Source organism: Lathyrus oleraceus, chromosome 4, assembly GCF_024323335.1.
Source record: "Lathyrus oleraceus cultivar Zhongwan6 chromosome 4, CAAS_Psat_ZW6_1.0, whole genome shotgun sequence".
Classification (NCBI taxonomy): domain Eukaryota; kingdom Viridiplantae; phylum Streptophyta; class Magnoliopsida; order Fabales; family Fabaceae; genus Lathyrus; species Lathyrus oleraceus.
Window position 1 is genome coordinate 328,433,711 of NC_066582.1, and position 60,948 is coordinate 328,494,658.

Genomic DNA, 60,948 nt, shown 5'->3' on the forward strand with positions numbered 1-60,948 from the left:
AATTAGGCTCAAAGACACTTTTTTTAATTAAACCCCCTTATTATTCTATAAAGCGCCCAGATTTGGGCTTCTCTCACCATTAGCCCATTTTCTTTTTATTTTTTGCTTGTTCATTTATTTATTTTATTTCATATCTCTATATATACATATAAAATATATATTAGAGTAATGTTGCTATAAAAAATAATATTTTTATTTTATTTACTCAACTTTTATTTTAAATTCTTTATTTGTTAATTAAAAATTAATCATTGTTTCAAGTTGTAGAATTTGTTTAAGATATCATCTTGAATGTGTTTGATTAAACTCACTTGTGCAAATCCTAAGTTCGTTTGAACCATGATTTGAGTTATATTTTCATATTGACCTTCATCCCATAATCACTCTAAGTGTTATATTAAATCACTTAAAAATTTCATACTTATCGATTCAATGTCGAGCCCATTTTCAACACCTTTCGTAAGTCAATCGCTTTTTTAAAGCATCGCCATCAATCTCACATGGCTTACTCTTGGGCCTTCTTACAATGAGACCTATTCGATTTTAATTAATCGATTAGATGAACTATTCACTAAATAAATTCAATTCATTCACAAAATACAAATTTAAAACCTCGATCCAACATCGAGTATTCTTTATTAAAATCAAATTAAAATACTTTATCACGATTAAATACTATTTCATTTAGAAATGAAAAAAGGAGATGGTTTTGAGTTTTCGACTCCTCTCCTCAATTATTTGAATACGAATTCTTTTAATAATCGTCATTTCTAATTCACTTAAGCACAAACGAATCAAATCCTTTTATAACGAGGAACCAAAAGAGAGATAACTTTGAGTCTTCAATTTTTTCTCCACGACTATTTGAATACAAGTTCCCTTACTTGGTTAGTCAAATAATTGTCGTTCCCCTACAAACTTCCAAACCCCGATTAAATCAAAACACTTTCATAATAATGAAATGAAAAAGGAGATGACTTTGAGTCTTCAACTTCTCTCCTCAATTGGTTGAATACGAGTTCTCTTACTCGGTCAGTCGAACAATTGTCATTTTTCCACAAACATACAACTTAATCAAATCATTTTCTTAACAAACTATACGAATAAGGAGATTGTTTTGAGCTTTCAAATCCTCTTCTCAAATGCTTGGATATAAGTTGTTCTACTCAGTCATTCAAGTACTTGTCGTTCATTCTAAAATACGTTAACCATATACAAACTTATTTTTATAAATATTCAGATGAAATAGAAAGCGGTCTAGAGTCTTCTATTCCTTTTCTCGATTACTAGGATACGAGTTGTCTTACTCGATTATCCGAGTATTCGTCATCCATTCAAAACACCTTAACTATTATCAAATCCTTTCTATAATTAAGGATGAAAAGGGAGATGGTCTAGATCCTTCGATTCCTCTCCTCGACTATTAGGATACGAGTTGTCTTACTCAAATATCCGAGTAATCGCCATCCAACAAAATGTCTCAACACATCAAATATATCTTTCTCGCCCTCGTACGATCGAAACCAATCAAAGCATCCAACATATTAATCCATCTTGTCACCCCTGTGTAACCAAAACTCTTTTCATAAAGAAGACTATTTAATCCTTTCTAATACGCACAACAAACCAGTGCTTAAGCCTCCGCCGAGAGTAAACAAGCCAGCGTTTAGCCTTTAGAATGCGAACTAAACAGTTATTCGGTAAAAGACACCAATCAACCGTAGTTCCCCGAACTAAGAATGCTCTGATTTCCTTATTACCATAAGGATGCGTAGGCAGAAGATTGTTGTATCTTCGCGAACACACTAATAAAAAAAACCTCCCATTTCCCTTTCTAAGATTCTCATCCATTTCTATTTTCAATATTTTATAACCCAAAGATAACAAACAAACATAAATTAATACTCGAAATGCAAATTAGAACTAAAAGTTTCTCGTTGAGTACAACGAACGTAAGGGGTGCTAATACCTTACCCTTACGTAATCCACTCCCGAACCCGAATATGGTTGCGACGACCATTATTCTATTTTTGAAAGGTTTTATCGATATTTCCCTATTCCTTTATTGGGATAAATAAAGTTCGGTGGCAACTCTGTTCGAACATAAATTATTTCCGCGACCATCGCGAGGAATTGTATTTTTCGAGATGCCACAGGTAGCTCGTCGTCCAACTTCGCCAATATAGTAACCATTGGAGAACGCATTGAGAATGGGCTGAAAACAGGGAAGATTGCTAGTGTTGATAATCAAATAGTGGTTAAGAAATTTCAGGGTCTTTCTAAGATGAAAGAGTTTGGGGAAAGTGTTGTGATATCAAATGTATACCCTCAAGTTCAAGCTCATATGGCTCTCGTGCCATATTACCCTTATCTGTACATTGCCGCTGCCCAATATCAGCAACCTACGTACCAACGTCAGCATCAACAACCTCCACATACTCAAGTTTATCATAATTAGTGACCTCCGTAAGATAATTGAAACCAGAGTCAGGGTCAGGGAAGACGTTATGATAAGAAGTGTCCTCGGCGTGACCAAATCCCTGTATCGTATGCTTAGTTGATACCATATCTTGTCCAGCAAGGGGAAATTGTGCCAAATGAGATTCCGCCTCTGACTTCTCCATACCATCACAGGCATAATCCTAGTGTGTCTTGCACATTCCATGACGGATACATAAGACGTTCTATATAGGATTGTCTGATCTTCAAGGCTAGGTTACAAGAACCGATTGATCAGAAGATCTTATCCTTCTCTGAGGTAGGGCCCAATGTCAAGACTAACCAGTTGCCAGATCATTATGTACAGATAATAGATGCAGTTATTGGTGGAGATTTATCAGATTCAGTTACCTCCATGGATGAGTATCAAGGCTAATCATGTCAACAATACTATATTTGTTCAATCATGTCTCATTTGTAATCTTTTCTTGTTTGTTAATTATTGTTCATTTGTAAAACTTGTCTGGTTTTCAAATGATAAAAATAATGAAATAAACGTGCATGTTTTTATTTTAAATTCTTTCATGTTCACTCATATTTTATTTAGCAGCATCAAACTATTTTTCAAGTAAAATCAAAAGAGAATGATGCAAATTAAATGCGCAATATCGCTATTTGTATGCTTTTGAATAAAATTATGTCGATGATGTAAGGCGTTATTCAAATCCCTAAACACTGAAGACATAAGGAAGTTAATCCCCAGTCAACTCCTTTAGGCATTGAAGTAGGAGTTTATTTCTTTAACACATAAAACCCTCAATTTCAACCAGGGGCAGGATAGTCTTCAGTTAGTGTCATACGGTGAACTGACTTGGGGTGTTTTGCTTTTAATCGCAATGTCGCGGATAGTAAGAGTCGCCACCGACTTTTCTTTTATCCAATAAGGAAAGGTGGAAAAGAACAGGAAAGACCTTAGTTAGATTTTGGGTTCGGGAGGTACATTATACAAAGGGAAGGTGTTAGCACCCTTTGTATCCATGGTTATCCATGGACTCTTAATTGCTTGATCACTTATATTATTTTTCTTGTCTGAAAAAGTGTTCGTGAATTGTTTAGAAAATGTTTTGAAAAAGAGAATTTAACTTTGTAATGATTCTCGTATGAATGTATACAAAGTGGTTATCTCGTTTAGTTTTGAAAATGGTTTAGAAAAATATAACTCAGTAATGATTCTAGTATGAATGTATACCAAGTGGTGATTTTCTAGTATTTGTGAAGTGTGAAAAGTATTTTTGAATTGTGAGTAAGCAATTAAGAGTTATACCTACCCAAGGTCTTTATGGGCATTTCCAATCCTTATGAGGGTAAAATTGTCCTTACCATTGAGAAGTAAGTAGTTTTATCCTTTGGATGTAAAAGGGTCATCGTAGGGTCATCGATTGGTCATTGAAGGCAACATTTGTAAGGATACCTTAGCATTCGAAGGGACGATCATCATTTAACCGTAGGCTACACCGAAGGGTCATCGAGGGACAAAATCATATATTCGAAGGCAACATCCGAGGGACTATGATTTATTTTATGATGATTTAATCGAAGGGTCTTTGCTAAGTATATCCCCACATTCGCGGGACATGACCGTAATACCGTAATATCTTAGGGTAACAAAGAGAAGTCCGAGATCGCATATTTAAAGGCAAAGTTTTACAATTAATTAGATAGCCGTAATCGATTAAGTAATTAGGTCCACATTAAAATCGACGAAATCATTACATTAAAATCAGCTAAGGAATTTAGAATGAATCTCCACATTAAAATTAAGTAATTCAGAATCCATCTCCATAAGGGTATCCCACACACAAAGTGGAATACCTAGCCGGCCGTTTCCTCGGGAATATGTAAGCCTTTATACAATTCAGCACACGGGTTAGGACATCGAGGTAAAGTACAATTGAAAATTGCACCACAACATAAAAACAACAGCCATAAAGTCAGGCCAAATGATGCAGAATTATAATAAATCTTGATTAGATAAACATAAGGCAGAACAGAAAAGAAACAAAACAGCCACTGTCCCGTTCGCTCCTGCTTCGCCTAGCGAAGGCTTAGCGAGTGCTCGCTACAGGCTCGCTTAGCGATGTGCTAGCGAGCTGCTACGGGTTTTGAGTTTGATAGCAGCATGATCTCCGGAACCCTGAACTTTATGGCATTTAATTACAGGAATAACATGGACAAACATTCAGGATATTCAGGCATACTTAAATTCACATGTGAAATCAAATTACATATCCGAAAATTTAATCATGATGCCTTATGTATGTAGAGATTACCGATTAAAAGCATAAAGCAGTAGTGATGCGCAAACCTGTTTGCAACTGAGCTGCGATGTTGAAGGGACTGACCACTCTTGGTATCGGATGGAGTTGGGCGGCAGTAACTTCGGCGCGGATGAGCGACCTTCAGGGTTTCTTTACTCGGAATACTCTAAGTTGATCTCCATGGTTTCTATGCCAGGGTTTCCGTCCGTCTTCGTCTGTTTTTTGTCCTCCCCTTTTTCGTGACTGAAGTGTCGGTATTTATAGTGATTGTGGTGACCTAATGGGCTCAGAATGAAGCCCAAAAATTCTGATATATCGCAAGCTTCGTTAGGCGAGCGTTGTAGCGAAGGGTTCGCTAGGCGAAGGATTTGCTCGCCTAGCGAGCAGGCCATTTGTGACCAAATGGGATCAGAATGAAGCCCAATAATTCTGGTATTCGCAAGATTCGCTAGGCGAAGGAGTGGCTCGCCTAGCGAGCGAGCTAGTTTGGGCCTTTTTCTGGATTGGGCCTGTTGTGAGCTGGGCTTTTGTTCCTTTAAGGTCAGTGCCTTGCAGAATAAGTTGGAGTGCTTCGAGAAATGTTTTGCGAGATTAATGGACAAATTTTGGGGTATGACAGCTGCCCCTGTTCAATATTCTTGAACCGAGAGAGTTAGGATGGCAGGTGTAACACCCTTCTAATACCCCAAATGATTTAATTAAAAATAATAACATATTAATCAGAGTAATTATGCCCCGAAGGGTGTCACACAATCATTTCACAACAATTTTCAAAATATCCTGTCATGCTCATTTAGTAAATCAAAATAAGACTCTTTTGCATAATTCGCAGCGGATACAAAACATCGACATTCAAATCATGTACTACATTACATGTAAAGTTGATCAACAACTAAATTAAACATAGTCAAACATCCCCTCCCGATGTTACATCTACCAGAGCATGACCCACTAAGGACGACACTAGACTCCATAGCACTAGCTTCTACTCAACTCACTGCTCGTTACCTGAAAAATAGTTGTAAGGGTGAGTTCCTCAATCAATATAATGAGTATTATAAAATACCATGTTATGTTAAGTGATTCAACACACTTCATCACCCTAATCAAAACACACATTCAGGAACAGCATATTAATTCAACCTCATACTCAATAACAACACAACAATACCAACACAAACACACATGTAATATTGGAATGCATCCATTCATATTACACGCCATACATATATTATGCAATGAGACTCCATGCATGCGGTACCGACTAATTTGTGAACATATAGTTCAACCTCACCGTCCAAATCCAGGCACGGCTACCAAGCTCACCAGTCCCACTCATTGAGACATAGTGACTCACTCACTAATTCCTCACCATGGGAATTAGCTACCACCCCAAATGGGCCATGAAATGCACGCTAATCACCTAGCATGCAAACATCAACAATAATCAAAAATGATTTACTCACTAATTCCTCACCATGGGAATTAGCTACCACCCCAAATGGGCCACAATATGCATGCTAATCACCTAGCAATGCAACAACAACAACAACACAAGAATAGACGTATGCTCACACTCTAAGCCATAAAACAGTCTATTCGCAAATGCATACATTCACATCATCATGTACACCATCGCATATCATCAACAAAAACATATCATATCATGCCACATAATTAATCATAGTATTAGCACACTCTACTAATACCTGTACTATTCCAAACAACGGGAATTGATCCCTACGACATCACACCTCAGCTAAGTACATCACTCATCCTACACAACCAAAAACTGCACAACAACAGTTCAGGGAAACCACAAGTCTGCCCATACGCGTATCGCCTATGCCCATACGCGTATGGCGCATTTCCTCGCCCATCCCATACGCGTATCGCCCACGCCCATACGCGTATGCTACGCGTACCACATCTTCATACGCGTACCAACAGAGACACTTTCACGTTCAAACCATCATCTTTTTCACTCATACGCGTATGGCATACACCATACGCGTACCACCCCAGGGATTACGCGTATCACACGCGTATGGCGCGTACCAGCGCCAAAACCCCCATCTTCAAGCCACCCCATACGCGTATTGCCTAGTGCCATACGCGTATGACCAGAATACAGTTTTCCAGATCTGCTATGGGTTTTCTCTGCTACGAGATCCTTCCGATCCAACCTCTCACAGTCCAATTTTTCATACACGTTCGTTCGTTTTATCAATTTCAACTCAGATACATTCAACTTATCAAATCGTTACCCTCACTACATCTAATTCCTACAATTTCATCAATTATCATCCAATTTCGTTCATCAATATATTCACAAGTTCATCACATATATCATTCAATCAGAGGCAATTTCAATGGTTTCTCACTACCCATCACATACTATCCCATAATACCCGTTAATCGATGATAACCCCCCTTACCTGAGTTCATCCGGCAGTCTCTGAGCTCCAAGCTCTTCTTTCCTTCAACCTTCGTTCTCTGGCTTTTTGCCCTTTTCCCTTTTCTGCCTCTTTTCCCTTTTCACGTGAAAATAACCTTTTTACCAAAAATGGGATTTTTCTAAATTCCAACTTATATATTTTCCAAATTATATTATTATTCCAATAATAATAATAATTCAATAATTCCAAAATAATAATAATAATAATTCAATTATCTAATTAAATTAATAAACATATTATTAACTCAATTTAAATAATTATTATATTATTATCGGGGTGTTACAGCAGGTACGCCATTCGTGGTCTGGAGGTGGAAGATTATTGAACACTAGAATGCCCCAAAAATTTGCACTTGTTAATAACAAATAGTCTTGATGGAGATGGGCTTAAAGATGCCATCCAGGAAGTTTGATGATGAGAGCTTCAGAGTGCGTCGTACATTAGACGATATCTGAAGGCATGGGTGTCATACCGGGTCATACGCTAGACCGTATAGTGAGTCCTCCATTATGCTGTCGACTTCGCTGGGGAGTCAGGGTGTGTTACACGCTGCTGGGGATAAGGGATCAGAATGGATCATACGCTAGACCGTATCTGAATACCAGAGTGAGTTGTTCATTAGGCGGATGACTTCGCTGGGGAGGAAAGATCAGAATGGATCGTACGCTAGATCTTATCCAAGTTGCGGAATGAGCCGTTCGTTAGGCTGTATCTGACGAAGGTAGAATCAGAATGGATCGTACGCTAGATCGTATCTGAGTTGAAGATCCAAATGGGTTGTATGTCAGACCGTATTGGAGTTGCAGAATGAGTCGTATGTTAGGCTGTATCTGAAGAAGAAAGTAGCCGTACGCTAGACTACACCCCGGAATGTACCGTACGCTGGGCAGCATCTGAGGATTTGAAGGTCCAACTGGGTCGTACATTAGACCGTATTGGAATAGTTGAAGATCAGAATGGATCGTACGCTAGATCGTATCTGAGTTGAAGGAGTCATATGTTGAGCCGAACCAGAATGAACCGTACGCTAGGCTATATCTGATAGTATTTGTATATGTTGTATTTGCAATAAATGTCTGGGATGAGCTTAGAGATGCCATCATTAGGAGGATGTCAGAATGAATGTTGACATGGAGTATATCTGAAAGATGTATCTGAACCTTGAATGTAATCAATAGGAGTATCCGTCTGACTGGATCTTTATTTTGACTGTATCAGGAGGATAATTAACCTGAAAAATAAAGTTAGCTTCATGCCATGTCATGATGCATGAGATGTTTTATGCTTCTGAAAATAAATGCGAACAATGTATGCATGCGTATGCTGTGAAATGATGTAATGAATGAATTATGTGTCTGAACAGTTTTTCCTAGCGACTTCCTGGGGAAGGTAAATCCCCATGTATTGATGACCCTTTCTTAGCTGGGGATACTTGATTTCTGTCTGACGGTGGGAACACTCAACAGAGCCCGGCTGGGGATGGAAGAGATGACCAGTCTGGTGATGCCATCCTCTTCTGGGGAATAGCTGGTTTATGCTGGGGAATAGAATCAGCAACCGGACTTGTTGGAAAGCATGGTTAGACCTTCTCCTCGATCCTAAAGTCTTGTAGTAATTGCTATTGCTATTTTAGGCATGTATTTTTGGTAAACATTGATCATATTCAAATGCATATATCAATTCGAATTAAATCAATGGACGTTTATGCAAACAAAACAGAAAATGTAAAACAAAAGCATTTTTCGAAGTAAAATTGTATTGATTTTGAAAGAGGGCCTATAAACAAGCAATTTGTATACAAGGAGACAGAAATCCTAGTAAGAGGAAATTGTCAAGAAAACAAAGAAAGAGCTATGAAGGAAAAGTCCTATCGATTCTAATTCCGCTACTGTCATTACGTCTTCAAGCATCTCATCTCCTGTTGTCGGATAGAAGTGATTGGCTTGTACAGTCCCTTTGACTTGGGTGAAGCTGACCGAGAACGGGACATAGTCATACGCTTTAATCCCTAATTTTTGCCTGGACCGCCTTTTCAGGTTTTCAGTCCATCAGGATACCCTTTTTTGCCCAAGCCGCCTTTTCAGGCTTTCGACTTGCCGGGTGTACATTTTTATATGTTTATCCCTAATTTTTGCCCGAACCCTTTTGGTTCGCCGGGATGCCCTTACTTTTGCCTAGGTACGTCGACCTAGCGGGTCTCTTTTATGCGTAGTATTTTTTGACTATGTCTGCGTTCACGGGATGCGGAAAATCTTCGCCATCCATTGTAGCAAGTATCATGGCTCCACCAGAGAATACTTTCTTAACTACAAATGGCCCTTCGTATGTGGGAGTCCATTTGCCTCTGGAACCACCTTGTGGTAGAATGATACGCTTGATCACCAAGTCGCCAATTCGATACACCTGTCTCTTGACCCTTTTGTTAAATGCCTGGGTCATGCGCTTCTGATATATCTGCCCATGACAAACAGCCGCAAGTCTCTTCTCATCAATCAAATTTATCTGATCGAGTCGAGTTTGAATCCATTCATCCTCGTCTAAACCTATCTCTTTCATGATTCTTAGAGAGGGAATCTGAACCTCTACCGGTAGGACGACTTCCATTCCGTAGACTAAAGAGAAAGGAGTTGCCCCTGTCGAAGTGCGTACTGAAGTGCGATAACCATGAAGAGCAAATGGTAACATCTCGTGCCAGTCTTTGTACGTTACTGTCATCTTTTGTATGATCTTCTTGATATTCTTATTAGCAGCTTCTACGGCGCCGTTCATCTTTGGCCGGTACGGAGAAGAGTTATGGTGTTTTATGTTGAACTGCGTGCAGAGTTCAGTAATCATCTTGTTGTTCAAATTAGTACCATTGTCAGTGATAATTCTTTCAGGGATGCCATACCGACAAATGAGATTATTCTTGATGAATCGTGCTACCACATTCTTGGTGACAGAAGCGAATGAGGCTGCCTCTACCCACTTTGTAAAGTAATCAATAGCAACAAGAATGAAGCGATGTCCGTTAGAAGCAGTAGGCTTAATCTCTCCAATCATATCAATGCCCCACATTGCAAAGGGCCAAGGGGCTGTCAACACGTTTAATGGGGCCGGAGGCACATGTACTTTGTCCGCATAGATCTGGCACTTGTGACAAGTTCTGGAGTGATGGTGGCAATCAGCTTCCATGGTAGACCAATAAAACCCTGATCTCAGAATCTTCTTGGCCATTGTATGTCCACTAGAGTGAGTCCCAAAAATACCGTCGTGCATGTCTTCCATAATCTTTTCTGCTTCCTTTTTGTCCACACAGCGAAGCAAAGTTGAATCATGATTACGTTTGTATAATACTCCATTACTCAAAAAGAATTTAGCGGAGAACTTCCTCAGGAATTTTCTGTCGTTAATGGACGCCCCTTCAGGGTATTCCCGAGCTTCTAAATATCTTTTACTTCGTGGAACCAAGGTTTCTCTTCTACTTCATCGGCGTTAAGTTCACAACAATATGCTGGTTCATCTAATCGTTCAATGGTGATCCTGGGAGCTTCATTATCCCATCTGACTCTGAACATAGACGACATGGTAGCCAATGCGTCTGCCAACTGATTCTCTTCTCGTGGAATATGTTCGAATGTAATCTCTTCAAAGTATGGGATTAATGTCAACACCCGCTCTCGATAAGGGATGAGATTCGGATGTTTAGTGTCCCATTCTCCTTTGATCTGACTGATTACTAGTGCTGAGTCCCCGTACACACTCAAAAACTTGATTCTCAGGTCTATAGCAGCTCTGAGTCCCAAAATACATGCTTCATACTCAGCCATATTATTGGTACAATCAAAACATAGTCTAGCAGTGAAAGGCGTATGACAACCCTTGGGGGAAACGATTACAACACCAACACCATTGCCCAACGCATTAGAAGATCCATCGAAAACCATAGTCCATCGGGATCCCAGTTCTGGTCCTTCATCTGGTCCAGGTTCTTCGTAATCAGTAACAAGCATGACATCCTCATCTGGGAACTCAAAATTCATAGATTGGTAATCATCCACTGCTTGATGAGCTAAATGATCGGCTAGCACGCTTCCTTTGATTGCTTTCTGGGTAGTATACTGGATATCATACTCTGTTAAAATCATCTGCCATCTTGCTATTCTTCCGGAGAGGGCAGGTTTCTCAAATATGTATTTGATAGGATCCATCTTGGAAATCAACAAAGTGGTATGATTCAACATATACTGTCTTAGTCGGCGAGCAGCCCAGGCCAAAGCACAGCAAGTTCTCTCGAGCAGTGAGTATCTTGTTTCACAGTCGGTAAACTTTTTGCTAAGGTAATATATGGCATGCTCTTTTCGACCAGACTCGTCATGTTGCCCCAACACACACCCCATTGAATTTTCTAACACGGTCAAATACATGATTAGAGGTCTTCCTTCAACTGGCGGTATCAGGATCGGAGGTTCCTGGAGATACTTCTTGATTTTATCAAAGGCTTCTTGGCATTCATCATTCCATATCATCTCTTGATTTTTCCTCAGTAGTTTGAAGATGGGTTTGCAGGTAGTGGTCAAATGGGAGATAAATCGGGCAATGTAATTCAAACGTCCCAAGAAACCTCTGACTTCTTTATCTGTACGAGGAACCGACATTTCTTGAATAGCTCTCACCTTAGCCGGGTCAACCTCAATTCCTCTGCCGCTGACAATAAAGCCCAAGAGTTTACCGGATCTTACCCCAAAGGTGCATTTGTTCGGGTTCAATCTCAGCTTGTATTTCTTCAACCTCTCAAACAATTTGTACAGATGATCGAGATGTTCTTCTTCAGTATGAGATCTGGCTATCATGTCGTCCACATATACCTCTATTTCATGATGGATCATATCATGGAACAAAACCACCATAGCACGCTGGTACGTTGCCCCGGCGTTCTATAAACCGAATGGCATTACTTTATAACAGAAAGTGCCCCATTGCGTCACAAACGTAGTTTTCTCCATGTCTTCAGGTGCCATCTTAATCTGATTATAACCTGAGAATCCATCCATGAAGGAGAATACTTTGTGTTGAGCGGTATTATCTACCAGAACATCAATGTGCGGAAGTGGAAAGTCATCTTTGGGACTCGCTTTATTCAAATCTCTGTAATCTACGCACATTCGCACCTTACCATCCTTCTTCGGCACTGGTACCACATTAGCAACCCATTGAGGATAAGAAGTAACGGCTAGGAAACCGGTGTTAAATTGTTTCATAACTTAGGCTTTGATTTTCTCAGACATTTCAGGACGCATGCGGCGAACCTTTTGCTTAACAGGACGACAATCTTCCTTCGTTGGCAAACGATGCACTACTATATCAGTATCCAATCCTGGCATGTCTTCTTAAGACCAAGCAAAAATCTCTACATAGTCATGTAACATCTGAATCAATCTTTCTTTAATACTGTTTTCCAAGCTTGCTCCTATTTTGACTTCTCTCCTGTCCACTTCAGTACCCAGGTTTACAATTTCGATTGACTCTTCATGCGGCTGTATAGTCCTTTCTTCTTGCAGTAACAGTCTGGCAAGTTCTCCAGGGACTTCACAATCTTCCTCACTTCCATCCTCGACTTGGTAGATCGGATTTTCAAAGTCATAATGAACAGTAGTAGAACTATTATCAACAGGATCCAGAGTGGGTATGGATCTGCAATGTATTACGTGAGTGTGTGTAAGAGAGCATAGCTTATTTAAAAGATGACAGGAAAGATAAAGAGCGCAATATTTGAATGCAAAAAGGTCCATTGATTTATTGAATATGAATATGCTTATGAAATGACAAACCCTTAACAAATTAGCTATTGTGCCCCGGGCATAGACACAATGCTTTAAGAAGTTCAATTGTAAACATTAAAAAAAAATTGCAACACTAAAATAGACAATAACAATTACTCCTGACTAAAGGAAATCGGGATAGTGTCTTCAGCCTTCCAATTATTGAGTCTGTCACCAATGGTTGGGTAAATCCAGCTATCCAGGTCGCAATCGCTGTCAGCATCTTCTACAGCATTAATCTGGTCTTTGACTGTCCTTTCAGAGTTAAATCCCAGGCCAGATTTATCAGACTTGTACGGTACATCGATCAGTTGACCCCAGCCAGTACGACCACCATCTTCAACCACGGCTTGAGCATCTTTCAGAGAAATCATAGCAGGAGGAGCACGAACAACCTTGGGCCCACGGGGAGTTGGCTTAAGGACAGGACTGGTCGGAGGAACCACTTCAAATGACTGAGAGGGAGTCTCAAAGAATTCACCATCCATCTCGACGTATCTGAAGGTATGCACACTACTGATCATATACTCTTCTTCTCCACACACAGTGACGATCTTACCCTCTATTGGATATCTCAGCGTTTGATGGAGAGACGAAGCTACAGCACTTGCCCCGTGAATCCAAGGGCGTCCCAGCAAGCAGGAATAGGCAGGACGAATGTTCATTACATGAAAGGTAGTGTCGAAGACTTGAGGTCCTATCTTGATAGGGAGAACCACTTCACCATGGACAACACTCTTCGCACCATCGTAAGCACGCACCACAATGTCACTAGGCTTCAGTTCAATGCTCTTGCAGTCAAGCTTATCGAGCACGGCTTTCGGTAGCACATTCAAAGAAGAGCCATTATCGATCAACACATGAGATAAGGTGATCCCCTCACACTCAATGGAGATATGCAGAGCTCTATTGTGATTCTTTCCTGCTGGTGTCAGATCAGCATCGGAAAAGCCTAGGCCATTGTCAACAGCCAGATGAGCAACATAGTTTTCGAACTGATCGACGGAGGTCTCTTGAGGTACATGAGCAGTCTTCAAGAATTTTATCAAGGCATTGGCATGAGATTCAGAAGATAACAACAAGGATAACATCGAGATCTTAGACGGAGTATGCCCCAACTGTTCCACCACATCAAAATCACTCTTGTGGATGATTTTCAGCACTTCTTCCATTTCTTGTTTGGCAACATCTTCAGTAGTAACTTCGACCGGTGTCTCTGACTGAGAAGGGTTGACTGGTTCCTTTCCCCGACTTTCAGGGACTGGAGGTGAGATCGCTGGAGAAAAGATCCTTCCGCTTCGAGTAATTCTACTAGTCCCAACAATGTCAACGTCATCAGAATTAGCAAAATTATCATCTTGCTTTACACCATGGATGTAAACATCACCTCCATAATTCCACGGAATGGCTTTGCTTGAGGAATATGGTACTGGGCCAGGTGCAGTAATGATCAGGGGAGCTACCTTGGGTTCAGCAGTAATCTTCACAGGTACCCTAGGAGCGATAATCCTCACTGGAACTTTGGACCTAGCAATCACAGATATTTCTTCAATAGGGTCTTCCACCTTAGGAACCTTTTCGAAGAGAATTGTATGATCGTCCATCAGCCGTTGAATACCATTTCTCAACTTCAAACAATCACTGGGTCGGGATATACAGAGATCACAATTTTCAGCACAACCTGGAAATAAACCAGCCTGCAACAACTCCTTCTTGATGGCCAGGAGAGGAGATGCTAAGTCAGCTACCTTAGAAATGTGAGAGTTGTCATCTATAGCATTAACAGCCTTGTCATGATTAGGCATAGGTGCAGTGATGACATTGGGAGTCTCCGGAGGCTCAAATTCAATTTCTCCAGCGTCGATCATATCCTGGATTTTATTCTTCAACGACCAACAATCGTTTGTATCATGCCCGGGGCTATCGGAGTGATACGCACACCTGGCATTGGGATTATAACGAGGAGAAGTAGTGTTGGGATTCGTAGGAGGATCTTTGAGGGTGATCAAATTTGCCTTTAGCATACCCTGCAGTGCCTGTGCTAAAGTCATATTGATCTTGGTAAACTGCCTTCTTGGCCTGTCTTGTCTGTGCTGGAAGTTTTGAGATGGCGGTGCTACAATCGTAACTGCTCCAATGGTATGGTCACGATTTTTCTTGTTACGACCCTTTTGACCGTACACAGCATTTGATTCGTTCCTCCCCTGGTAGGATCTTTTGGTGCTTGCAGAGGTAGTCGCCTGTATCTTTCCACTTCGAATGTCGCTCTCCACCCGTTCACCTGTCAATATAAGTTCAGTGAAACCCGGTGAAGAACTTCCCAGTAGATGGCTGTAGAACGGGCCAGTCAGTGTACCCATGAACATGTCTACTAATTCCCGATCAGTCATAGGAGGTTTGACTCTGCCAGCCAAATCCCTCCATTTTTTAGCATACTCTTTGAAGCTTTCTTTAGATCCCATAGTCATATTCTGCAACTGTAGCCAAGTAGGCGCTAGTTCAGAATTATACTGATACTGCTTGTAGAAAGCTATTGCTAAATCAGTCCAGGTGCGGATGTCAGAGCTCTCGAGCTGATAATACCATTCCAACTGTGTGCCAGACAGACTCTCTTGGAAGAAATGGATCCATAGCTTCCTATCAGTGGTATGCGGCTGAATCTTTCTCACATAAGCTCTCAGATGCATCTGAGGACAGGACGCACCATCGTACTTAGTGAAAGTGGGGATCTTGAATTTGCGAGGAATGGTCACATCGGAGACCAGACCCAAACTTTCGAAATCCAGACCGGGCGCCTTCTGACCCTCCATGGCTAGCATACGTTCTTCCAGCAACTTATACTTATCCTCTTTTGGAGAGTACTGTTCATCTTCATAATCTTCATCGTCGTCCTCCTGGTTGAGGGGATCAGCATTCTCATCTTCCGAATCATTTTCTGTCTCCTCCTCTTGATCCTTCGGAAGTCTAATCTTGATTCCCGCAGCCTGTCCTTTACGCCTTCTTCCCGGGTTGATGTAACTCACAGGTTTCTGGTCTTTCTTCTTCTCGATCAAGAGAGCCTTCAATTCCTCCTGCCCCTTAGATAAGCTCAGCATCATCTCCTGGAATTGGGCATTCTGAGCCTGGAGATCTTTGACAGTTTGTTCGAGGGCCATTTCTCTGTTTGCAAGGAAGATCGTGAGAATATTGATCTTTTGGGATACCTGTTATGCAATGTTATGTCATGCTATGCAATGTATGAAATGTTTTCAAGGACTACTGGAATTTAGCTTTGCGTAAACCACCAAAAAGAGGGAAACCTTTATTAATAATTTTTTTTTAATCAATGTTCATTACAAAAGGAAATAATAAAAATACAATGAAAGCTCAAGTCTCCCAGGGGCGACTTCTTTTCGGGCGAAGATATGTATTGAGTCTTCGTTCCTCATTAAGCTGGCTGGTGAGCTCTAATACTTTCTTCCTTTCTGCAACGAACTGAGTCTCAAAAGTATCCCTTTCCTCTCTTAACTGGATCCAGGATCTCTTTAATTCTTCCACATCGGTGGGCATATCTGGATAAGGAATGATCTGAGGAGTACCTCCTTCAACCTCTGGTTCAACAATCAGTGGTCCGATGGCAAGGTATGGCATGACAAGTTCACGAGCTCTGGCGCGTACCCATCTGAGATAAGGTTCCATAGGAATAGAGTTTTTCTGTCCTAAAGTGCTTCTTTTCACCATGCCCCAAGCTCGTACAAACTTTTGACGGAGACCTTGAGGGTCATTGTCATAGTCAAACACCGTACCTTGAATAATCATTTCATGCGGACCATCTCTTTGAGCACAACCAAACTGACGTAGGGCTAAAGCGGGATTATAAGTAATACCTCCTCTTATCCCCATGAGTGGTACATTAGGGAATTCTCCATAACGGTCGATGAGGATAACATTTTCTTTGGGATTAGAACACCAACGGATGTCTGAATGGGAGAGTGTCATTATCCTTTGAGACCATTTCAGATTTTGATCATTCTTCAAGACTGATTGAGGAAGGTGCGAAATAAACCACCTAGACAATAAAGGTATGCAGCACATGAGAGTCCCTTGTCTTTTCATAGTACGGGTGTGAAGGGAATGCAAAATATCTCCGAACAAAGTAGGCACAGGGTTATGAGTGAGGAATATCTTAATAGCATTCACGTCTATGAATTGGTCTGGATTAGGGAATAACACCAAACCATAGATTAGTAATGCTAGGACATCTTCGAAAGCATGGACATTCATAACTTTTAGGAATTCTCGGGCCTTATTTATCAGAAATTTGGCAAGTAAACCCTTAACTCCACTTCTTGTTACCCAATTAGTTTCAATGTCAGACTTTGTCATGTGTAAAGCTGCGGCAACTTCTTCAGCCTTCGGAATCTTTTCTAAACCACTGAAAGGTGTCTGATCAAGAATAGGTATCCCAAGCAACTTGGAGAATTCTTCTAATGTGGGTACCAACTGATAATCTGGGAAGGTGAAGCAATGATGTTTAGGATCGAAGAACTGGAATAGCACTCTCATCATATCTTCTCTGAAACCAGTGGTAACCAAATTGAGGAGAGAACCATGTTTCTTGATGAACTGAGCATGATCGGGAAATTCTGACACTAAATCCTTGAGTTGAGGAGAGATCGTTACAAGATTGATCCGGATAGTCTTCCGGGAAGCCATAACCTGTTTAACAGAGCAAAGCTAAATCCCTAAGTCCTTGAAGTGGTTAGCACAATGCCATGATGTTATGATGTTATGATGTTATGATGTTATGATGTTATGTAAATAGCAAACACAAGCAAGTCACGCAACAATCATTCCTAGGTTTTAAGGCTTGCATGAGTTCCATAGGTAAGTACCCTCCCCACTGAAGTTTGGTTGGTTCAACCTGTCCTAGAATAGTAACCGGGTTCTAGAAGGATCTCAAATCATTGACCTTTCCTTAAGTCCACTTCAGTGCAACACCAAGTGGTTGACCAAAGCTTCCCCAAAGTCCAATCTCAAAGAGTGTAGTATCGAGTCTCAACCAACCCCAGTCGGAACCGAAGTCAGTTATCTCACTACTTTCTAATGGCTAGGATGAGTCAATTAGGGTTCTAAAGGTCTGGTTAATGCTTTGATGACACCACGCGGACGCCAAATTTTTCCTCAAGTAAACATGAGGAACATCAGGACATCCAAAGTGTCACACTAACCGTAGCCATCATTTTAACCATTCCAGTATACGCCGGATAGTCGCGATGATCTATTGCTACTTACCTAAGGTACACTAGATCCGGGTGTAGGATCTTTCACTCAAGCGTAAAATACCCAAGCAATCCCTTAAAAGTAAATCAGACAGTTTGAATAAGTGATCTTGTTTTTAAGGTAACCTCTCTTTAAGAATCCCCAGCAGAGTCGCCAGTTCTGTCATACGGTGAACTGACTTGGGGTGTTTTGCTTTTAATCGCAATGTCGCGGATAGCAAGAGTCGCCACCGACTTTTCTTTTATCCAATAAGGAAAGGTGGAAAAGAACAGGAAAGACCTTAGTTAGATTTTGGGTTCGGGAGGTACATTATACAAAGGGAAGGTGTTAGCACCCTTTGTATCCATGGTTATCCATGGGCTCTTAATTGCTTGATCACTTATATTATTTTTCTTGTCTGAAAAAGTGTTCGTGAATTGTTTAGAAAATGTTTTGAAAAAGAGAATTTAACTTTGTAATGATTCTCGTATGAATGTATACAAAGTGGTTATCTCGTTTAGTTTTGAAAATGGTTTAGAAAAATATAACTCAGTAATGATTCTAGTATGAATGTATACCAAGTGGTGATTTTCTAGTATTTGTGAAGTGTGAAAAGTATTTTTGAATTGTGAGTAAGCAATTAAGATTTATACCTACCCAAGGTCTTTATGGGCATTTCCAATCCTTATGAGGGTAAAACTGTCCTTACCATTGAGAAGTAAGTAGTTTTATCCTTTGGATGTAAAAGGGTCATCGTAGGGTCATCGATTGGTCATTGAAGGCAACATTTGTAAGGATACCTTAGCATTCGAAGGGACGATCATCATTTAACCGTAGGCTATGTAACACCCCGATAATAATATAATAATTATTTAAATTAAGTTAATAATATGTTTATTAATTTAATTAGATAATTGAATTATTATTATTATTATTTTGGAATAATAATTATTGGGATAATTATTTATTTGGAATAAAATAAGTTGGAATAATAAAAAGTCCCATTTTTGGTAAAAAGGGTTGCACGTGAAAAGGAGAACACAGAGAAGCGGTTGAAAGTGGAAAAAGGGCAAAAAGGCAGAGCAAGAGAAGAGGAAAAGCTTGGAGATCAGAGATTGCTGGATTAACTCAGGTAAGGGGGGTTATCATCGGTTAAAGGGCATTATGTGATAATATGTACTGGGTAGTGATAACCATTGTTTTACCTCTGACTAGATTGATGCATGATGAATTGTGAACTCTTTGGATGAACGAAATTGGAGTATAATTGAGAAAGAATCCGTAGGAATTAGATGTAAAAGTGTCAAATTTTGTGTAATCGAATAAGATACGAATTGTGTTGAAAATATGAATGATTTCTGTGTATAAATTGGACTGTGGAAGGTTGGTTTGAGTAGATCTCGTAGCAGAGAAAGCCATTGCAGATCTGAGAGTTCTGGTTTCTGGTCATACGCGTATGGCACTAGGCAATACGCGTATGAGATGGTTGGTACGCGTATGGCACTAGGCAATACGCGTATGGATGAGGAAGATGAAATTTTGAACGTGAAATGGTCTCTGGTGGTACGCGTATGGGGAAGTGATACGCGTAGCATACGCGTATGGGAATGGCCAATACGCGTATGGATTTGGTCAGGCGTGGGCAATACGCGTATGGGCATAGGCAATACGCGTATGGGCAGAATTGTGAATTTTCTGTGCTGTTGTTGTGCAGTTTTTGGTTGTTTAGGCTGAGTGTTGCAATTCAGCTGATGTATTACATATTAGGGATCATTTCCCGTGGCTTTGAGTAGTATAGGTATTAGTAGAGTGTACTAATACTGTGGTTGTTGTTTGGCATGATCTGATATGCTTATGTGATAAAATATTGATGATGTAGGATGATATGCATGTTGTTGTGAATGTATATATTATGCATGTAATTGTGAATGGACTGTTGTATGGCTTCGAGTGTGAGCACAGGTCCATTGCGGATTGTTGTTGATGCTGCATTTGCTAGATGATTAGCATGCATGGCATAGCCTGTGGGGCTGTAGCTAATTCCCATGGTGAGGAATTAGTGAGTGAATTGTTATGGAATTGTTGTTGATGTTTGCATACTAGATAATTAGTGTGCATAGTCTAGCCTTTGGGGCTGTAGCTAATTCCCATGGTGAGGAATTAGTGAGTGAGTCATTAGATCTCAAATGAGTGGGACTAGTGAGCTTAGTAGCCGTATCTGGAGTTGATCGGTGAGCTTGAACTGTATGTTCAAGAATAGTCGGTACCGCATATGTTGAGTCTCATTGCATAATGAATGTATGGCATATAATATGAATGGATGTATTCCAGTATTATATGGTTATTATGTGTTGTGTTGTTGATGATTGAGTATGGTTTGAGATTATACATATGATATATGTTATTGTTGGGTATGATGTTGAGTTGGTACTGCCGTTGCTGAGTGTGTAGTCTGGTTAGGGTGAACAAATGCGTATTTACTTAACATTACATAATGTTGTATAATGCTTATTATATTGATTCAGAAACTCACCCTTACATCTATTTTTCAGGTAACGAGCAGTGAGTTGAGTAGAAGCTAGTGCTATGGAGTCTAGTGTCGTCCTTAGTGGGTCATGCTCTGGTAGATGTAACATCGGGAGGGGATGTTTGACTATGCTTTAATTTAGTTGTTGATCAACTTTACATGTAATGTAATACATGATTTGAATGTCGATATTTTGTGTCCGCTGCGAATTATGCAAAAGAGTCTTATTTTGATTAAATAAATGAGCATGACAGGATAATTTGATGATTATTGTGAAATGATTGTGTGACACCCTTCGGGGCATAATTACTCTGATTTGATATGTTATATATTTTAATTAAATATTTTGGGGTATTTAGAAGGGTGTTACATTAGTGGTATCAGAGCATAGTCGGTCGAGTCGAGTCGTAGTTATTCTGTTTCCCCTGTACGGTATAGGTGTTGTGTAACCCTATCAGTACTCATTGTTTCAGTTTGTTTGGGTTTTCAGAATAGAGATGGCTGGAAGAGGTAGAGATGATGCTGCAATTGCTGAGGCTCTGGGTATGCTAGCTGGAGTACTTGGAGGAAATCCGAATGTTGTGGGAATGGGAGCTGCTCGTCAACTGAGTGAATTCCAGAAGAACAATCCTCCAATGTTTAAGGGAGCATACGATCCAGATGGCGCTCAGAAGTGGTTGAAGGAGATCGAGAGAATCTTCCGAGTAACTGAGTGTGCCGATAACCAGAAGGTCAGGTTCGGTACGCATATGCTGTCAGAGGAAGCTGATGATTGGTGGGTTGCTACCCGCACTGAGTTGGAAACTGCTGGGAATGCTGAGATTACTTGGGCAGTGTTCAGAGAGAGATTTCTGAGGAAGTACTTTCCAGAGGATGTCAGAGGGAAGAAAGAAATAGAATTCTTGGAATTGAAGCAGGGTAACCGGTCTGTTACTGAGTATGCTGCTAAGTTCACAGAGCTGTCAAAGTATTATACTCCCTATAGTGAGGCTACTGGGGAATTTTCCAAATGTGTGAAGTTTGAGAACGGGTTGCGTCCCGAGATCAAGCAGGCGATTGGATATCAACGGATCAGAGTGTTTTCTGATTTGGTTGACTGTTGCAGGATTTTCGAACAGGATTCCAAGGCTAGAGCAGAGAGCTATCAGCAAAGGGTTGATAGGAAAGGTAAGAATCAGATTGATCGTGGGAAACCGTATGCAGCTGGCAAAGGTTTCCAGAGGCAGAGTGGGATGAAAAGGCCTAGTGGGGGAGACTCTAGTGCTCCTGTTAAGTGTTACAGATGTGGTCGGGCTGGACATCGTGTTCATGAATGTACCAGTGCTGCTATGAAGTGTTTCAAGTGTGGAAAAGGTGGTCATTTGGCTGCAGAGTGTCGGTTGAAGACTGTGACTTGTTTCAACTGTGGAGAGTTGGGTCATATCAGTCTACAGTGTCCTAAGCCGAAGAAAGAGAATCAGTCAGGAGGCAAGGTCTTTGCTTTATCGGGTTCTGAGACTTCTGCAGATGATCGTTTGATCCGAGGTACGTGTTATATTAATGGCTTTCCTCTTGTAGCTATTATTGACACAGGTGCTACTCATTCCTTTATATCTTTGGATTGTGCTGTGAAACTTAAGTTAGAGATATCTAAGATGCTTGGAAGTATGGTGATTGATACTCCTGCGAAGGGTTCAGTGACTACTACTTCAGTTTGTTTGAGTTGTCCTTTGAGTATTTTTGGTAGAGACTTTGGGATAGACCTTGTGTGTCTTCCACTAGTGCAGATTGATGTTATCCTGGGTATGAATTGGTTGGTGTTTAACCGAGTTTCTATCAACTGTTTTGATAAGGCTGTGATATTCCCTGAGATTGAAGAAGGAAAGGATTTGTTTCTATCAGCGAGGCAGGTGAATGAGGAAGTAGCAGATGGGGCAGAGTTGTTTATGCTGTTAACGACTTTGGAAGCTAAAGATAAACTGGTGATTTGTGATCTGGCTGTGGTGTGTGATTTTCCTGATGTGTTCCCTGAAGAAGTGAATGAATTGCCGCCAGAGCGTGAAGTTGAGTTCTCGATTGATTTGGTACCTGGTACTAGACCGATATCGATGGCTCCGTACCGTATGTCTGCTGTTGAGTTAGCTGAATTGAAGAGTCAGCTGGAAGATCTGTTGGATAAGAAATTTATTCGTCCGAGTGTGTCACCGTGGGGTGCACCAGTGTTGTTGGTTAAGAAGAAAGAAGGTACTATGAGGTTGTGTGTGGACTACAGACAACTGAATAAAGTGACGATCAAGAATCGGTATCCTTTGTCGAGGATTGATGATTTGATGGATCAGTTGGTTGGTGCGAGTGTGTTCAGCAAGATAGATTTGAGATCTGGGTATCATCAGATACGTGTGAAAACTGAAGATATTCATAAGACTGCTTTCAGAACAAGGTATGGACATTATGAGTATTCTGTAATGCCTTTTGGTGTGACTAATGCGCCTGGAGTATTTATGGAGTATATGAATAGGATTTTCCATCCGTACCTAGACAAGTTTGTGGTAGTGTTTATTGATGACATTTTGGTGTATTCGAAATCTGAAGAAGAGCATGCTGAGCATTTGAGAGTGGTTTTGGGAATTCTACGAGAAAAGAAGTTATTTGCTAAACTGTCTAAATGCGAATTTTGGTTAGAAGAGGTTAGTTTTCTTGGTCATGTGATTTCAAGAGGTGGTGTTGCTGTTGATCCTTCTAAGATAGAAGCGGTATCTAAGTGGGAAGCTCCGAAGTCTGTTGCTGAGATTCGAAGTTTTCTTGGTTTGGCTGGTTATTATAGGAAATTCATCGAGGGATTTTCTAAGTTGGCGTTACCGTTGACGACGTTGACTAGAAAGGGGCAAGCGTTTGTTTGGGATTCGAAATGTGAAGAAGGTTTCCAAGAGTTAAAGAGAAGGTTGACTACTGCTCCTATCCTGATATTACCGAGTTCGTCGGAACTATTCGAGGTTTATTGTGATGCTTCATTGTTGGGTTTAGGTGGTGTGTTGATGCAGAATAAGCAGGTTATAGCTTATGCTTCGAGACAGCTGAGGGTTCATGAGAGGAACTATCCGACGCATGATTTAGAGTTGGCAGCTGTGGTATTTGTTCTGAAGTTATGGAGGCATTACTTGTATGGGTCAAGATTTGAGGTTTTCAGTGACCATAAAAGTTTGAAGTATTTGTTTGATCAGAAAGAGCTGAATATGAGACAGAGGAGATGGTTAGAATTTCTGAAGGATTATGATTTTGGTTTGAATTACCATCCGGGTAAAGCAAATGTAGTGGCTGACGCATTGAGTAGGAAATCATTGCATATGTCTATGTTAATGGTTAAAGAATTGGATTTAATTGAGCAGTTTAGAGATTTGAGTTTGGTGTGTGAAAGTACTCACAATAGTGTTAAATTGGGAATGTTGAAGTTAACGAGTAATATTTTGGATGAGATCAGAGAGGGTCAGAAATCCGATATGCTTTTGGTTGACAAGTTGACTCTAGTGAATCAAGGTCAAGGTGGTGAATTCAGAGTTGACGAGAATGGTGTTTTGAAATTTGGTAATCGGGTGTGTATTCCGGATGTTACTGAACTTAAGAAGAGTATTCTTGAGGAAGGACATCGTAGTGGCTTGAGTATTCATCCTGGAGCTACGAAGATGTATCATGATTTGAAGAAGTTATTTTGGTGGCCGGGAATGAAAAGAGAAATTGCGAGTTTTGTTTATTCCTGTTTGACTTGTCAGAAGTCAAAGATTGAGCATCAGAAGCCGTCTGGGCTAATGCAACCGTTGGCTATTCCAGAGTGGAAGTGGGATAGTATCAGTATGGATTTTGTTTCTGGGTTGCCGAGGACAAGTAAGAATTTTGAAGCTATTTGGGTGATTGTTGATAGATTGACGAAGTCGGCTCATTTCATTCCGATCAGAATGGATTATCTGTTAGAGAGATTAGCTGAGTTGTATATTGAGAAGATTGTAAGTTTGCATGGTATTCCGTCGAGTATTGTTTCGGACAGAGATCCTAGATTTACATCGAAATTTTGGGAAGGTTTGCAGAAGGCTTTGGGAACTAAGCTGAGATTGAGTTCTGCATATCATCCGCAGACTGATGGTCAGACTGAGAGGACGATTCAGTCATTAGAGGATCTTTTGAGAGCTTGTGTTTTGGAAAAGGGAGGTGCTTGGGATTGTTATTTACCTTTGATTGAATTTACCTACAACAATAGTTTTCATTCGAGTATTGGTATGGCACCGTTTGAGGCTTTGTATGGTAGGAGATGTCGGACACCGTTATGTTGGTATGAGTCCGGTGAGAGTGCTGTGGTTGGACCGGAGATTGTTCAACAGACTACAGAAAAGATTAAGATGATTCAGGAGAAGATGAGAATTGCTCAGAGTCGTCAGAAGAGTTATCATGATAAGAGGAGGAAGTCACTTGAGTTCCAAGGGGGAGATCATGTGTTTCTTCGTGTTACTCCGATAACTGGTGTTGGTCGAGCTTTGAAGTCGAAGAAGTTGACACCTCGTTTTATTGGTCCTTATCAGATTTTGGAGAGGATAGGAGAGGTAGCCTATCGTATCGCTTTACCGCCGTCGCTTGCGAATTTGCATGAGGTTTTTCATGTGTCTCAGTTGAGGAGGTACATTCATGATCCGTCGCATGTAGTCCAAATAGATGATGTACAGGTGAGAGATAACCTGACTGTGGAAACATCACCTATGAGGATCGAGGATCGAGAGTTGAAGCAGTTGCGGGGTAAAGAGATTGCCTTGGTGAAGGTAGCTTGGGGAGGACCAGCAGGTGGCAATGTGACTTGGGAACTTGAGAGTCAGATGAAGGAGTCTTATCCGGAGTTGTTCGCTTGAGGTATGTTTTCGAGGACGAAAACTCTTTTAGTGGGGGAGAGTTGTAACACCCCGATAATAATATAATAATTATTTAAATTAAGTTAATAATATGTTTATTAATTTAATTAGATAATTGAATTATTATTATTATTATTTTGGAATAATAATTATTGGGATAATTATTTATTTGGAATAAAATAAGTTGGAATAATAAAAAGTCCCATTTTTGGTAAAAAGGGTTGCACGTGAAAAGGAGAACACAGAGAAGCGGTTGAAAGTGGAAAAAGGGCAAAAAGGCAGAGCAAGAGAAGAGGAAAAGCTTGGAGATCAGAGATTGCTGGATTAACTCAGGTAAGGGGGGTTATCATCGGTTAAAGGGCATTATGTGATAATATGTACTGGGTAGTGATAACCATTGTTTTACCTCTGACTAGATTGATGCATGATGAATTGTGAACTCTTTGGATGAACGAAATTGGAGTATAATTGAGAAAGAATCCGTAGGAATTAGATGTAAAAGTGTCAAATTTTGTGTAATCGAATAAGATACGAATTGTGTTGAAAATATGAATGATTTCTGTGTAGAAATTGGACTGTGGAAGGTTGGTTTGAGTAGATCTCGTAGCAGAGAAAGCCATTGCAGATCTGAGAGTTCTGGTTTCTGGTCATACGCGTATGGCACTAGGCAATACGCGTATGAGATGGCTGGTACGCGTATGGCACTAGGCAATACGCGTATGGATGAGGAAGATGAAATTTTGAACGTGAAATGGTCTCTGGTGGTACGCATATGGGGAAGTGATACGCGTAGCATACGCGTATGGGAATGGCCAATACGCGTATGGATTTGGTCAGGCGTGGGCAATACGCGTATGGGCATAGGCAATACGCGTATGGGCAGAATTGTGAATTTTCTGTGCTGTTGTTGTGCAGTTTTTGGTTGTTTAGGTTGAGTGTTGCAATTCAGCTGATGTATTACATATTAGGGATCATTTCCCGTGGCTTTGAGTAGTATAGGTATTAGTAGAGTGTACTAATACTGTGGTTGTTGTTTGGCATGATCTGATATGCTTATGTGATAAAATATTGATGATGTAGGATGATATGCATGTTGTTGTGAATGTATATATTATGCATGTAATTGTGAATGGACTGTTGTATGGCTTCGAGTGTGAGCACAGGTCCATTGCGGATTGTTGTTGATGCTGCATTTGCTAGATGATTAGCATGCATGGCATAGCCTGTGGGGCTGTAGCTAATTCCCATGGTGAGGAATTAGTGAGTGAATTGTTATGGAATTGTTGTTGATGTTTGCATACTAGATAATTAGTGTGCATAGTCTAGCCTTTGGGGCTGTAGCTAATTCCCATGGTGAGGAATTAGTGAGTGAGTCATTAGATCTCAAATGAGTGGGACTAGTGAGCTTAGTAGCCGTATCTGGAGTTGATCGGTGAGCTTGAACTGTATGTTCAAGAATAGTCGGTACCACATATGTTGAGTCTCATTGCATAATGAATGTATGGCATATAATATGAATGGATGTATTCCAGTATTATATGGTTATTATGTGTTGTGTTGTTGATGATTGAGTATGGTTTGAGATTATACATATGATATATGTTATTGTTGGGTATGATGTTGAGTTGGTACTGCCGTTGCTGAGTGTGTAGTCTGGTTAGGGTGAACAAATGCGTATTTACTTAACATTACATAATGTTGTATAATGCTTATTATATTGATTGAGAAACTCACCCTTACATCTATTTTTCAGGTAACGAGCAGTGAGTTGAGTAGAAGCTAGTGCTATGGAGTCTAGTGTCGTCCTTAGTGGGTCATGCTCTGGTAGATGTAACATCGGGAGGGGATGTTTGACTATGCTTTAATTTAGTTGTTGATCAACTTTACATGTAATGTAATACATGATTTGAATGTCGATATTTTGTGTCCGCTGCGAATTATGCAAAAGAGTCTTATTTTGATTAAATAAATGAGCATGACAGGATAATTTGATGATTATTGTGAAATGATTGTGTGACACCCTTCGGGGCATAATTACTCTGATTTGATATGTTATATATTTTAATTAAATATTTTGGGGTATTTAGAAGGGTGTTACAGGCTACACCGAAGGGTCATCGAGGGACAAAATCATATATTCGAAGGCAACATCCGAGGGACTATGATTTATTTTATGATGATTTAATCGAAGGGTCTTTGCTAAGTATATCCCCACATTCGCGGGACATGACCGTAATACCGTAATATCGTAGGGTAACAAAGAGAAGTCCGAGATCGCATATTTAAAGGCAAAGTTTTACAATTAATTAGATAGCCGTAATCGATTAAGTAATTAGGTCCACATTAAAATCGACGAAATCAATACATTAAAATCAGCTAAGGAATTTAGAATGAATCTCCACATTAAAATTAAGTAATTCAGAATCCATCTCCATAAGGGTATCCCACACACAAAGTGGAATACCTAGCCGGCCGTTTCCTCGGGAATATGTAAGCCATTACACAATTCAGCACACGGGTTAGGACATCGAGGTAAAGTACAATTGAAAATTGCACCACAACATAAAAACAATAGTCATAAAGTCAGGCCAAATGATGCAGAATTATAATAAATCTTGATTAGATAAACATAAGGCAGAACAGAAAAGAAACAAAACAGCCACTGTCCCGTTCGCTCCTGCTTCGCCTAGCGAAGGCTTAGCGAGTGCTCGCTACAGGCTCGCTTAGCGATGTGCTAGCGAGCTGCTACGGGTTTTGAGTTTGATAGCAGCATGATCTCCGGAACCCTGAACTTTATGGCATTTAATTACAGGAATAACATGGACAAACATTCAGGATATTCAGGCATACTTAAATTCACATGTGAAATCAAATTACATATCCGAAAATTTAATCATGATGCCTTATGTATGTAGAGATTACCGATTAAAAGCATAAAGCAGTAGTGATGCGCAAACCTGTTTGCAACTGAGCTGCGATGTTGAAGGGACTGACCACTCTTGGTATCGGATGGAGTTGGGCGGCAGTAACTTCGGCGCGGATGAGCAACCTTCAGGGTTTCTTTACTCGGAATACTCTAAGTTGATCTCCAGGGTTTCTATGCCAGGGTTTCCGTCCGTCTTCGTCTGTTTTTTGTCCTCCCCTTTTTCGTGACTGAAGTGTCGGTATTTATAGTGATTGTGGTGACCTAATGGGCTCAGAATGAAGCCCAAAAATTCTGATATATCGCAAGCTTCGCTAGGCGAGCGTTGTAGCGAAGGGTTCGCTAGGCGAAGGATTTGCTCGCCTAGCGAGCAGGCCATTTGTGACCTAATGGGCTTAGAATGAAGCCCAATAATTCTGGTATTCGCAAGATTCGCTAGGCGAAGGAGTGGCTCGCCTAGCGAGCGAGCTAGTTTGGGCCTTTTTCTGGATTGGGCCTGTTGTGAGCTGGGCTTTTGTTCCTTTAAGGTCAGTGCCTTGCAGAATAAGTTGGAGTGCTTCGAGAAATATTTTGCGAGATTAATGGGCAAATTTTGGGGTATGACAGCTAGTTTGAACTTTCATTCAAAATTCAGAAGGAGGATATCCCATCAAGTAATCAATCATATCATATCCCTCTCAAGAAGGGGGAATTACAAATTTATAATGGTTATCCCTTACCTACAAAAGGAGTGAGACAGTCACAAACCTTGCAACAAATCAAGCAAGCAAATGTCACAGGATTTGCTCCAATACAAAAAGAAAAATGAAACAAAATGAAGAGATCAAAAGCAAATCAAGATCATGTTAAGTCAAAAGCTTGAAAACAAGTGACTTAGACAAAAGTTAAGGCATCTCAGACTACAAATCCCAAAGGATCATCCCAAGCAAGAATAAGTGAAAGCAAAAGACAAAATAATGAGAGGATCAAAAACAAAATTCCTCAGCAAGAGAAAATTTGTGACCATCATTGCTAATATTCAAAATCCTTTTCTGAAAGTTGAACGTTTGTTTCAAGCTAACTGAATGTAGGACTGGAGAACAACACGGAGAATGTAACGCCTCGACTTAGAATTTTTTCTATTTTTAATTATTTTTGTATTTGGTATGTGATTTGATTGATGTTATCAACTATTTATGATGATTGGGGGTATTTTGGTCATTTTATAATTACAAGGGTTGATTGGTTTTGAGAACGAGGAGTGTAGAAATATTTATTTAATTAATTTAGTATTTTACATAATTATTTAGATATGTATTTAATTGATTTAAATATTTATGTAAATAATTATTTAAGGTGCGACATTATTTTATTATTCAATTTAAATAATTATTTAGTTGGGATAATTAATTGGAATATTTAATTTTGGGAATTTGTTTAGTTCGTATGAAATCAAAAAACAGAGTGAAAATTCAGAAATTAATATGGTTTATTATTATTATTATTATTATTATTATTATTATTATTATTATTATTATTATTATTATTATTATTATCGTTATTATTACTATAATTATTATGGTCATTATGATTATTATTATTATTATTATTATTATTATATTATAGAAAGGGAGAGAAAAAGAGGGGGAGGTATCGAACAATGAAATTAAAAAGAAAAGATACAGACAAAAAGGAAATTGGGAAGAAAAAAAAACATTATTGTGAAGAGACGTGAAGAATTGTGATACACCGCGAATTTGGGAATAAGATCTATTTCGAGGTACGGAGGATAATTTCTTTACCAATAGGTGCTTATGGAGAGTCAGGATAGTGAGGGGTCCTTACCCTCCCATCTCTTCATTTTTACTATACATGGTTTATGGTCTTGTTTGTAATCAAAGGGGTTTTGACCAAAATCCCTTAAGTCACTGATCATACGAATAGCTTTATATGTGAATTATGCCCTTTGGGGTTTAGTATATAATTTTGATGTGGCGATTAATATATATATATATATATATATATATATATATATATATATATATATATATATATATATATATATATATATATATATATATATATATATATATATATATATATATATATATTGGATTTGTTAGGGTCGTTAAATGATAGGAATGAATTGAATTAATAGAAGGAACTCATTTTCCTTAGTTTCATGTATATTATTTGCTTTAGAAAAACAATATTGGGATATGCATGTTGACAAACACAGTAAAATATAGGAATGAATTGAATTAATAGAAGGAACTCATTTTCCTTAATTTCATGTATACTATTTGCTTTAGAAAAACAATATTGGGATATGCCGGTTGACAAACACAGTAAAATATTGAGAATAAAATTGTAATATGTTACCACTATAACCCCCTTCAATGAGATTTTAGAATTTACCACATTATGATTACTGAATATTCAAAGCTAAAGATCGTTTAACATCCCATAAGATTGGAATGATATTAAATTATATATCAAAGGGATATAGATTGTAACGAATAATTCTCAGTATAATTATAACTTTTGCGTCGGTACAGTGACATGAGAAGAAACATATATATTATCATGTATTATTTATATATAATAATAAGTATTATTATTATTATTATTATTTAGTTAAATAATTTGATTAGTTTATATTTATCTTTAAAGTGAGTTAAAGTTGAAACATAATAAATAGAATAAAGTAAGATGATAATAATAATAATAATAATAATAATAATAATAATAATAATAATAATAATAATAATATAATATTATTAAATATAATATTTTAGAGTTTAGTTAAAAATATGTAATTATTTAGAGTTTCGTAGAGTTATCACTCCTAATCTAGTAATATAGCATTTTTGAGCACTTTATAGTATTTTTGGGTATTCCAGAATTATTTTTGAGATATAAGGATTATTACAGAGTTGTTTAGAGTTCCCTTGATAACTCTATTGAACTAATATAGAAGTGATAATTATTTTGAGAAATTATATAATTATTGAATTTAATTATATAAATAATTTTTGAGTTGGTTCAAGAGTGGAACCTATATTCTGAAGTGTTATGGCGTTGATGCTTATGCATAATAATTATTTTGATGTGTGTATGATGTTTTAAGTTATGTTGATGAGATGTCATATTCGTGCATCATACTAGTATGGAGATTAGGTAGGACTTCAGTCCAGTGACGTAGGACCTCAGCCCAATGACGTGAGACTTTTGTCTCGAAGTGACGTAGGACTTCGGTCCAGTGGTGTTATGACTTCGATCCAGTGTTGTCAGGATTGTTGTCTAGTGATATGGAATAATATCAGTAACACACTTCTCATACTCAAAAAAAAAACTTAGCACCACATACATTTTGATGAGGCGTTGGTGCATTAGTATTGTATTAAAATTTCTATTACTGATGTTGTTATGTGACAATAATTTTGAGTTTTATTTTTAACTATCCTACTGTTTATTTTCATTGTTAACATTTGTAAGGATTATTCTCACCCCTTTCTGGTTTGTTTTGTATTCAATACTTATTGTACAGATAATCAGCAATAGTGATTTCTTGTGAGTGGGAGATGGTTATGCATCTTATATTTTCATATTATATTTATTTTCCGTTGTATTAAAGAGATATTGCTCTGATTACGTAACATCATGGGACAGGAATTTGATTTATGATGTTTATTGAACTTTATATGCGTTTTCCTTATCTTTGGATAATATGGTGATGTAATAATTTTAATTTCCACTGCGAGTATGACTTTTTATATATGAGCAATATCTAATGTGTTGAAGTAACATCCTATAGTGTATTTTATTCTTTATAATTGCAATTTGGGGAATAGGGTGTTATGGAGAACGAGTGGGTTAGAATAGGTTTTAAGTCTTATATCCTTTCTTTTTGAAACAGTGAACCATGCCACATTACAACCCTCAAAAGACTTAATTAAAGCAGGGTTTATTTCGAAAGCATACTATGGTGAGATCGTGTCAAAGCTGAATTCTAAAGATTTGCTTGTCATTTGTATTGATAATTTCTAATAGGTGATTCATTCACTATATGTCATAATCTTAGTGAACATACTTGAGTTTCAAAACTTGCATGAGCATGATATCACGATTATCATTTTCAAAATGAGCATTTTTACTTGCGAACAAACACTTGACATCAAGAAAGCTTACATAATTAGAACATTGAACATTTGTTATGATATCCCAAAGCTTAGATCTCTTTATGATACAGTCAATTTGGGGCAACCACGTTGAGATTCATAAAATCTCTTTGAATCACCCAGACAGGGGCAAAGTTACTTCAAGGCTCATATTGGGGCAGACCACCTCAAGAGCACGAGAAGTCAATCACTCCCAGAAATGGCTAATCAAGAGGATACAATTTCAAAACGTCTGGGCAAGCCAGTTTGAGATCTTCGGATGATGAGATTACTCCATAACTTGTGATTGGGGCAATACACAGATACTCAGCGGAATGGGGCAGAGGCAGGTTACGCAGGTATAAGCTCTCTCCATGTTTCAGATCAAGTCCAGAGGTGCGACAATAGTTGTTGAGATTGAAATAGGTGTCGGAGAATCACGTATGTATGACCATTATCCTAGCCCAAAATCCATGTCTCCCTTTATATGAGCATTTGGCTTAACCATTGCATAAATCATTATCATGTCGCTTCACTCATGCATATCATTCATCTAGTATAGCATGAAGTTATGTGTGCAAATCAGAAGAATCAAAGCCCAGTATTTTATTGGCACCTTCAAACCCCAAACTTGCTTGGTACTTTTTAAAACCAGTTGGTTTAACACTTTCCTCAAAACCCAACCTGCTTGGCATCTTTTAAATCTCAGTTTGCTTGGTATCTTTTTTTTCAACCTTCATGGTTGATAATCTTTTGTTTCCAATCTTCGTGGTTGGTGAACCTTTTTCAAACCTCATGGTTGATGACCTTTGTTTCCAACCTTCATAGTTGATGCCCTTTTTCCAAACTTCATGGTTGATAATCCTTTTGTTTCCAACCTTGATGGTTGATGAACCTTTTTCCAACCTTCATGGTTGATAGTCTTTTATTTCCGACCTTCATGGTTGACGAATCTTTTTCAAACCTTCATGGTTGATAGTCATTTGTTTCCAATGTTCATGGTTGGTGAATATTTTTTCAACCTCCATGGTTGATAGTCTTTTTGTTTCCGACCTTCATGGTTGACGAACCTTTTTCCGACCTTCATAGTTGGTGAATATTTTTCCAACCTTCATGGTTGATAATCCTTGTTTCCAACCTTCATGGTTGATGGACCCTTTTTCAATCTTTATGATTGATGAACTTTTTCCCAACCTTCAAGGTTGATGACCTTTCTTTTTGAAACCTCTGTGGTTGACTTTGTTTCCAACTTTTGAGTTGATGATTTATTTTGACTTTCTTGTCAAGAGAGATTCAGTTGAAACCTCTTGTCTACAAGGGCATTCTGGAAATTTCATGTTAACTTATGGGCTCTCTGTTCCCATACTAGACCCATAGCCTATCTTCGATGTTTCTGCTTAGCACGCATGGCTTCATGCATCATAAAAATAATAAAACATACATATAACATGCATATCATGAATCTCCTTTAGGATTGGTAATTTCTCCATGGAATATTTCAATCAAAGCCACAGCAGATGAATCTATAAAAGTCTAAACTGCCATTCCATATTCCATATACACTTACCTATATCACCTTATAACCGTTCTCAACAGGATTTTTTTTGGATACTTGGGTATTTAATCCTCTTCTACCTTGAATACCCAAAAAGCTTTCGCAATTCGCGCATTCCAGTTTAAGTTGATTAAATATGGGCAGTTGTTATACCAACCAAAATTCAATTCTAATTTCACTATGAACAATGTACACACAAAATAGAAGTAAAACTAAACTGAATTTGAATTTCAAGATTAATTTCACTAACTGAATTTGGTGTGAATCATTAACATAAATAACTCATTTCATTTATAACTAACTGATTTCATTTATAACTGACTCTGAATTTCGTAAGAATTTTGAGGTAATTTCATTGGAATTTCGTAACTGATTCATAACTCTATAAATTAACAGTTCTGCATTCATTCAGGGAGAGGATCAAAAAATCAAAAAATTACAAACAGGGCAAGAATCATCCAAACTCATCTTCATTCATTCACAAATCACAAATACAAACAAATCAAATTTTCCTCATTTAATTTTCAATCAAACAGAAGCATGACAGAAGCATCACAAAGAAATCTCATAATCCTCACTTAATCTCTCTTGCAACAACAAGCTCAGGAGAAAGAATAAGAATTGAGGAAGAAGAAGAGAAGCAAGGGAGTGGAAGAAGCAAATCGAAATCAATTGTGCATGTTTTCATCGCCCTGTCGAAATCAGTGAGTTTTCGATTCAATCCTCATTTTGTTTAGTTGTTGTTGAAGCCTCGAATCATTGAGATGCTCCAATCATAGTGCACAACTCGAATCATATGCATTATCGTCCTTGAACACGATGCTGAAAACTTCAACTCTGAATGCAATCTGAAGCGCAAGCTGGAGTTCGGAAACCGCTATGATGCAAGCCACGTCCGTGATGCTGATTGCTCTAAAACGCAAATGCGAGCGGAGGAATGTGAAATGCTATGATGTTGCAAAGCACAATGTTGGATCGCGTTGTTGCTATAAGCTTTTTCAGAAAAGCACGTTTTCCAGCTCGGATAGTGTTTGTTACTAAGTTGCATTTATATATAAAGGAAGTTCGTTACTTTTCAAACGATAATTCTTGTTTTACCTATAATACTCATAATTATTTATTACATTTATTTTACTTTTTTTTCTCTATATAATAATTACTTAGGGGTAATTTTGATAAAATTGCAATTAATATTACCTTGAACTTTGCAAGTGACAATTAAAAAAAAAATTATAAAAAATGGACACTTAACAAGGAATGGAGGGAGTAATTTATAATGGAAAAACTTGTTTCCTTTCCTCCTCTTTTGCTGAACTGATTTTCCTTTTTCTTTTTGGTTTAGATTAGGTTTGGGCTCGGGCCCAAACAGTTTGTTCCAACACCCCATATGTTTCGGCCGACACCCCCTATTTTTTGCTACCATCAGTTTGAATCCCAAACTAAGTTTGGGCCTGGTCTATGGACCTGCACCTCATTTTCTGTTCATTTCAGTTTGTTTGTTTTTCATATTTTGATTGTTATTTAGTATATTAATTAGGATTTTAGATTTGTGATTATTTAAACTAGATTTTCGTGTAGATTAGAAATTTAGGTAGATCTAGATAATTAGAATTAATTAGGGATTAATTGTTTTTTAGAGTCTAATTAGGGTAATGAGGATAGAAATTGAGATTTAATTAGAATAGATTTTGAATTTTTATTAGAATTAATTAGAAATTTTAGAATTTAACTAGGGTTTTAGAATCTTGATTAAGTTATATTTTGATTAGGATAATTAGATTTTAGACTAATTATATTTGCAGATAATTAAATATAATTAGGTTTCATTAGTTTCTTGATTAAATATTGATTTTTAGAAATTATATTCCTTAATTGATCATTTTTACATCTTGACCATTTTGTCCCTAGGTGGAAACTCTGATTTTTAATGCATGATCCCTTAGCTTAGGATTTACTTAGAGGCAATTGTTTCTTTAACTAATTATTTATTAAATGGTTGTACATAACCCAATTAATTTGTTTAAAACCCACTGATTAGTGTTGATCAAAGGTCACTTTGGTCAACCAAATCCTTTGTATTGTGCTTTAATCCCCAACCTTATTCAAGTGATCAAAAGACCCTTGATCACTTGATAGGACAAGTCCATTGTGCTCAAGTTGTATTGGATATGCTGGATCTCAAGAGCTCAAGAACTCAAGGTTCAAATCCAAGATCTAGACTTAAAGTCAATGCCAATCAAGCATAGCCGACAAAGTGGACTACTTCTCAAGCACAACAAAGGTATCAACATTTGTCAATCATAATTCAGATTGTGTGGCACGAGCCTTAAGAAATAGATAATGAATGAGAGTGAAGAATTCCATTAACTCATCATGAATATCTTTGGGTACGGGACGAATGACCCAGTTGTTCATCGTATTCACCTCTATTCATAGACTTTAGCATAATTCAAATCAAATGATTGTCAAGTCTTCTTGTACAATAAGTAGCCTTGCATCATCAGGATCAACACTCAGGATTTCTATCAACCACTTGTTAATTCTGACTCAAGTTGTATGCCATGAGCCTTAAGTAACAAAGAATGATGAGAGTGGAACATTCTTATCCTTGTCTAGAATATCTTTGGGTATAAGACGAATGTCCCAGTTACTCAAGGTATTCGCCTTTGTTCATAAACTTTAGTGCAATTTGGATCATACAATTGATAAATCTTCTTCAAGCAAGCATCAATCATTCAACACTGCAACAGTGAAGCATCATTGCACATCAATCCTTCTTTAACAGTGAAACACCATTACTCTACTATGTGGATTTAGTACCAGACTCTCCTCCTTGATGTTCATACATATTTTGGGATCATTTCCTTAGGGTCACATACACATTTCTTAATCAATTGCCTCATGCATTGCCTATATAGTTACCGACTTTGACATATTCTTTCTTTTCCCATAAAGTACAGACTTTGGCAACTTCTTTTGCCCATGGAGTTACAGACTCTGGAAACCCCTGATTGTGCCCATAAGTTTCAGACTTTGACATCCTTTATTCTTTTCCTATAAGGTACGGACCATGGCATCTTGCCCATGAAGTGCAGACTCTAGCATACTTTGTTGCTTGCCTATAAGGTACAGACCTTGACATTCTTGCCTACAGAGTTACAGACTAAGGCAAGCCTCCTTTTTCCCATTGAGTTGCAAACTCTGGCAACCTTGATTTTTGTCTATACAGTTATAAACTTTGACATTTCATTATGCCTTACAGTTACAGACTTTGACATTCATTCATTTTCCCCATGAAGTACAGACTCTGGCTGCCTCTTTTAACGCCTACACAATTCAAATTGTGGCATCATTTCTCTTTTCCCTGATTGAATTACAGACTTTGGCATTCATATAATTTCTTATGTCTTATATAGTTAGAGACTATGGCGCATTATTGTTTCTGCCTTTAGAGTTACACACTCCGACAATATGTTTTGTGCCCTTATATGGTTACAAACTTTGGCATATATTTAAGCTCTTGTGCCCTATACAGTTACAGATTATGGCTATATCTCATTCTGCCTTATGGGGTTGCAAGCCTTGGCATATATCTTTTCCTACCCCATTTGAGTTCCGAACTCTGGTAGCATCTTTGGTTCATACCACGCCTTCACAAATTCCTTGTGGTTGATTACCATCATTGGTTGATGTCAGATCCTTGATTTTCAAGCAATTTGCTTTGCCTCTTGGCAATCCAATCAATATCTTTCTTTGTTTTCGTAGTTCCATGAACTACGTGAAGGAGAAGAGCGATCCAAAACGCAGTGGAATTTAAAATTTCTCCTTTAATGATCCTTACGAATGGGCATGATCAGTGATAGAATCGTTACCTCTTGTGGCGATTGTAACCTTTGATGCAGATCTACGGAGCGATCACGAACGTCGAACGATGACAACGCCTCTACTTAGTCCACACGAACGGATTCCTTCAATCTCAGGGCTAGCTGCTACGAATGAAGGGTTTAAGTGTGTGTGTGTGTGTGTGTGTGTGTGTGTGTGTGTGTGTGTGAGAGAGAGAGAGAGAGAGAGAGAGAGAGAGAGAGAGAAACGAAATTGCAACTGCTCAAATGCTTCTACATAAGGGTTCTATTTATAAAACCACTTGTATGGGCTGCAAGCTAAAAAGCCCACTCAAGTGTATGTGGCCCATATCTTATAATATGCCAAAATCACTTAAGCGTGTGGTACCTTACCATATTTCATATTCTGTTTAAGTACACCGTACCTTACGATGTTCTACAATTCACTTAAGGACACCGTACATTACGGTATTCCTTAGTTACTCTATCTCTCATCAATCCGTCCTTTTGTGTGTGACCCTGTAGGTTTTCGCGACATTGGTAATTATATTAAATCACGTATTTAACATAATAAGCAGTGAGCGGTATCTAGCAACACATCACTGCTACCCAAGACACGAAAATGTCATGTGATCCGACAAATCCTTCTGTGATAATACTTATGTGTACAATTACCCTTTTGCCCTTATGTCTATATTGAACACAAGGCATAGACCGTGTCATCCTTGTCCAGTTCAATATTGGGCCCATAGACATTTATCCTGTTATGCAGGATGGGCAAATTCCATCTAGGTCACTCATGTCCCTTAGCATGCTTCGTGGAGTACCCATCAACTGTCTTTATGGTCATCCAATTACAGACAACGTTTGATCAGCAATAAGGCACTCGACTCTACATCTAGGATCCATAGTGGTTTTAGGTCGAAGGGTGGTATACACCATTATCACCATGAGAATAACTTATGACACTTTGCATAACATTCTATATAGTATTCTCATAGCGGGTCAATCCAGTATAAATATTACTCTTAATATTCATACCTATGTTTAAGACTTGATAACTCCTTATCCATGATCCGTGAGATATGATCATCAGTATATATACATAATAGTCTTAATGCTTTAATATTATCACACTTCACAATAAAGCTCGACTACGGATACTTTAAGAATAGCGTCCTTATGTTTAATGTGATCTCATGACTAAGTCACACTTGATACATTAAACGGGCTATCTATTCTAGGGACTTTATTAAACAAACATAATAAAGAAAAAGCCTTTTATTATTAATAAATAATTCGATACAAGTACCAAAAGTATTGGCCTCTAGGGCTTACACCAACACTACGAAGCTCTAACTTTCTCATTGCACGATGAGAATACGTAGGCACGAGGGTTCGAATCCTCCGCGAGCATATTTATTATTATTTTTTCTTCTGCCTTAGGGCATCATCCAGATCTTTCATGTTTTCTACATTCATTCACTTCATGTGATATACCCGTTATCTTTGAGTCAAATACACTATTTCTTTGAGCTCGATCCAATGTCTACTATGAACTAAGAGATGTTTGCTTTGGAACCAAACACTTAATTCTCTTTGTTTTCAGCCGTACCATATAGTGACGAATGCTTTAGGCTACTCACACATTGGTTAATGTCAATTTTACTCTTGGGTTCAGATTTCATCCCTTTTTAGAGTCAAACAACATTATTATTTGGTTCAAACCATACTTTTATCACTCTTCTTTTCACCTCTCACCATTAGTTCTATGAACTACGGAGCTTTGAATTCCTTATTGCACCATAAGGATACGTAGGCATGAGGGCCTTAATCCTCTTCGAGCACTTTATCTATTCTTTTTTTTTCTTCTTTCACAAGTAACCTTTAGATATAACACTCATTCAAGCAAGAACAATCAAAACAGTTCTCGTTGAGTATAACTGATGTGAGGGGTGCTAATACCCCCCCCCCCCTCTGGATAGTCGATTTCCTTACCTAATTATCTTTTTTCCTTGGGTTTATCGATGTTTTTCCTTTCATTTGAGAATAAATAAAGTTCGATGATGACTCTGTTGTATGTTTGAACGTGCGACGCATTCATATATATATTTCTGCTAGCTTCAGACGACACTGTCTACGTTACTACGTAATAAATAAAAAGGCCACATACATGTGCAAAAGTGAAGGATAAAAAAATCTTAAAGAAAATAAAGTATTAGGACAAAATAATTCAAAAGAAAATAAGTAAAAGAATAAAAAAGCTGAATTTTGAAATCTACTTTTAATATATAAAAGTTAATTACCACCATAATTACTTAATTACCCTAATTACAATCCATAATACAGCTAATTTCATGTTCCTATAAGTAATTTCGTATTAAACTCTATTTAATACTCTAACTAACTCTACCATTTTACAATTTAATATATTTGCCTCGACAACATAAAAATTGATTCAACTATATATTATATAAAATATAATTAAAAAATTGATTCAAATATATCAAAATACATTAATATTGTTATTTATTAATATTTATTATCACAATTATTATCATTATTAATCCCATTTACCCACTTGATCCCTTTTACCCACTTAATATCAAATTGATTCAAATATTAATAATAATAATAATAATATATGTTATCGATTTTGAATGCAAATGAGTGTAAGAAAAGCAAAACAATTTGAATTTAAAAATTTAAAATAAAAGAAATTATTTTTGTGAGAGGTTTAAAATAAATAAGCTATAAGTATAATTAAGTTTTTTAAATTTATAATAATAAATTATTTATAGAATTAAGTATATAATTAAGTTTCTATTTTGAGAAAAATATTCATTTGATTCAAAGATAAAATTACTCATGATTTAATTTAATTTTAAGTTTAAATAATTTTTTGATCATTTTGTCTCTGTAACTTTCCTTAATAAAGTCATTAAATATTGAATGTCTTTTAATTTTGTTCTTAAAGTAAAAGTTCGTAGATTTTCTACGGATTTCTCTTCGAATTTTTGTGTGAATTTTAATTTTAAGAATTAAAATAAAATTTTGTTAACATTCATAAATTTTTTTATAAAAAAAATATAAATAAAAATAAAATCCATGTCAACTTATAAAATTTAAAAGAGTATTTAAGTCTTGATTTTATATAATTAATTAAAACTTATTAAAAAATATAAATAAATAAAAAATCCATATCAACTTATAAAATACAAATTATAACTTTTATTAATACTAATTTTATAAAAATGAAATAATAAATTTAAAAAGTAAAATTTTAAAATAAGAATACTTAATTATATTTGAAACAAATGAAATATTAAAAGTAAATAGATAGACTAACCTAATAATTAATCTTAAAACAAACTAATAATAAATTAATATATTATATTGTATTATATTAATAAAAAATAAATAAGTATATTATATTTATTTGGTATACAGAATATACGTATTTACTATAATTATTCTGGTATACAGAATGTACGTATTTACTATAATTATTCTGTTGAAAAGATAAAATATGTTAGTGCAAAGATAACAGCGGTATAAGATTCAATATGCCAGCGTGTTATTGCAAAATTACATCTATGTAAAATTCAATTAATAATAGATTGACATTGGAATGACCCTATATTATTGTTCATAATAAGTAACTGATTTTAATTTATAGAGTTTGGATCTCAATTAAATCAAATCAAATCAAATAATAAATATACTATTTAAATTTTAAAAATATTCTTATCATATATGGCGGGTAAATATCAATAATAATAATAACAATAATAATAATTAATTGGTAGGTAAATTAAAAATAATATTAAATTACTCAATTAATATTAATCAACTATATTAAATAGTTATTTTTAATTTAAAGTTATAATTTAATAACATATAATTATACAATCAAAACGATGTTATATATGTGTAACATCAAAGGTTGGATCCTTTTCAGCATTTTGCCACACACCTCTATCAAATTTATATACTCTTTTTTTTCCAAGTTATTAGGTTTGTAATTTTATAGTCATCTAAATTTGCAGTTACATTAATTTTTGAATTTTTTTCAGTGAAAATGAGTAGAAAGGTTGATTCTGTGAAAGACATCAATGACTCAAAAGAAACTTGGCGTCTTGCTGTTCGAATAATGGATGTTTGGAGTGTTGTGAATAATAAGGGTATTGAACATTTGGAGATGATTGTTATGGATTCCTTGGTAAATTGCTTTTCTTTTTTTAAGTATATATTTTTGTATGATAGTTAGTAATTACAACAAAATGCTTTTTTGTATAACATATAAAAAGAAGATTATTTTCATTTTGTTAGGGTGATCGGATTCAGGTCCTTATTCGTCATGACCATTTACTGAAATGGAAAGAGGTCATTAAGGAGAATATGACCTGCATTATAAACAATGGCAGTGTCTATAACAATGATTTTCAGTGGAAGGTATGTGATCATTTAAAAAAAATTGTGTTTCTTGGTGGTACCACAATGAAGGCAATCGAACTTCAAAATATTCCACCTAAAGGATATTTCTTTAAAGATTTTGGTGAGATACTTCAAGGCAAATGCAAAACCGATAGACTGGAAGGTAATTTAAATTCTATTATAACTTATATAACTTATATATTTGCAAACACATTCAATAATGAACCTTACTTTAATGTAGATATTATTGGTGCTGTTAGTGAGATAAACCATATCCAATCCAACACTCCGGGGAAGAAAGTTGTTGTTTCTGTTGTGCTGAAAGATTTGAAGTAATGCGCATTGTTTTCATAACTTATGTGTTTGATAAATTTATATATTTTGCATCACTGAATCCCATCATATAATATTGTTTATTTATATTGCAAAATAGGGGTAATTGCATAAATTGCAATTTATGGGAAATCTATGGATCAAAATTTTTTGCTTACTACAATGATCCTAAAAACAATGGAGCTATTGTAATTCTGCTCACTCATACAATGGTAAAAGATGGTCAAGGTATTACACTATCAGACTTTATAAATACATAGCTGATTTGTATTTTTCATTATACGTTCAATAATTTTTATATTAATTATACAATTTACAGTGTCAAATGCATGGAGTGGTTCCAAATTGTTGATAAATGAAGACATCCCTGAAATTCAAGATTTTATGTCTAAGTATGGATTTTATTTATTTATTTATATTCAAATTATTATACATAATTTTTAATTTCAAAAACAATCTTATTTCTATAGGTTGCCTACTAATGAACAGAAGGAGAAGCCTACTCAATCTGCAAAATCTCTTTCTAATTGGTCTGGTGGTTCTCAGTATTCGCCAGTAGAAAGGTTTGTTCATAATGCGAAATGTATGTCCTTAAGTCAGTTCTGCAAAATCAAACATGTAAGTTGAATACTATAGAGTCGAATTTATCTTTACTATTACAATTATATTGTTTGCTTTTTGAAATTAATATCATTTTTGATTTGCTTTTAGGAAACTTTATGTGTTACTGTAGCAACCACATTGAAATTTGTTGTCTCAAAGTATGGATGGTTTTATTATGGCTGCACAAGGTGTTCTTCGAAGGCACCTAATCCTGAAAAAGCTTATGAATGTTCATGTGGGCAAAAAGTCGAACAGCCTATACCAAGGTACATATAATCTAGATGAATTGCAAATAAATTTGGTAATGAATTTGTTATTAATCATATTATTTTCTTCGTTTAAAATACTATAGGTACAAGATTGAGATATATGTTAGCAATGGTGAATCAAAATATCGATTTGTATTCTGGGATTCCGAATGTGCTGCTATACTTGGAATGGCTGCTGAATTTATGCATAACTCTATGGTGGAGGTACATTGTTATACATAAGTTAAAATGTTAATAGTTTATCGAGTTGTAAAGTTCAAATTATCACTCATGGTTGATATATTATTTTTCCATTAGAATGGAGAAGATGATCCAATGGTTTATCCTGATGAGCTTGAAATGCTGTTGAATAAGAAAATGGCTTTTAGAGTTAAGGTGCAGCCAACGTTTTCCCAAGCGTCTGTTTGGAAGCTTTGTGATGATGAAGCCTTTGTTAAAGAGATTGAAAATGACTACATAGTAGAAGACGTATAATATTCACTTAATTCATGTATTATTTAAACATTTAACAAGTATAATAAATATTCGATGTTTCAATGTGCAGGATCAGTCTAAAACTGAATATGCAAAGTTGGTCCCTAACAAAGAAAATTTGGAAACTTCCGCAGTAAGTATCTTCATTTGTTAACATAATAATTTTCTATGATAAATATTGTATTATTATAATTCATTTTATATCTGATAATTAATTTTTTATATTGCAAGCAAACATTATCTGCATCTGATGAAAATGATCCAGAATCAATCATTCTAATGACTCTGGCTAAGGATGTTGTAATTGCTGACAAGGGTGAAGAAGTTGATTTTGAAGCGTCTGGCGCTACGCAATTATCAGGCACCAAACCATCCAAGAAAGTAAAGATAGAACCATCTTCTTAATTAGAATTTTCAGAAATTTGATATTGAAATATATTTTATGAACTTTTTAGCACCAGAATGAGTTTAAGTATGAAGTTTTTAAGAACATGATATGTTTTGGTTGTAGGATGTGTTCTTACTTTTTTGAAGTGTTTATTTTGTGGGATTACAATTGACATTATATTTCATGTATGATTTAAAGGATGATAATGAGTATTTAATTCATGTGTGTGAAATTATTCAAAATCCTATGTTGTTATGTTGAACATTGTGTTTTGTGTGTTCTTTCAACTACAAAATTTATATGAGTATCATATCTTCAAATGTTAATAAGTATTTTAGATTGATAACAAAATGCATTGTCATCTTATGAAATATGTGTATATGACTAAATTATAAATAGATTATTGCATGTCATGTTTGGTTTCAGCATGCCTAATGGTGTTAGAAATTAAAAAAACAATTACATAAAAATTTATTATGAAATCCTTCAAAACTAATTATAGAAAACACATAGAAACACATTTTTTTACAATTTTTTTTCAAAGTCTAATACATATGTTAAAATTGCAGGTAGTTCAGAAATGTTGGAGCAATGTTTGAATCTTGCATTCAACTGAATTAAGGATTTAAAAAAAAATATAAGGTATAATTATCATATACAGTGAATTATCTTTTGATTGGTAATGGAAAATCTACATTGTTTGTTTGAAATGATTAAGTTAAGCATGCAACTATACTTTTTACCAATCTCACGTCATCATATATAGTATTATAACTCAACATATTTAAATTATTTATTTGCCAAAATATAGTTGGGGGTTGAAATGAATAATTATGTCCACTGCCTCCTTTCTATTGGCTAGGTCAGTGGAGTATTAAAATAATTCAGCCGTAAGATAATTAATGTTATGCATGATTTGTAATAAATCAATAAGAATATCAATTCTTTATACATTTAGTTGTACAAGAAAATGATTGTAAATAATTAAAGTGGACTAAGAAAATGGGCCCCATTAAATCCCACTATATATTATATAAAATATAATTAAAAAATTGATTCAAATATATCAAAATACATTAAAAGAGAGTTTTTCATTGGGTAAGGTGATGTATGATATGAGTAATTTCCAATGGGTGAATTATTTTATGGATTTGGGATAAAAAGAGAATTTTGAAATCTTGAATTATGGTGTGGATTTGGAATAAGAGGTGGATTTCCAAAATATGGGGTGTTTTGTTGATTTGGGATACAAAGAGGACTTCCATCATTTTGCATAAAATTGGAGCATGTGTTATGTTGATTGTGGTTCATTTTCAAATGAAATGTGTACACACAAAAATTAAAATTAAATAAAATAAATTGGTCAAATTTAGACTAGATGTGAGTGAAAAGTGTGATAAAATAAATTACCTATTTATACTACTAAAAAATATTACCGTTATAAGATTACTAAAATAAATTACCAAATTTGAATAATATAATATTAATTTTTTTGAAATCTAACAAATTTATTTCATTCCCCTATAAGATTACTAAAATACAATTTTAAATTAATTCCAGGTACAATATTCTGTTTGGATTCATATATATTTTTTTTAAAAAAATCATTATGTAATTGCAATTTTTATAAATTCATTCTGTACATTGACAATATTTTTTCTTAATACTGTTTTTTTCTTACATTGACAATATTTTTTCTTACCTATTTATACTACTAAAAAATATTACCGTTATTTTATTGTTGTTGCAATCTTATCATTCCAAAACGAAATCAATATCCTGAAATCAAATTAATTATTACTCTAGTTTTTTTGCCAAATATTATCGTTGCTTGATTTTCTTTAAATGACAAAATGAATTTTTTTAATAATAAAGATTACCGTTATTTTATTGTTGTTGAAATCTTATCATTCCAAAATGAAATCAATATCCTGAAATCAAATTAATTATTATTGTATTTTTTTTGTCAAATATTATCATTGTTTGATTTTCTTTAAATGACAAATTGAATTTTTTTAATAATAAATATGAACCACTTAAATTGTAGGAGCGTGTGTTTCTTTATGGACATTGCAAATGAGAGAACGTTGGAAAATCTCAAATATCCAAATGCTTCTGACACAGCAACATCGGTAAATGTATAGGAACTTGGGAAAACTATAGATAAACATGCTCTAATAAAATCCCTTTAGGTTTTACGGCTATATTAATACATAGGCTGATGAAAAACTTTTCATTTCCCTATATTACACATATCCACATATTACGTAATTGCCAATTATTTTGGAGGGAACAGACGAATTTTCGTACCATATATATATATATATATATATATATATATATTATATATATATATATATATATATATATATATATATATATATATATATATATATATATATATATATATATATATATATATATATATATATATATAATGGAAATGATCCATTCTTAACATGTACCTTATATATTATATATTAGCATTTCAAGTATTGTTCCAAATTCAAGAAATGAACTTATCATGTTGAATGAGCAAAAGCTGTAAGAAAACTTTATTCAAATAAAGCCATGGCAATGTAAGTTATGTTTTTTATCAGGTGAACATTTGATATTTTTATTCACTATAAAATTATATATCTTTTGTTTTATTTATAATGATGAAGATATATAATATCTGTTATATATGTGTAATTTTTTCAGATGTATGATCAAGTATGATCATTTTGAATTATAGAGCCTGAGTGAGTACTATAATAGAAAATATTCAAAATGGTAGATGAAGAATTACATTTTAAAACTGTTTTGAGGAGGAAAAATGATGCAAATGAAGAGTTGTATAATTTGGTTAAAACTCACATGATTCATGGCCCGTGTGGATTTGCAAATCGATCTTCACCGTGCATGAAAGATGGAAAATGTTCTAAATATTTTCCAAAACAGTTTCAGCCCGAAACAATTGTTGATCAAGATGGGTTTCCGGTATATAAAAGAAGGGACAATGGACATACAGTTCTTAAGAATGGAATTCAAGTCGATAACCGGAATGTTGTTCCATACAATGCAAAGTTGTTGACAAAGTACCAAGCTCACATAAACATGGAATGGTGCAATCAAAGTACATCGATTAAGTACTTATTCAAGTACATCAACAAAGGTTACGACAGAATCACCGCTGACATTGTACCGAATGATGATGGAACTTCCAACCAGCCGCAGAATATTGATGAGATCAAACAGTATATTGATTGTAGGTACGTTTCTAATATATCACTTGAAATATGATGTCATGCAATTTATCTATTTCAACTAAAAGTGTGCAATTTTTCTTTACATGCATGGTGTAGAAAATTTTATATGTACACTGTTTTGACTATATGTGTTATAATAAAATTTATATATTCTGTCTACAATAATCATTCTATTAATTTTAAATCCATTGCCTTTCATTATATTATTTGTAGGTATGTTTCTCCGAGTGAAGCATCTTGGAGGATATTCTCCTTTCCATGACAAGGATCAAAAGCAAAAAAGGGCTTAAGATATTAATCCATGACAAAGATAATCATCCATTGAATTCTACAACAAACGTCGTGTTCAAAGAAATTTTTGAAAACTTATAGAACGTAAGTTTTTCATTAGTTATATTATATCAACAAATGTCGTTGTTTATTATTAGAATTTTATTGAATGAGTTGTATAAAATATACGTTATGTTTTAACATTTGTTTATATGGATGTAATTGTTTTTTACAGGGTAATGAATCATCACTTCCTAAAAGGTTGCGGGCAGGTTTTGTATAAATCTAGTTTTTTAAGGACCAAAGAATTGTACGAAGTTAAATCATTTTTGTTGCTGGACTTATTTCTCACAATTTTAACTAAAATTGTGAACCTTTTGTTTCAATATCTTTTGTTGCATTAAACCTTACTGTATCAATTGCAATTAATTTCAACATTTGGTAGTATTCATTACTATATTTTAAAACAAACGAGGTTCTGGTATTTCTTTTACATGGTTTATGTATTTTGGTTAAATAATCATTTATTATGAAGGTTAATATTTGCGCTTTTATACCTCAAATTAGTAACAGATTGGAAAATTTTATCAATTACTAAATAAATATATTTTTATTTCTTATGTCCAAAATCTCAATGATAAATGGAATGTTTATTCATAACATTAACAATGGAATGTTTATTATATATCAATATACCAATAAATTGTAAAAATATTTTTGTATTATATTTTTTTATTATTTCCTTAATATAGTATACAAAAAAATTAAGCAAATTATATTACTATAAATTAATAATGTTTTACTTTATTATGTCCCAAACTGGAAAAAGTTATTTGTGGAAATTTTTTGAACCCATTTATTGATCATTTAACATCCATTACATTAAAAAAAACTCTTATGCAATAAATTTGTGTACGTTGATCCAACTATATATATATATATATATATATATATATATATATATATATATATATATATATATATATATATATATATATATATATATATATATATATATATATATATATATATATATATATATATATATATATATATATATATATATATATATATATATATATATATATATATATATATATATATATATATATATATATATATATATATATATATATATATATATATATATATATATATATATATATATAAACAAAAAATATATTATATTTTAATTTTTTTTAAATAAATTATTGCACTTGCGCGACCCGTGCGAACGCACGGGTCCTTTACTAGTTAAAAAAAAAAGTAAAAAACTATATTTGGTATAATATTAAATTATATAAAATATTCTACAATTATATAATAAAGAGAATACAAGTACATTTAAATTATATAAAAAATTAGTGTTTTATATAAAAGTGCATTTAAATTATATGTGCATTTAAATCTTAAATAAAAAGAATAAAAGTGCATTTAAATTATATAAAAAATTATAATATAAAATTAACAATTAAATATGATTTTATACAAATATTTTTTATTGAATGTAATTTCTAAAAATGTTTATTTCAATTTAAGCTCTAATTTAGTGATTTTAAAAACTAAATTTGGTATGATAACACTTTTTTGAAATAAAATATGAATTTAAAGGTAGTGTAAACACTATAAAATAATATTATAATAAAAATGTAATTTTGAAGTATACATGTTTTTTAGGGTAAAAATAATTTACAGGCATATTTCTTTATGATAATACCTCAAATCCAATTTCAGTTGACCAAAGTATCTAATTTATAATTATTTGGGATAACTTAACTATTCTGGTAAAAAAACTAATTAAGAAACTTTTGTAGACTTTGTTTTTATGAACAAATTCTGTCTGGATTGTGATTGTATCGAGACGCAATTCATTCATTAGTACATTATGTTCACAATTTTGGAATTGCTCCATATTTAGTGAAAAAAACAACTCATTTACCATAATTACCTTAATGATTAAAAATAATGTATGATTCAAACTGAACACTATACAACAAATAATATTAAATAATTAAGATCTGAGAGTTTTTTTATCTCGAAAATAATGAAAAAGATATGCTATTAATTTATTAACCGTAAAATTGATATTCACGTGTTATTATGTTATTAAAAATACTAGATTTTATTTTAATGTTCAACTTTTCAACTATAAAAAGAAGACATATAATATCAATACCAACCAGTATCACCACTCACCAACCATCGTTTTGAGTTATCCATGGAACCACCGGCGTCCTCCTCCACCGCCACCGCACCTTCAAATCCGCGTAGCTACTGGCGGTGGAGCAAGCAAGATTTCTTTCCAGAACCGTCTTTCCAAACTGGTGAAACCTACCGGAATGCCTTAGCAAACACATGTCCGCGTCTGAAGGACCGCCTCCTGAACCGCTCATCGGATTCTCACGAACTCCTCGTCCTTCCAAAAGCCAGCGAGAATCGCATGGCTCGTTGCCTCACCTGGTGGGACCTAACCTGGCTAGCCTTCGGTTCTGTCGTCGGTTCAGGCATCTTCGTCGTCACCGGTCAAGAAGCTCGCGTCCATGCCGGTCCCGCCATTGTCCTTTCCTACGCCGCATCCGGTTTTTCTGCTCTTCTTTCGGCTTTCATCTACGCCGAATTCGCCGTTGAAGTTCCGGTCGCCGGTGGATCCTTTTCCTTCCTTCGAATCGAACTCGGTGACTTCCTCGCTTTTGTTGCCGCCGGTAACCTCCTCCTCGAAGCTATCGTCGGCGCCGCCGGTCTCGGCCGTTCATGGTCATCCTACTTCGCCACAATGGTAAAAAACGATTCAGAATTCTTCCGGATCCGAATCGACTCTTTTAAAGACGGCTTCAACATGCTCGATCCATTAGCCGTTGGAGTTCTGTTAATCGCTAACGGATTCGCAGCTAGCGGAACTCGAAAAACCTCTATATTAACTTGGATTACTTCAATTGCCACAACTCTGGTTATAGCTTTCATTATAATAGTTGGTTTTATCCACGGAAAGTCGTCAAACTTAACGCCGTTTCTTCCTTACGGCGTTAAAGGCGTTTTTAACGCCGCTGCTGTTGTGTATTGGTCATATACCGGTTTTGACATGGTTGCAACTATGGCTGAAGAAACTAAAAAACCTTCTAGAGATATACCTATTGGTTTGATAGGTTCAATGTCGTTGATAACAGTTATTTATTGTTTAATGGCATTGGCCCTTGTGTCAATGGTTAAGTACATTGAGATTGATGATGGAGCTGCTTATTCAGTTGCTTTTGTTCAAATTGGTATGAATTGGGCTAAATATTTAGTGAGTATTTGTGCTTTGAAAGGAATGACAACAAGTTTGCTTGTTGGGTCAATGGGGCAAGCTAGGTACACAACTCAAATTGCGCGATCGCATATGATTCCACCCTTTTTCGCACGTGTTCATCCTAAAACTGGCACACCAATATATGCTACACTTTTAACGACTCTATCGAGTTGTGTTGTTGCTCTTTTTACTAGTTTGGATGTTCTGTCTAGTGTTTTTTCTGTGTGTACTCTTTTCATATTTTTGCTCATGGCCATTGCGTTGCTTGTTAGGAGATATTATGCAAGGGAAGGAACGGATGATAAGAGTGATTTTTGGAAGGTTCTTTTGTGTTTGTTTGTTGTTATTGGTTCTTGTATTGTTGGGACAGTGTTTTGGAATTCGGGTTTGTTTGGTTGGATTGGGTATACGGTGGCTGCCTGTGTCTGGTTTTTGGCGACTTTGGTGTTGAGTTTGCTTCCAGAGAAGAGGCAACCAAAGGTTTGGGGAGCTCCGCTGGTTCCGTGGTTGCCTTCTTTGTCGATTGCGACAAACCTTTTTCTTATGGGATCATTGGGGTATGAGGCTTTCTATAGATTCTTGATTTGTACTGGTGTGATGCTTGTGTATTATATATTTGTAGCTGTTCATGCAACTTATGATGTGGATCATGGAATTGGTCAAGAATCAAAGTATGATGACTTAAATTAAGGTGTCAATTAAAGGTAACATGTTTTCAAGTTCCATCAATTGAGATGTTGTGGATTCTCTTATGTTGTGTTAAGAATAGCCTTATGTGTTGTGGAATCAAGAAGAGTCAGTATTTTTAGTGGCTGGAGAACTAATGTCTGAAATGTGTGAATCACAACTTTGACATTTGTATAATTGTTAGATGTGAAAGAAAAGTAAGTGTCCGTGTTGCAGAAATTGAGGGATTTTTTATTAATCTTTTGAGGTCCAATGATCTTGCAATGCATTTGTAAGTATGCATAAATCTTATCTACTTCACAACTAAGAATTTTTTGCATTGACTGGCCTTCATTGACTGGATGCTGGGATATCTGTGAGTTGGTTTTTAAAATATAATAAAAATGTAAAAAAGAAAAAAAAAATTACCAAAAAAGTTTGTTACTTTTAACAGAGATACATTTTAATTTATATATGAATTACAAAATTAATTTTTCATATATACAAATATTTGAATAAACGGTATTTTTTTTATGTAATATTATTTTTGTTTTGACATTATTTATAAAAATATTTGAATAAAAACATTTGTACTCTTGTGATGTTTGTGTATTATATATTTGTAGCTGTTCATGCAACTTATGATGTGGATCATGGAATTGGTCAAGAATCAAAGTATGATGACTTAAATTAAGGTGTCAATTAAAGGTAACATGTTTTCAAGTTCCATCAATTGAGATGTTGTGGATTCTCTTATGTTGTGTTAAGAATAGCCTTATGTGTTGTGGAATCAAGAAGAGTCAAGTATTTTTAGTGGCTGGAGAACTAATGTGTGAAATGTGAATCACAACTTTGACATTTGTATAATTGTTAGATGTGATGAAAGAAAAGTAAGTGTCTGTGTTGCAGAAGTTGAGGGTTTTTCTATTAATCTTTTGAGGTCCAGTGATCTTGCAATGCATTTGTAAGTATGCATAAATCTTATCCACTTCACAATTAAGAATTTTTTTTGCATTGACTGGCCTTCATCGACGGGATGCTGGAATATGTGTGCGTTAGTTTTTAAAATATAATAAAAATATAAAAAAGAAAAAAAAATTACCAAAAAAGTTTGTTACTTTTAAAAGAAAGATATATTTTAATTTATATATGAATTACAAAATTAATTTTTCATATATAAAAATATTTGAATAAACAGTATTTTTTTTATGTAATATTATTTTTATTTTGACATTATTTATAAAATAATTTGAATAAAAAACATTTGTACTGGTGTGATGCTTGTGTATTATATATTTGTAGGTGTTCATGCAACTTATGATGTGGATCATGGAATTGGTCAAGAATCAAAGTATGATGACTTAAATTAAGGTGTCAATTAAAGGTAACATGTTTTCAAGTTCCATCAATTGAGATGTTGTGGATTCTCTTATGTTGTGTTAAGAATAGCCTTATGTGTTGTGGAATCATGAAGAGTCAAGTATTTTTAGTGGCTGGAGAACTCATGTGTGAAATGTGAATCAGAACTTTGACATTTGAATAATTGTTAGATGTGATGAAAGAGAAGTAAGTGTCCGTTGAGGGTTTTTTTATTAATTTTTTGAGGTCCAGTAATCTTGCAGTGCATTTGTAAGTATGCATAAATCTTATCCACTTCACAACTATGATTTTTTTTTGCATGGAGTGACCTTCATTGACCGGATACTAGGATATCTGAGCGTTAGTTTCTAAATATAATAAAAATATAAAAAAAAATTATCAAAAAAGTTTGTTACTTTTAAAAGAAAGTATGAATTACAAAATTAATTTTTGATATATAAAAATATTTGAATAAATGGTATTTTTTTTATATAATATTATTTTTGTTTTGACATTATTTATATAAATATTTGAATAAAAACCTTTGTTTTCATTTATAAAAAAAATATTAAGATTTATTTATTAATTTAAAAATAACGTTTATCATTAATAATATATATTAGTAAAATGATTACATCAATAATATATAATTTATTATTTTATATTAGGAATATAAATAATTAAAAAAATAACACATTTTTTAGTATTTGAATTCATATATTATTTTAATATATTAACTTTTATTTTGTTTTCGTATATAAATGTTAATTTTGTTTTGACATTTTTTATAAACATATTTATGCTATTATTTAGTTTTATAAATATCAAGGTCACTATTGATTTCTTTATTTTGTCAAGGTCATATTTAGATTTTTTTATAAAAATAATTCACTTTTTCATTGAACTTCCCAAAATACCTTTGGTTTAAAAAAAAATCTCAAACTACCTCACTTTTAGGAGGAGTCGCCAATTGAATTGACGACTCCTCTTGAAAATTGAATGGAGACGCTAATTGGATTGGCTAGGACATGTGCTCTAGCCAATCCAATTGGCGCCCATGTGTATTACTTGATAGGAGACGCCAATTGGATTGACACCTCAGTGTAAAATACAATTTTTTTGGTAAATGGTCTACGTGATACATAAATTTGAAATATGACCAATTGATATTAATAAAATTTTCCGTTTACACAAAAAAGCCTAATGGTGATGACCGGGATCACCTAACCGACCTCCGGTCCCACATCCCTTAGCTACCCTAACCCGTGGCCCTAACCCATGTTGATGATTCACCACTGGTGTTTGAGCATCTGAGGGACCAGAAGCGTCACTACCAACTATAGGAGATGGTCTATTGAGGTAGTCAGACAAGTCGGCATAGTCTTCAGTATGCATCGAGGGTGTACCGCCGTAGCTGAGTTCATGACCCATGCCAGAGTAGTTGGGTTTGTGGTTGACTCATTGGTAGGCGACCGGGACGGTTGAAGGGAGACATGAGTGTGAATGATGCGTCGAGGAAATGTTAGAAAGGTTTTTAGGGTGTTTGGTAGAGATAGGGTTGTTGGATGTTTTGGTTTTGTGAGGTTTCGGCTTCTTGGCTATGGTAGGAGGAGGGGTGGTTGGCGTTGAATGATCGTTGGGTGTTCTGGCTAAGGCGACTTTGGTAGGGTGATGGGGTGGGTGCGAAGTGATGTTGGGTCTCAGGTTGATGGTCAATTTGTTGGTGGTGGTATGGGGTATGCTCTTGGTATTGGGGTTGGGTGTATGGCATGTTTTGGTTGTATGTTTGTGTGTTGGCTGAATGAAAAGTTTGACGGACGGGGGGTTGTGTGTATCCGGTCTGACACTGTTGTTGGGGGTTTGATGTTGAGGTGTTAGGTGTGTAAGTCATCTGGCATGGGTCGTAGAGGTACATATCCTCGACGATGAACTGAAAACCAACCGATCTGTACCAAGCCATATAAGTACGACTTGGTTTTTCTTCATATGGCATGATTGCTTCAGTTAAGACATGGTCATGGCGGTGCTTCCATTTGCGACACTCCGATCTTGCGAAGCTTTGCCATGGATTGGAGTTCCATTGGTCGTTAACTTTGCGCAGATGCCACTCTCCTAGGCTTGCTGGGGGATCTGGGATGTTTTGGGGCATACCGAACTACAACTTCACACGATCACTATTGTGCATCTCCACGGTTGTGAACCGTATTATCGGTGTGCATGCAGTCCATACGGGCGCGTCTTCAACGTTGACCTCATGGTCATGATCCAAATTAAGGTATGGACGCCAAATGAACTGAAATGTGAAAGAAGATATGATTTTAAACAACTTACTTTTGTGCATAAGGGAATGTGAAAGGATTGTTGTTGACGGGTGCTAGGGACGGTAGTCTTGACCAATCCCATGCTTGTAGCAAAACAACGCATCCAGAAAATGTAGATGTGTCTTTGTGTGATCTTTTGCACAAGGAGCTATAGAGATAGGCTAGACAAGCAGATCCCCAACTGTAACTTCCTATTCTATCTACATGTCTAAGTAAAGGTAAATACATAATATGAATGCTAGAATCACTACCTTCGGGAAATAAAAACGAACAAATTAACAACATAATGTAACACCTAGCTTTTATTATTCTAGCATCTTCGGTAGAATGCTCATCTAAGTATAAACTATTATAGTATGACTTAAGGCGTGAAAGTAGTATACATTGACCTCTTGCGTTATCATTTAAAAAATCAGTCTCCAAGAGGTCCATGCAAATTGAATTTGCATAGGTGGTTTTACCATTAACAGCCTTACCTTCAATGGGCGGTCCCAAAAGCATATAGACGTCTTCTAACGTCACGGTACACTCACCGGTTGGGAACCAAAATGTGTGTGTCTCTGGACGCCATCTTTCGCATAAAGCAAGAATGAATTTGTTATCTACGGACCAAGACAAAATCTTGCTTATGTGACCAAAACCAGCGAGTTCAACATGAGGTTGAATCATCAGGTCCATATGGACATGTTCGTGGACCCGAGTCCGGAACCTTGAAACATCCTATAAAAGAAAGAACAAAAAACTTGACTAAGTTGGTATTTTAAAATAAAAGGGACCTCTATTAAAACAAATAACAAAAGAAAAAAACTTACATAAGTTGCTATGTTCGCAATCGTTCCTCAATGCGTTTCGACCATTGTGAGGATAGACATTTTGTCGGGGAAGAAAGCGGTTGATGCAGATGAAACTACAAGAAGTTGTTGCAGATGAAATTGTAGAAGAAGTATTGTAGAAGAAGTAGTGAAAGTGATGGTGTGGAAGAAGTGTTGATGGTGTGGATGTATTTATAAGCAAATGAATGGGAGCATGAAAAGTTATGCTTGCATGGTGTCTCCAATTGAATTGGCGCCCATGTGCAACTTGTACATTGTGCCGACATTCAAATTGGCGCCTCCATAAGGACATGCATGCAAGACCTAGGTCTGATTGCTTGGTTTTGAGGTCTGCATGCATGCTTTGACAAGGTGTCGCCAAATGGATTGACGCCCATGTGCAAGGAATGAATGGGGGTGCCAAATCAATTGGAGTGTGTGTCTGCATGTCTGACACATGGCTGTCCTCTCTCTTGCATGCTGAACATGTCACTTCTTAGTAGCTTACATGGTTGACACATCATTTCAGACTAGCTTGCATATGCGACACATCACTTCGAACTAGCTAGCATGTGAGACATATCATTTCCCTATTTAAGTGTCTTACTATCAACATCCAAGACACATCACTCACATTCATCTGCAGCAAGAAAATAGTTTTCATCTGCACAATGTCATCTTCACCAAAATACAGTGTCAACGTTCATTGCAACGGTGAAACATACGAGTCTGAGTTATATGGTTTTTGTTTTCGAAACACTGATACCATTAGACTTACGATCAAGAGAAATGCAACATTCTTGCATTTGAAAAAAAGAATACAATCATGTATAGGATCGGGTATTGTGTCAAAGATCACGTATCAAAATCCAATATTTTTTTAGAATAGTCAATGCAAGTTTTGCCCGCTTAAGGTATGAGACGATGAAGATGTTGAATACATGCTTGTTAGTCATGAACATTCAGGCTGCAACTGTATTGAGTTGTACATTACTCTTCAACCATGTATACCGTCTCAGCAGTCTCAAATAACCAGTCAGGATGAATCTGGTGAATTTAATCCACAATGGTTAGATGACGTCAACCCAGAAGAAGAAGCAGAAGTTGACGTCGTTGATGAAGAAGAAAAGGAGACCGAGATACAGGTTGATCAGATGCTGAACAACGACATTGAAGATGATGATCAACCACCACCAATACCTCATAGTCGTGTCTACAATCCGCCTCAACATATGACAAATTTGGATCTGCACGACGATGATACATCCGACAGTGTTTTCTATAACCCGTATCCATGATCAGAAGGCGAATTAAAGGTGGGAGACATGTTTCGTACCAAAGAAGAATGTGTGCGAGCTATCAAAAAATTCCACATGAAAAACTCTGTTGATTTTACAGTGAAACGCATTGATTCAAGAAGGTATGTTATCGAATGTCGTAACATCCTTTGTAAGTTTCGGTTGGTTGCGTCTTACAAAAATAAAAATGACTCTTGGGAGATCGCTTCAATAGACTCACCTCACAGTTGCATTGCAACTAACGTTGAACAAGATTACCGTAAACTAAGCGTTGCATTGATATGTCAAGATATTATGTCGTTGGTTAATAAAGACGCATTAGTGAAGGTGAGTATAATTATATCCCATATCAGAACAACATGTAATTATACTCCATCTTACAAGAAAGCCTGGATTGGGAGGACAAAGGCTGTTGAACAGGTATTCGGCAACTGGGAGGATTCATACAAAGAATTGACACGATTTTTATGGGCCCTTAAAACATATGTCCCAGGAACCGTGACAATGATGGAGACATTGCCAGCAATGATGCCAGACGGAACCTGTGTTACAGGTAATAGAATCTTTCACCGTCTCTTTTGAGCGTTTGACCCATGCATCAAAGGTTTCGCATTCTGCAAACCTATTATTCAAATTGATGGCACTTGGTTATACGGCAAATACAAGGGTACTTTGCTTATGGCGGTTGCACAAGACGGCAACAATAATGTCTTTCCCATTTCCTTTGCTCTGGTTGAAGGTGAAACGGCTGGTGGATGGGGTTTCTTTCTTCGACATCTCAGAACGCATGTGGCTCCACAAGCCAATCTCTGTTTGATTTCTGATAGACATGTTGCCATTGAGAGTGCCTACAACAACCATGACAACGGATGACATGATCCTCCTTCTACCCATGTCTATTGCATCAGACATATTGCACAAAACTTCATGCGTGCAATAAAAGATAAGAATCTTCGCAATAAGGTGGTGAATGATGGGTATGCTCTAACTCAGTCGTCATTTCAATATTATCGTGATGAAATTCGACTGTCTAATGAAGACGCGTGGAGATGGCTAAATAACATACCAGAGAGAAGTGGACAAGGGCATTTGACAGAGGTTGTCGATGGGGTCACATGACAATAAACCTTGTGGAATGCATGAACGGGGTATTCAAAGGAATTAGAAATCTGCCAAATAACCGCATTGGTAAGATCAACCTATTATAAGTTGGCTTCTACATTCGCAACCAGAGGTGAAAGATGGAGTGCGGTGTTAATGTCCGGGCAAGTATTCAGTAAGCGTTGCATGAAAGTCATGAAAGAGGAGAGCATCAAAGTTAGCACACATGTTGTAACAGTCTTTCACGTCATAGGCAAAATTTCAGCGTCCAGGAAACAATGGACCACACGAGGGGAGACCAAATTTAGCCTATGCTGTTAGACTAAATGTAACACCCCTTTTTCTACCCCAAAATACTTAACATATAATCAGAGTAAATAAGCACGCATATAAACAAAAGGGCGTCACATCGACGTTTTCAAAAACTAAAAGCTTTCAAAAACCAAACCTCATTCATCATCAATATACAATACACCTGGTCATTTAAAATAACACATTTCAATTATCATGAATATTCAAGAATATGCGTTCGTAGCGGAAAATAATGAATACTCATATATTTCATAAAATGATCCATGTCCCATATCATGATCGTCTCGCAATAATCTCTTCAAAATAAACTAAAACTATGATCAGAATATTGGGCACTATGGCCTCTCAACAGCAATTGCAAATAAGCACGTTCACAAGTAATGACATAATGCATATCCAAATAGGATACGAGTTCAATACTACTAATCTACCCAGTGTTACATGACCAGAGCATTGACTCATTACCTAGTCTTCAAACTAAAATACGGAAACTCTCCGGCTAATCTCGAGCGAGCTACCGTCCACTTACTTCAGCGATACTACTCCTGAGTATCTGCACGATACCCATGTAAAGGTAACATTCAAACAGAAAGGGTGAGAATTCAAATCATTATGAAGAAGTATAATAAGGCACAATGATTAAATCAACAATTGAAGGAATTCATCACACTTCGTATAACCATGTAAATAATATTAATCAACATTTATTTCACATATTTCAAACATCCATCACAACGCAAGGAGTATAATCTTCAAATCCAATATTATATTCTCAAATATACACACAACTACAATTAGCACATAATCACACCTTTTTTTCAAGTTATGTATTCAAACATCACCAAATTCAATTATCATATCTCATACACACATCACAATCATATCAATTTTCACATGACTCTAATGTGACTCAATGCAAGACATGTGACTTTATGCATGCGGTACCTCAATGTGAACCCAACGTTTCACCGCTTTCCGATTTAATATCTAGAATCCAAGCCACGCTTCCGATCCGGACAAGATCAAAGCCATCACGCCTATTTCCAATTAAGGATCAACGTCTGCTACGCCTATTTCCATTCAAGGATCAACGTCTAATACCATGTGAACCCACAGTTTCACCGCTTCCACTATGAAGTCGACCATGCCATGAATGAATGTACAAATACCAATACATATACAATTAAGATCATCTCTACCATCTTAACATTCCACATATCGCCATAATTCAACTCTATGAATTATCCACCAATGGTACATATACACATTCCTAACAATATATCATTCACAATTATAGGCTAATCATCAAATACGCACACTTAAATTTCATTCCAAAACGAATACAGGATTAAAATCTACATCTTTCACTTTTCAAACAGTGTTAACCGGTTAACGCTTTTGGTTAATCGGTTAACGCAAAACAGAATGCACTTCCTGGCAGATTTCAACAGCGTTAACCGGTTAACGCCTTTGGTTAAGCAATTAACGCAAGACATAATACAATTCTAACAGATTTTCAACAATGTTAACCGGTTAACGCTTTTGGTTAACCGGTTAACGCAAATCAATAATGCTATTCCTGCGTTAACACAAAACAGAATGCAGAATTTTCTGCGTTTTTCATCGTTGGAGGACTTTCGGACCTCCGGTTTCGAT

General features: G+C 36.0%; 2 protein-coding genes across 3 annotated transcripts; both read left to right on the top strand.

The window, feature by feature from the left end:
• The first annotated feature begins 47,388 nt into the window (after positions 1-47,388).
• Positions 47,389-47,901, top strand: LOC127137304 (uncharacterized). The gene has a single exon (XM_051063774.1). The coding sequence runs from the start codon at positions 47,389-47,391 to the stop codon at positions 47,899-47,901; it is 513 nt and encodes a 170-aa protein (XP_050919731.1).
• A 2,380-nt stretch (positions 47,902-50,281) lies between these two features.
• Positions 50,282-53,699, top strand: LOC127075340 (cationic amino acid transporter 8, vacuolar). 2 transcript variants are annotated; one of them, XR_007786389.1, is made up of 3 exons: positions 50,282-52,127; positions 52,716-52,797; positions 53,392-53,699. XR_007786389.1 is itself a non-coding variant. In XM_051016827.1 (2 exons), exon 1 carries the CDS (start codon positions 50,356-50,358, stop codon positions 52,111-52,113), a length of 1,758 nt encoding a protein of 585 aa, XP_050872784.1. In that variant the 5' UTR covers positions 50,282-50,355; the 3' UTR covers positions 52,114-52,127; positions 53,392-53,699. The 2 variants fall into 2 exon arrangements, 1 of the variants encoding a protein (XP_050872784.1); XM_051016827.1 differs by lacking the exon at positions 52,716-52,797.
• Positions 53,700-60,948: the final 7,249 nt, after the last annotated feature.

Coding starts and splice junctions, on each gene's coding strand:
- LOC127137304 (XM_051063774.1), top strand. CDS start 47,389: ATGGTAGATGAAGAATTACATTTTAAAACTGTTTTGAGGAGGAAAAAT.
- LOC127075340 (XM_051016827.1), top strand. CDS start 50,356: ATGGAACCACCGGCGTCCTCCTCCACCGCCACCGCACCTTCAAATCCG.